The sequence below is a fragment of the Gossypium hirsutum genome, chromosome A10 (genome assembly GCF_007990345.1).
Source record: "Gossypium hirsutum isolate 1008001.06 chromosome A10, Gossypium_hirsutum_v2.1, whole genome shotgun sequence".
In the NCBI taxonomy this organism is placed as follows: Eukaryota; Viridiplantae; Streptophyta; class Magnoliopsida; order Malvales; family Malvaceae; genus Gossypium; species Gossypium hirsutum.
Window position 1 is genome coordinate 87,849,838 of NC_053433.1, and position 72,089 is coordinate 87,921,926.

Consider the following 72,089-nt stretch of genomic DNA (forward strand, 5'->3'; position numbering starts at 1 on the left):
GTTCAGACTAGGGTCTAAACCAGACTGTTACACTCTATGAAGACCCAACAAATCTCTCTCAAGCATGGTAGTTAGACTAGAGGGAACAACATGGAAGATTCTGAGATGATGAACGTTTCTGCAACCATCTTAGCTAGATGGTCTGCTACCATATTAGGCTTTTTCCAATCAAACAAAAAACTAGTTGTCAAGCCTTCCCTTCATTTTGTCGATAGCTTGTACTATAGAAAGTACACTGGAAACGGTCGTAGAGTCTTCAACAAGCTTAATAACAGTCAAATTATCACTCTTCACAATAACCCTTTTAAATCCTTGGCCTTAGGCTAGATTTAATCCTTCAAAAATTGGCCACAACTCTAACTCAAGCATCGTAAAAACACCGAGAAAAACCCAATAGCAATCTTCCCAAAGAGTCATTTATAACATCACCAATAGTACCTTACCAGATTTCGTAAAAACTGCCCCATCAGTATTCATATTCACCCATCCATCCTTTGGCCCCATATATGTTGGGTCTAAGCAACATTATACTGGAGAACTGACTCAATACTGTCACATTTGCTACTAAAAACAAATTCATTTCTTCTTTTCCACCCCAGCCAAATGAAGACACCAAAAAAACATGTTCCATGGAACATCCATATAAGTAAGAAACCTGTCAACCTTTAAGTTCGCACAAATCCAATCCAGCAGGTTACTAGAGAAAAAAGTAGCATCAATACTGGCATTACTGAATCTACTCCAAGTCCGTTTGATTACATAGTAGTCCTATAGAATATGTAGCGTTGTCTCTTGGCCTGCACCACAGATCAAGCACTGTGGGTTGTCCAACATCCTCCAACATCTCTCAACGTTTGCTAGTAATTGGTGTCGCGTTGGTGTACATAAAAAATGATGTACTCTCTGAGGTAGTCTCAAACTTCATACCATGTTCCATTTAAAGTCAATAGCATCCCATCTGCGCTCTATTGAGGACCTATGAGCATCCTTAACCGTGAATTGGTGATGAAACCCCCGCTTCCAAACACATTGATCCTATCTGTCGCCTAAAGAAGGAGGCTTGATATTCCCTACATGAAAAAGCACCTTATGCAAAATACCATTATTGCAGAATATCCCAATGCAAACAAACACATTATCATTTATTGGTGCATTCCCTATATACCAATCTTTAAGGGGTCCTAAGTTCTAAACCCTCACATTAGACCAAAAACAAATTGACGAGCTTTCACTGATCGACTAGTAGAGATGGGACCATACTGAATCCCAGATTTTTGCCAACTAGTAGAGATGGGACCATAGTGAATCCCAGATTTTTGCCAATGAACACTATATTTAGTTTTTAAATCAATTTTTGTAAGGTTGTTACATAAATATTTTTCACCCACATCATAACTGTACAATAATCTAGTGTTATTTTATTTGTTTGATTTGAAAAATTAAAATCCAATTGATAAAATTATTAATAGATTTTCGTTAAAATATTGAATATATAACGTTTTAGTATTTCAAATTTGTTACCTTTGTTTTTCTAATATTTTAATATAATAAATAATCCCAATAAATTATGTTTGAAGGAATTATTTTTGATACTAATAAATAAGTTATTTTTAATTCTAATAAATAAGTCAAAAGCTTCAAAATCGTTTTAAACAAAATTTCCAAGTATTTTAGGTTGGTACGATACCCAAGCCAAAGGAATTGGTACCCTTCTTGGCAGAAAGCAAGTTTTTTTTAGGTACCAGACCCTTTAGCAAAGGAACTTATAACCACCTTGGCAATAAGCATTTTGCGACAACTCAAAATGGTTCTTTTATATCCAAGGGTACCGAACCCTCTTTGTTTTGCTCTGTTACATTTTAAAGTAACTGAACCTTAATGACTAATGAATCGATATTTATGCTCCTGCAATTAAATTAAATGCTCAAATCAATGTCTCCAGTGGCTCAATTTTCCCTCTAACCATTCTAAGTGGCTACAAACCAACAAGAGGATATAAATAGAGATTAAAAACACTCAAAAGAAAACAATAAGCAAGCTTACGAAATCTATTGTGCATAATTTTAATCTAAGACAAGAAACAAGCTAACAAAATCTATTATGCATAATTTCAATCTTTACATTGTATTTCTCATTTTTTTTCTTCATATACACACTTAGGTAGTTATTTCTTTCAAGTGTTGTAAAATCATTTGATTGAGCTATATTGTTGTAAATTAGCCTTTGAGAGGCATTCCTTTTTTGTCAATTTATTTCTCATCTTTGTGAGGGTTTACTTAAAGTTTTGGGTAGAAAACCTTAAGGGGGAGTGGGTCTATCTTACACATTAAAAAATAGTGTTTGTAAAGGTTAAACATTACCCTCAAAAGGTTTCAAATTAGTGAATTTGGAAAATTCTTAGTTGTGATAAGCTAAGACAGTGGAGGTAGCCAAATTTGAGTCGAACCACTATAAATCTTTGTGTCAGACTTATCACCATATTTCTTCCAAAAATTTTAAACACCAATTCACCCCCTCTTGGTGTATATCAAGCTTTACAAAGTTATTATTCAAAAATTAAAATCCAATTGATAGCATATATTCAAATTTACATAAGTTCATTAATAATAGATTTGTTCAAGGGTTGGACTGTTAGTTGAAGTCTAAAGGTATGCCTAATATTTGGGAGGGTTTGGACAAAAATATTAGGCTCGAAAAATAAATTTGGGCAAAAAATTTAGGAAAATTTAATATACGGGTTGAGCCCAGGCTCTAGCATTTAGAACTTGGCTCAGTCTAACCCATTTACTAATTTTATAATATAATGTATTATATTAATTTATATACTATGTGATTTGTATAGCAAAAAATTAAATATATAAAAATATATAAGATTATATTGTAAACATTAAAAAATATGTTAAATTTTTAAAAAAAAATGTTCAACAATTAAAATATTTATTTTGTCAAAAAAAGAGCGTAATATTAAAATCAAACATTCCAACAGAGTCGACCAATGCTACAAGTTTAATACAGTTTGATGGATTATTACAAATACAAAATAATTTTAAACTAAACCCCTCATGAACGAATGAGTAAGATAGTTGATACCCAAACGAGCATGATGATACAGTTTGATATGGAGTGTTACAAATACAAAATAAGTTTAAATTAAACACCTACATGAACGAATGAGTAAGAAAGTTGACACCCAAATGAGCCATAACATTTGCACACTTGTTACCATCCCTAAAAATAAAATATGTGCTTGAGTATTGTTTATTAAAAGTTGTTCAAGAGTACCTTGCAGTAAAAAACTAAGGTAGATAACACATAGTTAAGGAAGAATTCTCAATCAAGCTAATCATACTTTTAACATTAGTTTCAATTTCAAGCTTGGTAATATTCAGGGATTTTGCAAGTTAAACCTTAAGAGCACACAACTCAGTTTCGACATTGATTATCTTAGGAATGAGTCGCGACAATCCTCTTATCCGATATTTATCATGGTTTTTTATCACTTTCTCGCATCTACCACGCCTAGATTTCCCATGGAAGAGCCATCCATATAAAATTTGGACCAATCCAAAGTTGGCGGCTTCTATTGCATCTGTACAGAAAGAGAGATACAATATTGTTTTGGGGGTAGAGAATGCAAAAACTACAATCTTACCTTGGCCAACACAATATCATTTAGATGATCAAGACAAGAGTTATTCTTAAATATAATAGAGTTTCTAATTAACCAAACTTACCACAAAAACGAAACATAACACAATTTTCCAAATGAATTTATGATTATTCATCCAATCTTTAAAATAGATGTTAGCATCTAACCAATTAGACCAGTCCAAATTTCGAAAGAATTTGAAGGTTTAGGAAAGGTTAATCTCATCCCACCATTTCTCAACCACGTGACAGACCCTAAGAGGTGATTGATAGTCCCCTTGCAAACTTTACAAAAGGGTCAACCACTTTGATTTTGGAACTTACTCATAATTAAAAAAGATCGAGTAGGAATAGATTTATTAGTGCACTCCTAAAAGAAGAAAGTGACTTTAGGAGGAATTTTTTAAGTTCCAAAGAGCCTTCCAAGAACTAGCCTTAATATCCTGATTGTAGTTATTTTCAATAATTAGATCATAAGAACTAACAAGACTAAAGCACCCATTTTCAGTAAAAACTCATATGAAGGTATCCATACTCTCTATGCGAATGGCAATAGGAAAACTAAAGAGAGCATCAGTAGTGTCTAGAGTCAAAGGCAAAGAAAATGAAGTAGAACCCATTCTCCCTAAATTATTTCTAAAAACCTCGAAACCCAAGCTCTCTTTATCACAATTTAAAAGACCTTCAATAAGGTTCCTAATCAAGCCCAAACCCAACCAATTATTGGTCTAAAAATCGATGTCTCTCTCATTATATAATTTCCATTTAATACCCCTCTCGATAAGGTAATTCACTTTCCTAAGAGATCCTCAAACCGTGAATGCTTATCTCTCTCTTTTTTTTAGGTTTCTTACAATTCATAATTTCAATAGAATTTAAGCCCACAATTTCTCCTTTTTAGTCATAATTCTACAACCCAACTCAATAAGGAGAGTTGGTTATGTGCCTTAGAGACCTTCATTCCTAGTCTTCCCATACTCTTGGGATTAGTGACTTGTATTCAACTTAACATGGTGGAGTTTCCTTTTTTTCTAATTTTCACCCCTAACAAAAATTTGATCAAATATATCAAGTTCATTATACATACTCGCGGGGATTAAGTTTTACTGCATAAAATAGGTTAGGATAGTTGAGGTAGTTGCTTGGATAAGGTTCATATGCGTGACAAGAGAAATAAGGTTGGCCTTCTAATTATTGAACTTAGAGTAAACCTTTTTAACGATGAAACTACATTCTTGTTTGGGCATTCTCTTACTATGAATAAGAAAACGAAGTATCTACCTAGATTTTTTATCTCTTGGATATTGAGATCTTGAAAGACCAAGTTCCTATGAAACGTCCTAATATTAGGAAAGAAGAATACTTTCGATTTAGTGGAACTAATATTTTGACTAGATTCATGATAGAAATTTGTTAACACTTTTTTATGGTGTTAATGTTTTTTATGTAAAACTTTGTTAGTACAAATCTCCAGTGAGGAAAATCTCGAACACACGAATAGAACTCTAAAAAAAGAAGAAGAAATAAGACAAGGCTCCAAGGCGTGTATCAAGCCACTATCTTTAAGGTTATATTCGCCCCCACCTATCTTCGGTGTGCAAATGAGTTCCAAGAAAATTAACCTCAAAGATACAATGAAGCCAATGACTATTTGCGTTTTGCACTAATGAGAATAGTTCACCAAGCACTAAGCAATGTATAGCAAGAAATCAATTTCTAAAAAGAATTTTTGTAGTAACTCTATGTAGATCAATCTAATAATATTAAAAAAATAAGGAAGGATAGAAAGAGCTTTTAGAACTTGTTGGTGTGATTTCCAAATGAAACCCCATTCCTATTTATAGAAATTTTCATGTCTCTTCATAGAGACATCTTTCAATAGGTGTCTTTATGAATAAATAAATAATAATTATTCATTTAATTTTATAACTATTCATATAGTATTGTTTAAATAGTTATAAATCTTTTTCAAAAATCAAATTATATAACTTTTGACCAATGATCAAAATATTTATCTTTTAATTAATTACACCCATTCATTTATAGTTATTAGAATACTATAAATATTTGAAAATGTTCCAACAATCTCCCCTCATTTTAAAAATATTTAGATTTTGATATTCTTGGAAATTGTAACACCCCCACGCCCGAAACCGTCACTGGAGTCAAGCTTGAGGTGTTACTAAACTTATCTTACCTTTTAAACAACTCTAAACCACTTATTTTAATTTTAGAAATAAACTATTTTTCTGCGTCATGGTTGCTTAAAAATTCATTTCTCGAGTTTCAAAACTCAAAATTAAGATCCGTAAATTTTTCCTGAAACTAGACTCATATATATATCTACTAATTGTTTTCTAGAATTTTTTACTTAGCCAATTAGTCCAGTTTATTAGTTAAAGTTACCCCTGTTTCAGAATTCAACTGCACTAACCTCTACTTACTACGAACCACTTTTCTCCCTGTACAAAATTCATATGACTATATCGTTTGTTTCTATTAAAACTAGATTCAATAAGGATTCTAACCATATAAATTACACCACCTAATTATTTTTTTTAAAGTTTATGGTGAATTTCCAAAGTTAGAACAGGGGATCTAGAAATTGCTCTGGCCCTATTTCACTAAAACTCGGATATCTTATAAAATACAAAACCTTTACCTGTTTTGCTTATTCTATATTAAAATAGACACAATGAGCTTTAATTTCATATATTATTCACCATAAAACCATGTCACTACAATTTTTTTTGTGATTTTTCAAAGTCACGTTATTTTTGATACTTAAATCCGTTTTTAAGTTACTTTCACATTTTTCATAGTTTTCATGTGATAGTTACTACTTAATCATACATACTATTAAACATGTATATCATCAGTCATTCTATTAGCTAATCACTAGCAAGTATTTACACATCATTCATTGATCATATCATATCAAAAGAAACCAAGTTCCTATACATGCCATACACAAAACGAAACGTCTAACTATACCAATGTGATTTCTTCGATAGTGTGATCGGGTTTCTGACGTTTCCTTCGATCCCCGAGTGGCTAGATAAAAAACTATAAGAAAAAGAAAATAAAGAGAGTAAGCACTAGGCTTAGTAAGCTTACAAGCAAAATAAATTACAACATTCAACATAATGAAATACATAATGTCACCTAGCCTCATAAACTTTCTTTAGTTCTCATTTTCTACCTTCTTCTTTACTCACTTACCTTCTTTCTTACCTGACCTTTCACTATTCCTAAATATAATCTACCTTCCATTTTGCTGATAATTCACTGTAATTTAACGTGTACAATGACCCGTTGAACCACTCGGAATACTAAGGATACTAGGGTCATTCCTGTCTATCAATATCTTGCCAATGCCATGTCTTCAACATGGACTTACATGAATTATTCCTGTCTCCAATGCCATATATATATATCTAATATGGGCTTACATGGCTCATTCCTGTCTCCAAAGCCATATATCTGATATGGACTTACATGGGTCATTTTTGTCCTGTCCTGTCCTGTCAACCCCAATATCCTAACATTCCTAAGGTTCAAACGGGGCTACCTAATGCTTTTTCTCTGTCACTTCGCCTTTAATTCGACTTTAAATATTCTAAAAAAATTAAGTATATAAATGCTGGAAATTGACAATAATAATGTAAAATAAAAGAATATTGCATTTATTTACTGTAAACTTACCTCGATACAAAATGTGACTAAACTTTACAATTTAGTCCTTTACTTTTTCTTTTCCCCGATCTACTCCCGAATTTCTCTCTTCTTGATCTATAATAGCAAATTTAACTTATTTAATATTCATATTTATCAAAACAGTCCTTGACCCAAACTTTGGGAAAATTATATTTTTGCCCCTAAACTTTCACATATTTGCACTTTTGCCCCAAGGCTCGTAATTTAAACTTCATCCTATTTTCTTATGTTTTATGACATGTTGATCATTTTTCCCTTCTGTGACAACATCAAATTCAGACTCTAACATGTAGTTATGACTATTAGGTATTTTTACCGATTAAGCCCTTTTACTCGTTTTCACTTAAAACCGAGTAGCACAAGTTGTCTAACATAATTTAAAACCTCATATTATATCATAAAACATCAAAATAAACACTTTCACCAATGGGTATTTTTCCAAATATGAACCCTAACTTAAATTATTGCTAGCATAAGCTTTATCGAGCTACCGGGACTCCGAAAACGTAAAGAACATTAAAAACGGGGCTTGGAATCACTTACTATGGAGCTTGAAAGCTTGAAATAAACCTTAGCTATGGAGAACCCTTGAAATTTCGTGCTAATGAAGAAGATGATGAATTTTGTGTTATTTTTCCCTTTTTATTTCATTTAATATCCAAATGACCAAAATGCCCTTCCTTATTAAACTTTCAAAAATTCCATCCATGTCCTATTTTGTCCATGAACTTAGAAATTGGTCAAATTTTTATTTAAACCCTCTTAATTAATATTCCAAAGCATTTTCATACTAAAAACTTCTAGAATGCAAGTTTTGCAAATTATTCGATTTAGTCCCTAATCTCAACTTAAGCACTTTATGCATAGAATTTCATCACGAAATTTTCACACAATCATGCAATCATATCATGAACCTAAAAATAATAATAAAATAAATTTTTCTACCTCAGATTTGTGGTTTCGCAACCACTGTTTCGTTTAGGCCCTATTTCGGGATGTTACAGAAATCAATTTGCATAAATGAAGGTGTCTTACTATTGAACTTTCACTAAGTGAAAATATGCTAAAATTAATCGAAATTGTATGGTAGACTAAGCTTTGAACCAACTATTCCATTTGATTAATCGAACACATCTCATACAATTATTTCTACATCAGTCAATGCATAGTATCTAGGGACACTATTATGACCATGTGTCTGTGTCCTCTTTTCATGAGTGTTGTCAGAGACAAGCCCTTGAGCTCCTAAAAGCGGCCACACTTCCACTCATATAGGTAGATCCCATCAAGAGTGTTCCCGTAATTATAACACTCTAACGTATTTATGCTATGGGTCCATTAAGAGTACATTATTCATCATTCCCTTATCATTACGAGTACTTAGCACTTTAACCTTAGGATGGATTTATTTATAGTGCTAACAATCACATACTAATGATGTACTTTGTCCCATTGAACTCAAGACTTGATGTTATACCAAGTGTTGAGTCGAGTTTCCATTATGGGTGACTAAAATTAATAGGCTTGAGTCTTATCCCTTTTGAGGTCATTTTTGCTGCATTTCTAGCAAGACTTTTTGTCAAAGGATCCGCCAAATTTTCACTTGACCTCACATAATTAATAGTGATCACTCCATTAGAAATTAATTGTCGTACATAGCTATGTCTTAATCCAATGTGTCTAGACTTTCCATTATGTACTTGGTTATATGCCTTTGCTAGAATAACCTCACTATCACAACGGATAAAAATAGGTGAAATTGGCTTAGGCCATAAAGGTACATTATAAAGTAAATTTCTTAACCATTCTGCTTCTTTAGATGCAGCGACTAATGCAATAAATCCTACTGCCATGGTGGAATCAGTAATACATGTTTGTTTCTTGGAACCCCAAGAAATGGCTTCTCCACTAAGAATGAAGATCCATCTACTAGTAGATGCATGATATTCCAAACTTGTAATCCAACTAGCATTTGAATACCCTTTTAAAATCGGAGGATATCTATTATAACACAATGCATAATTAATAGTTTTATTTAAGTACAAAAAGTACTCTATTCAAAGCTTGCCGATGAAAACTACTTGGATTACTTATGTACCTACTCAATTTCCCAATACTATATACAATACGTGGTCTTCTATAAGTCATTATGTACATAAGACAACCAATTAGACTTGCATATTTCAATTGATCAATTTTCCTACCAACATTAGATACTAATTTTATTTGAGGATCCATGGGTGTAGATGTTAGTATACAGTTGAAAAGACCAAACTTTTTAAGTACCTTTTCAATGTAATGTGATTGTGATAAAGCTAAAGTACTTTCATCTCGAATTATTTTAATCCCAAGAATAACATCTGCTACACCCATATCCTTCATAGCAAAGTTGTTTGACAAGAATTTCTCTGTGTTTTCTATTTGTTCCAAATCCGTGCCAAAAATGAGCATGTCATCTACATATAAGCAAATTATGACACTGTAACACCCCGAACCCGAGACCGTCACCGGAGTCGAACACGAGGTGTTAACAGACTTTAACCACTTATAAACAAATTTCCCAGACACTGCCAATCTGCGTACTAGTCGCTTTAAAAATCATCTTGAGTTCAGAAACTCGGAATCCAGTTTCGTAAATTTTCCCTGAAACTAGACTCATATGCCCATCTACATATTTTTTTCTAGAATTTTTGGTTGGGCCAATTCGTACAGTTTATTAGTCAAAGTCTCCCATGTTACAGGGATCGACTACACTGACCTTTGCGCATTACGACTTGGATATCTCCCTGTACAGGGCTTCAATACTGATGTCATTTGTTTCTATAGAAACTAGACTCAAAGAGGAATCTATACATATATGGCATGACTCCTAATTATCTCTGGTTAATTTATAATGAATTTCCAAAGTTGAAACAGGGAATCCAGAAACCGTTCTGGCCCTGTCTTACGAGAACCTGAAAATCTCTTAACATACTGTCCATATGATCGTTTCGTTACTTTCCTATGAAAATAGATTCATCAAGGTTCGTTTACATAATTTATTCACTATTTAATTCCCTTCCTACTATTTTTAGTGATTTTCCAAATCTACATCACTGCTGCTGTCAGCATCTGCCTTTAAGGTAGACTTTACCTATTTCATAGTTTCCATGATTCAACTAACCCTTTTAGCATAAATAGCACAAATTATGATAGTGATTAACCATTCCCATGGCCAATCCTTGTTAAGCATATCCACACCTCTCAATAACCATATCCATACCAAATGATTATAACATTATACTCAAACATATATAAGCCATTTTCGCATGGCTATCCAAAATTATACAAGTCCAAAGGGTCCATGACCCCCAACAAAAAGGGTAGTCCTATACATGCCATTTCGAAGTTCAACCAAAATTGTACCAAAAGGGGGGCTTTGATAGTGTGGGCGACTTCGACTTCAAAATCCCGAGTCCGATAGCTGGAGAACCAAAATCTATAAAACAGAGAATCAAGGAGACGGAGTAAGCAATTTATGCTTAGTAAGTTTTGAGCAAGGGATTCCAGCACAATAAAAGTATAGCATTCATGTAGCTAAACGGATAATTTCATATGCACAAATTTTCAATATCATACTTACTTCACATTACCAACCCTTTTATTCATACACAAAGATCAACTTAGCCAAAGGCCGGTAGCTCATTTATCAACTGAGCGAATACTTATTTGTAAGGGCTCAACTAATTCAAAGCACATACGAAACATACCTCAATGTTGGGATGTTTCAAGCGTATTAACTGAAATTTTTACAGCAAGATCATTCATTCCCAAATCACGTACCTTCGGAATTTAACCGGATATAGCTACTCGTTCAAATGCCTTCGGGACATAGCCCGGTTATAGTAACTCGCACAAATGCCTTCGGGACTTAACCCGGATTTAGTAACTCGCACAAATGCCTTCGGGACTTAACCCGGATTTAGTAACTCGCACAAATGCCTTCGGATCTTAGTCCGGATATGGTCACTTAGCACAAAGCCTTCGGGACTTAGCCCGGACATCATTCAAATAACCATGCACATTTAACAATAAATCATGGCACATTCGTATTTCTTTTTCGTTAGCAAAACTCAAACACAAGACACTTAACATTCTTGCAATTTCGGCTCAATAGCCACACACAAAGAGCATGATTTTGATTTGCTTAAAACATGATCTAATCAAATCATAATTTAAGCTCTTTTACTCAAGAACTTACCTCGGATGTTGTCGAACGATTCCGATGGCTACTCGACCACTTTTTCCTTTCCCTTATCCAACTGGGGTCCTCTAAGCTCTTGAGCTAATTCAAACAAATTTAACTCATTAAAGTCTCATTTTGCTAGCTTATGGCCGAATATGACAAGGAGTTTGATAGGTCATATGGCCACCCTTTTAGCTCAAATACACAATGGTCATACGCATTTTTAATCACATCAAGCAATTTAATACAATTCATTCGAACATCAAAAGAGAAGCTCAAGGTACTTAGCCCATATATACATTAGACATTAGAGTCACATGTGTACGAAATCACGAATCGAATTCAACATACTAGCTAATATTTCCCCTTAGCCAAATTTTCTAAGTCAAGCTAAAGCCATCAATAGGCTACCTATGGCCGAACATACACATAGCTTATGTACTTATTCATGTGGCCGAACATACATGTCTATGTTGGGGCCGATTGCAACACTTAATACATTCTACAAGTATGGTTACTTGTATTGACTAAACACCATTTTGTTTCAAGTTCAAAACTTGGCTAATACACACATATATACACTAGTAAAGCATCCTCTCCCTTTCCATCAATTTAACACATGCATTACTCATTAATATACAAAAATTATATTCCGCCTTAGCACACAACTTGCTAGCCGATTCTTCTCCATCTAGCAACCAATGCACATATGTGCTCACTCAAAAATGCTAAAAAGAAGATTCAATAATCATCAATCCACCATCAGATGCATCATTAACAAGCTTCATATATAGCATGCAATGGCATTAACACAAAATCCACCTAGGCCGAATATCATCCCCATGACATAGCAAAGATTTGAACCATGGGCTAATTAGAACTCAAGCTAGCAACTAAAACATGCATGAATCTCATGGCACAACCTCAAACATACCTTGATCTAGATACAAGTATGGCCAAACCTCCTCCTAATCCTCTTCCAAACCAAACATGAAGCAAGAACTCCTTCCTCCTTCCTTAGAATTTTCGGCCAAAAGAAGATGAAAAAGGATGAACAAAATTTTTCTTTTCTTTTCTTTAACTCACGGCAATGGGGGGAAACAACCACACATTTTTTTTTGTTTCCATTTCTTTATTACCCATACTCCTTATTTTATTTTTCCTAACATACCTCACTAACATAACATGTTTGTGACATGTTTCCACTCATAGCATGGCCGGCCACTATGCCTTAATTTGGGTAAATTGACATGCAAACCCATCATTTTCACAATATGCATTAATAGGCCACTTTGCATTTGCCTAGCACATTTCAAAATTTTCTCACATAAGTCCTATTTGATAAAATTCACTTACAATTAACAAAATTCAAACACGAAATTTTCACACATGCACATGTACATATAATGAGCATCAATTATGACGGTTAATTATTTTTATGACTCGGTTTAGTGGTCCCGAAACCACTTCCCGACTAGGGTCAATTTTGGGCTGTCACAGACACCTTTTCCATTTTCAAATTTGCTATATATGCACTTATCGGTTTCATTTATTTTATAGCCATTAGCAAAACAACCTTGTCAAACTTTTGGTGTCATTGTTTTGGTGCTTGTTTAAGTCCATAGAAAGCTTTAACAAGCTTACATACCTTATGCTCCTGTCCTGGAATAACAAATCCTTCCGGTTGTTCTATGTACACTTTCTCTTCCAATTCACCATTTAAAAATGCAGTTTTAACATCCATTTGGTGAACAACCAAATTATATATAGAGGTAAGCGAGATTAAGAGTCTAATTGTGGCAATTCTTGCTACTAGAGCATAAGTATCAAAGTAATCAATACATTGTTTTTGTGTAAAACCTTTGGCTACCAACCTTGTTTTAAATTTATCAATGGTTCCATCGACCTTCATTTTCTTTTTGAAGATCCATTTACAACTTATTGGTTTGGAGACGGGTGGAGGATCAACTAAAATCTAAGTTTGATTTCCCATTATTGAATCCATCTCATCATTTATTGCTTCTTTCCAAAAAACAGTCTTGAGATTTCATTGCCTCTTCAAATGTAATAGGATCAGATTTTGTATTATAACAATAAGGTATCTTATTACATATACTTTCACATTTTCCTTCAAGAAACATAATGAAATTTGGTCCAAAATCTTTGACCTTTTTAATCCTCTTACTTCTTCTTAATTCTTGACAAGATTCATCATTATTATCAATTTGTTCCAATGGAATCTCATTCTCATTTGAAGAATGAATCAATTGTTGTGGATGTAATTGTCTTAAAATAGAATTAAATCTATTTTCATCAAAAATAGCATCTTTTGATTCAAACAGTATTAATTGAAATTGAATCATTTGGTTCAATTACCACGAATCTATATGCCTTGCTATTATGTGCATATCCTATAAATATGCATCCAATTCCTCTTTCACCTAACTTTTTATGTTTAGGTGTTATAACTTTGACAATAGCTCTACAACTCCAAACCTTCAAATAATTAAGGTTTGGTTTCCTTTTCTTCCATTGTTCATGGGGGTTATTTCAGTTTTCTTATTATGAACTCTATTCAATATATGACAAGTTGTTAGAACAACTTCTCCCCAAAAACCTTGTCCAAGACCTAAATATGATAACATTAAATTTACCATTTCAGTCAAGACTCTATTTTTCCTTCCAGTTACACCGTTTTGTTGCGGTGTATAAGAGGTTGAAACTTGATGGACAATTCCAGTGGATTCAAAATAACTTGGGTAATAGTATTCTCCACCTCTATTCGATCTTAAGTACTTGATAAATGATTCATACTGAAGTTCAACTTCAGATTTATAAACTTTAAATTTACGAAGCATTTCATCTTTTGAATGCAATAAATATACATAACAATATCTAGAGCAATCATCAATAAAAGTTACAAAATATTTCTTTCCACCTAATATAGGAGTATTATGCATGTCGCATAAATCACTATATATCAAATCAAGCAATTTTGTTTTCCTTTTAACATTTGGGAAAGAGTTTCTTGTAATTTTAGTCAACATACATGTATTGCATTTTTCAATATTATTAAAAACAGGAATTAAATCTAACTTATACATGTCATTCAATTTTCTATAATTCAAATGACCTAATCTATAATGCCATAAACAAAAAGATTCAACCATATAAGCAGAAATAGTATTTTTATTCTTATTAATAATATTGAGTTTGAACATACTCTAATACATATACCATTTCCCTACAAAAATTCCTCCCTTAGACAAAATAAACTTATCTGCCTCAAAAACAAGTTTGAAACCAAACTTATTCAACAGACTTCTAGACACTAAGTTCTTCCTAACTTCTGGTACATAATATACATCATTTAAGGTTAAAACCTTTCCAGAAGTGAATTATAGTTCAACAGACCCTTTGCCTTTGATTGCTGCGGTGGGAGAATTTCCCATGTACAAGACATTGTCATTTTCACATTCTGTGAACTTTGTGAACATGCTTTTGTCTTTACACACATTTTTGGTTGCTCCTGTATGAATCCACCATATATATCATATTGTGTCGTATTAATTTTAGATATCATTGTAACAAACTTTTCGTTATTATCAGCTTTAAAAGATGATTTCTTCTTTAAAAATCGACATTCATTCTTGAACTGTCTCGGCTTACCACAATGATAGCATGAGCCCTTTTGTTTCTTTTTGAACTTAGGTGCTCTATCAGTCTGTTTGAACTTTCTCTTGAATGGTTTAGTAGTCTGTACTTCCTCCGTAACATGCACTTTGGCATTTTCAGAATTTAGATTTTGATCTTGGTTTCGATATTATTCTTCAATACGAAGATGATTTACCACAGCCTCAAGAGATATTTCTTCTTTCTTATGTTTTAGACTTCTTTTAAAGTCTTTCTAAAATGGAGAAAATTTGTCTATTATGGAGGATACAACAATCATTTCATCCATTTTCATATCATATTACTTAAATTGATTCAACATATTTTCAATTTCACAGAATAGTTTCATAACAGAACGACCATCAACCATTTGATAATTATTGAAACGATTGACAAGAAATTTCTTACTTGTAACATCTTCGATCATGTATCTTGTCTCCAATTTGTCCCATAATTCTTTAGCAGTGACCTCATTTTGATAGGTGTCGAACAAACCATCAGATAAACCATTCAATATGTGGCCCATGCACATGCAATTGATAAACCATAATATATACATATTTTTATCTTATGCTTGGCATATTTTTAGATGATTTATCATAAGTTTTAGAGAATTTGATGCCCCTAATCCTTTAAATTCTTGTTTTATACTTAGGTGAGCATAGGAAGGTGAGAAGAGCAAGAAATGGGCCAAAAACGGACAAAATGGGCTTATCTCAGTATTCCACACAGCCTAGGCACTTCCACAAGGGTAATCCACACGTCCGTGTGTGACACACGGGTAAGCCACACGCCCATGTGTCATGGCCGTGTCGACATTAAACCAAATCAGAATTGCACACGGCTTGAGCACCTTCACACGGGCGTGGCACACGGCTGTGTCCCTGTCGAGCCAAAGTCTAATTCTATTCAGAAAAGGCTAATTTTGGGCTATTTTGGGCATTCCAAAGTCTATATAAACACCCTAGAAGAGGATTAAAGGGTGGACGGAGAGTAGAAGGCAAAAAATACTCAAGGACAACCATCAAAATCAGCTTGGAAGTAGGATCTACTTCAAGATTGAAGATCTCCACTTAATTTCCTTAGAAGTTCTTTGGGTTTCTTTATGTTTTGTTGTTTTCCCAATATGGTTTCCATTATTATGAACTAAACTCCTTAAATACCTAAGGGAGATGAAACCTAAGACGAATCTTATTACTATTTGAATTATATGATAAATACTTGTTCTTATTCTTAATTGTGAGTTTTAACCATTGCTTTAATATTCCAGGATATTAATTCAGGTTTTTGATCTGCTTATTCAGTGGAGCAAAAATCCCTACTTAAGAGTAGATCATTCATAATTAAGCAGAGTTACATGTAATCCTAGAGATAAGACGACATAAATCTACCGAATTAGAGTCAAATCTAATAAGGGAATCCATAGATCGAGTTAATGCGACAATAAGGGTTTTAATTAGAAAGAGATTTCGATTAATCAACCTAGAGTTTTTAGTCTCGAGAGAGATATTAACATAAATCAGGGATTTCTACAGATTAAGTCAAGTAAATAAATCGTCTAATTCAGAAGTAATAAGTAAAGTTTAGGTGGATTCTTCCTTGGGTATTGTCTCCTCCATCGGTTTTCCAAAAGTATTTTCCAACTTTAATATCTGTCGTAATCTTAGTTAATTAGATAATTAGTCTTAGATAAAACACTCTCTTAATTGTTAGGTTAGATAATAAAAAGATAGTAATTACTAGTACTTTTAGTCCTCGTGGATACGATATTTTCGGTCTCACCATAACTATACTACTGTTTGATAGGTGCGCTTGCCTTAAGTTGAATTTTTAGTTAGTTTCACGACCATCATCAATCAAAATTGTCCAATTTTTTCCTTTCTCGGGTTACAACAACATATTCTTTTTCATTCTATTCAGGTCTTGGAGTATCCAAAACATAAGCAATCTTCAAAGTTGATAATAAAAAGTGCATCTTTTTCTGTCATTGTCGGAAATTGCCACCATCAAACCGATCAAGTTTGACAAAGTTGGAAGCCAACTCTCTTAGTGTTCCACTATCATGTGTTGTGGTAGTTATCATGAAATATAACTTTAAAACTGTTAGTACAAATCTCCGGTGAGGAAAATCTCGAACATACGAACGAAACTCAAACAGGAAAAGGAGAAATAGGATAAGGCTCTAAGGCATGTATCAAGCCACTATCTTTAAGGTTATATTCTCCCCCATCTATCTTCGGTATGCAGATGAGTTCCAAGAAAATTAACCTCAAGGATACAATGAAGCCAATGACTATTTGCATTTTGCACTGATGAGAATAGTTCACTAAGCACTAAGCAATATATAGCAAGAAACTCAATTTCTACAAAGAATTTCTGCAATAACTCTTTATAAAACAATCTAATAATATTAGAAAATAAGGAAGGATAGAAAGAATTTTTAGAACTTGTTGGTGTGATTTCCAAATGAAACCCCATTCTTATTTATAGGAATTTGCATGTCTCTTCATAGAGATATCTTTCAATAGGTGCCTTTATGAATAAATAATAATAATAATTATTATTCATTTAATTTTAAAACTATTCAAATAGTATTGTTTGAATAGTTATAAATCTTTTTCAAAAATCAAGTTATATAACTTTTGACCAATGATCAAAATATTTTTCTTTTGATTAATTACACTCATTCATTTATAGTTATTGGAATACTATAAATATTTGAAAATGTTCTAACAAACTTCATAAACAAGATTATGCCATCAACGAATAGAAGGTGTTATAGGTTAGACCATCTCATAGATATTTTAATCAGGTTCCAAATTTTCCTTCATATGCATTCTCGATACTAAGGCAAAGGGTCACCTTGTTGGATCATTTTATAAGGCTTAAAGCTCTCAAGACATTGTCCATTAACTAGAACTAACAACATGGAGGTCAAGATGTAGTCCATAATAAATGAAATGCACTTATAGTATGGTTATCAATCCTCAACAGACCTCCTATTCCTTTCCCAGGTTTCTAGAGGATATTGGAATTGTAATACTCATAGCCAACTCTAGTGGACAAAATCAAGGTTGCAATAGAGTTGGAATAGGCTTGTGAGGCTCGGAAGTTAGGAGTCCATTTTTGTAAGGTTAAGAAACGACATTAACAAACCAATGACCTTCTTTTAAGACATAATCATAGTAAACAACACACATGAATTTAATCAAAAAGCAGTCTTGCCTTAATGCTCCTTTTGACTTCTACAGAGCTTGGAGTCTCATTTTGAGAAAGAAAAAAAGCTCATAGCCTTGTCAAACACTTTAATAATGAGAATGTGCTCCCATTTCTTTCTAGTTTTGTGCTTATCCTATTTTGAAAGAAGCATATGCAATTCACTCTCTTATTCCATTACAAAGCTTTCTTCGATTTCCTCATCTTTTGACTCCACATCCATGATGTCATTCTCCAGTACTAGTTTATCTCAGAATGCGACTGATGACTTGATCAAGGTGTCTTTGTAAAACTTCAATTTGGATGGGTAGGCCTCTTTTTCTATTGAAATCGGTTCTTTAGTTCTTTTTTTTAGTTTAATTTCTTCCTTAACTCTATGTTTGGATTGTATAAAAACAAGGGAAAGCAAAAAGGAAAGGAAGGGAATGCAATATCATTTTCATTGTTTGGAAAAAATTTTATATTAAAGCAAGGGAATGTAAGGGGAGTTGAATATCCTTTACTTTCCCTTAAATTACCCAGTTTTTAATTACCCCAATTTGGAGGGGAAAAGTTGAGGAAAGGAAAGTGATGTTTCCTTTAAAATGCAAAATGTCATTGTTATCCTTTTAGCTTTGTAGGTAAGTTGTTTTATAAAAAAGATAAAATGAAAAGAACTATTATAAGTAGTAGTATATTGTCACTCAAAGGTAGGACCCATCTAGAGAACGTGATTTAGATTCTTGAAGAACCTTAGGAGTATAAGCTTATTAAGGTAGTAGTTGTATTTATTTAGGAATATTTAGTTATGCAAATTTTCACATGAAAAAAAAAATAATTGCAAAAAAAAACCATCAACCTTTGGAGGGCTTTTGGATATTGCCCCTAACTTCTTTTTTTTCTGATTTCGACCCTCAATGTAATGGATTTTTTTAGACATCAACCCAGCTAAAACGGTAATCATCAGCTGACCATTAGTCAATGGCTGGTCAAAAATATTGGTCTATGTGGCATGCCAATTGGCTGATGATGTGGTAGACATTCAAATAATAATACTGACGCGTCAAAAAAATTAAACAACTTTAATAAACATAAACAAAAAAAAACCCTAAATCCCCAAAATCATCTCAAACCCCCAAATTTGAAACTTTCCCTAAATTTTAAAATCTCCAACTCGTCAAGTTCCTTAAATAATGAATCCCCAAATCCATAACATCTAAAATCTCCGTTGAATCCCTAAAATCTTCAACAAACCCTTTTTTGAATCATTGATTGAGGGATTTTTCTACATCCTTAATCCCTTGGAACTAAATCGTGAAATCCCTAATCTTTCCAGAAATTTTTATTTTTCTTCCTTATCGTCTGAAATCATGGATTTACATAGTTCGAATAGTCAGTCTAGAGGTTAGGTAACACATGGTTAAAAAAAATCACATATGAAAATATTGTTACTTTATCACGGAGGGATATGTCTACGATGGACCAGCAGTAAAATGTCACTACAATAAGTTAGCTCCAAGGGACACTTCATGGAGCCACTGCAGCAAAATTGATTTTTAGCGACGTTTTTTAAGGTCTTTAGCGGCGCTTTTACAAGCGCCGCAAAAAACACCGCTATAAATGGCGCCACTAGAGTTTGCGGCGTTTATTTGAAAAAACGCCGCTAAAGATCATGACATTTACGGTACTTTTTCCACAAACGCCGCTAAAGATCATGACCTTTAACGGCGCTTTTCCTACAAAAGACGCTAAAGATCATGACCTTCAGCGACGCTTTTTCTACAAACACCGCTAAAAATCACAACCTTTAGCAGCGCTTTTCTCAAAAACACCGCTAAAAGTCATGAAATTCAAAAAAAATATTACAAAATATTATAAAAGTCATGAAAAATATAAAAAATTTAAAATTCATTATCAAATTAAATTTTCTATTAAAATTATTAAAATTTTAACTTTAAAACTAAATAAAAAAATTAATGAATTTAAATTTAGAATTTAAAATAATAAATTAATAACACAATTAAAATCCAAAAGTTAGAACTCAAGTTATCTTAAATATTAAAATAAAAATAAAAATTTAGAATCAAAACTAAAATAAATAATAAAAATTAGATTAAATAATAAATATAAATGAAATAAAGACTTAATTCCCATGTGAAATATCAACATTGATTATTTAAATTGATTAACTAAGTCAAAATTGCAATTTGTGTTTTTCTTCTTTCAACTCAAATAAAAATAAAATGTTTAAACAAAACAATTAAATAAAAAATTAGAATAATTAGTTGACACGAGATTATTATTAAGTATATGCAAAAATGCAAGTAGACGATTACAAAATAGGGTGTAGCTTTTGATCAACTAATTATTTGATCCTACTGCAGGTTCTATCTATAATCTGCTTAACTAACAACAAACATAAGACACTCTAATACTTTTTTGCACATAAAATATCTAAAAGTCAACCTGAATTCGGATTCATAGCACATACGGTGTCAACTGCATGTTATCATCCTTATTCGCTGCTGCAATGCCTCCCACAAGCATTCGTAGAGGTAGGAGCTAGTCATTATGTGCCTCCTGCAAATTGTTCTTGGACCGCAATCTAGTGTAGTTGGTTTTTCCTGTTCCATTTGCCACCAGTCAAAACATAAAAGAGCTATTGCCACACAAAAGTAATCATCAAAACGATATCCAGAAAAACAATATACAGTTAAATTATGAGAATGCAAAAATACAAAACGATACCGCTATTCTTAGATCTCACAACATTACTTTCCCATCATAAGATGAAGAAAGTAAATAAAGAGGAGACGTAAATGATTTATAACTTGGCCAGAATCCTGTTGTGACAACAGTCACTGTCAAATCAATCCTAGGATGTGCAGCTGAGTTTAGATATTAGAACAGTCACTGTCAAATCACCAGGATGTTTTAGATGAAATCATTGAACACGATCCTTATTAAAAATTTAGATATTAGAACACAAACCTTGTGGAAGAGAGTATGGTTTTGAAAACAGTCGGCCACATATGCCATATACTTGTCGTGCAGCTTGATTATTTTCCTTATAAGGACCTGATGAGTAGAAGATAATCAACATCCATAGTGATTTCAAGAAAATCCATAGCTGTAAAAGTTAGGATGTTTACCTGTTCCTGCACACCCGGAGCATTTGAAGCCTATGTAAATGAGTGAATATCAGCACTTAGAACCAAAAGGTTAATATTAGAAACAATTAAATTATGCAGATTATCATCTATTCCATCAAGGGTTGGGAAAATCATAGTCTAAAGTAGTTGGTGCATCAAAGGCATATCAAACTTAACAGTTAGGAGAACTGCACAAACACAACAATAATGATGATAAATAAACACCTTGCCAGCTTGAAATGCTTAAATACTACTTTGCACCCATTCTGTTAGTTTAAGAAAAATATTCCACCCCCTCAATAAATTGCTATCCAAGAAGAACCTTCATGACTTAGTTTAGCAAAGAAAAAAAAAACCAATAAACGTATCCACCATCCAGCAATCATACTTGCTATCATAGAAGGACAACAACAAAATTAACATAGTTACTCACAGCATCTTCTGCCTGTTGAACCAAGGTTGTACCTTTAGCAGTAACATGCTGCAACAAGGAAGTACTTTAGGTTTAGTTTTAGGGACATGAGAAAGAAGATCAATTGGTTTGCAGAATAGAGAAAACAAAATATTCAGACCTGCTTGAATATGTACCAACTTTTGCAGCTCTGCGAGGTTATTCTGACACTAATTTGTAAAGAATGTTCAGAGAACAGAATATTGTTCCAATTTCAAGGCCAAAAAAGTTCAACAAGCGCAGGAGAAGCAGAGATATGTACAACTAGAACATGTGATTAAATGGCAATCAAGCATCATCAGCATCATCAGCATCATCATTTTTTTATTAGATAAATGAAAAGGAGAGAAGGAAAAAAAAGGACATATCATACATCCATACCAAAATCAACACATTGAAATGCATAGAAAGTGAAATCATGAGCATGGTTTTAAAATAGATAAGACTATTTTTAGAGAACACTCCATGGAGAAAAAAAAAAGAGTGCATAGCAATGAAATACTTACACCTTATCAAAGAGATAAGCCTTTCCATGCCCGCAGTGGAAAGACTGAAACATAGGTTAAGGATGGGGTTACTATGACTCTATGATGCTGAACAACACAAGATGTAATTTAGACAAAAATGAGAAGCATGGCCATGATGAAGAGAAAGATTAGACAGAAAATGCGCTTGGTAACACAAGTGGCTTTGCTCCTAGACTATGCAAGAAGCCCTCTATGAACATTGGAACCAGTCACTGCATCTACAATAACATTGATGATAATAGTCCCGAAAAAAAGAGGGGTAGGTGGTTTTTCAATATATGATACTGATGTAAAACTAAACATGATAGGCTGACATACAACCTACTTATTTTACTCTTCCTTATGTCTCAACTCTTAAATTCCAACTTCACAAATATCAAACACTATCTTAGGCTTAGACAAAAAAATAACCTCCAATTGAACCAGCCATTGTCTATTAAAGAACTGATACATAATCAAAAGAAACAGGAAGCTATGACTTAATATTTTCTATCACCAATTAAAAGCCTCCGTAGAAAAACAAAAAAGAGGAAGCTAAGGTCAGTCACTTTCCGTAGACAATGACTCGTTCATCCATCAAAGTTGTAAGCATATATTAATCCCTTAATTGCAAAATAAAATAAGGAAATCACATAGAAGGTTGTGCGCAAAAATTGCTGGGGATTCGTATTATCAAAGAGAGACAGTATAACCAGAACTGAAGAATAATCAATCTATTTCAGTTAAACCATTATTCCTTAATATTATTTACTACGTTCCATAGCCCAATAAAAGCTTGGGGAACCCCAGAATGAAGTAAATAGCATAATAACAATGCATAAAGCAATTCGTGGAAGAAGAAAAGAGAGATCAAAGGATTTTGCTGGAAACCTTAGAAATAATGTCGTCAATGAGAGCCAGATGGGTAAAGCAGTGCTTGCAGCTATAAACGCGTCCTTCAAGAGTGATCATGAATATCCTTCCCGTTTTGTTTTTAGTTTCCAACTATCAATATATTAAACCTTCTAGAAAAAGAGAAAAGAAATAAAATTCAAACAACTGACTAAACAAAATAAAAGCATAGGAAAATGGTATGGATCGAGAAAGATGCCAAATATGAAGGGAAAGTAATCGCGGACGTGTCTTCTATAAAATTTAACAGCAAGCGGTTACAGAGAGATCATTTGAGATATGAAAATGGTGATGAAATCGGAATCGAGCCAATCCTTAAATAATAATCTATACAATACCCACCGCAAAATATGAATTTGACGACTTGAGCGCAATTATTATACTCTTATAAAATCAAAATCTTCGTATAATCCCATCCCTGATCTAGTTCAATAGCCTTGCGCTCCATTGTTGTAAAAGCGGAGCTAAGATTTCTTCAGATTAAAATCTGTAAAAGCACATAAACAAAACAATAAAAATCAAACAATCAACAAAACCCTAGCATGAGCATTGGCTCTTTCTTCTCAGCCGAATCTCGACCAGATTTCCTAGAACTCCCCTTTCTACTACTACCTTTGAAGAAATGAAAAGGAAAAAGAAGTGTGATTGGTGTAGGTGTATTGACTTGTGTTGCTGGAAATGGGAAATTTGGGGGCAAATTTTGAGAGTTATTTGGGGGATTTAGGGCGCGACGAAGATGAGAAGAAGAGGGAGTAATGAGCGGGTAACAAAAAAGGGAGAAATGGGAAATTTGGGTAACAAATTTTATGGCATTTTACCTAAAAAAACGCCACTATTGTTTAATTTTAATTTTTTATATTTTTTTCTATTTTTTCTATTTTTTCTTTTAAATTTTTTGTGCTGAGATTATCATTTTTTAAATTTTTTTTAATTTTGAATATTAAACTTTTTAATTGAAATATAGACTAAAATATTAAATATTAAATATTAAATATTAAATATTTAAGTTTTTTATTTTTTATTTTTTATTTTTAAATTTTAAATTTTTTGAAGATTTTTATAATTTTTAAATTAACATATAAAATACAAAAGGAAACTTTAAGAGAAATAAAATGGAGTCGATGAATTAAAAAAATACAAAATTTTGATTTAATCCTTTAAAATTATAAAGATATAGGCTATTAAATGGTGAAATAGCATTTGTACTATTATAAAAGTATAAAATTTAATTCCACCACCCAAAAAAAAAATCTAACTTCGCACCTGCTTTGAATTGTCTTGACAATATTTACAAGTTTCAAAAGTCACCATCAAGAATTTTATTTTTCACTTGGACTAAATTAAAATTGTAACCAAGTTGTCAATGTACCTTCGTTTTCTAAAAGGATCAAGTTATGTTATAGTTCAATTCTTTTTAAAAAATTTCAATTTAATCCTACACTTAGGAGTGATACAACAATTTAAGTTCAGATAACAAAATTAAAATTAAAACTTTATGATTATAACCAAAATAACAATTAATTTTTATATAAACTTTTAAATTAATTTTTATATAAACTTTTAATAAATATATGAGTTAAATAATATCTTTTCGCATAGGAGTGTTAAATCTTAAAAAAGAAAAAGTAATTCTCTTAACATACTTTAACAAATTGAATACTAAACCACTTAATCTGTAAAAGCTAAAATATGAGATAAGTATTTGTACTTTTCGTAAAATTAAAATTTAATCATTATATTTCTATTCTTAAGAATTTAATTCCTCCATGTTTCAAATTTCTGAATTTAAGTTTAATTGTTAAAATTACTTTTTTATTATTATTAAATTCGTTACGGATTTAGGATGTCGAATTTGGAAATGGGTGATAATACTTTAGGGATTTAGGATGAGGAAGAAGGGGGAAATAGAACTGGGGAAAAACGGGGAAAATGTTAAGTGTATCAGGTGTGGGTAAAAAATAAGATAGCTAAACAACGAAGTTTTGAACAAAATAATTTAACATTAGCAGTGTTTATAACTTAGCGCCACTAAAAATAGACCAATTGCGACGTTTAGGGTTTTAGGGGTTATAGTTTAGGGTTTAAGGCTTGTTAGGGTTTAGGGGTTTACTATTTTAGGGGTTATAGATTAATGTTTTATTTTTTTCTTTAGGGTTTAGGATTTTAGGTGTTTATAACTTTTAGTGGCGTTTTACCAAAAGTGCCGCTAATGCTCTGGTCTTTAGCGGCGTTTTACCAAAAGCGCCGCTAATGCTCTGGTCTTTAACGGCGTTTTAACAAAAAACGCCACTATTGCTCAGTTTTTAGCGGCGTTTTTGTTAAAATGCCACTATTGCTCTGTGTTTTACAATTTTTGCGGCGTTTTTTAATAAAACGCCGCTAAAGCCCTATTTTCCTGTAGTGAGCGATCTAAATCTGGGGATGAGATTTTATGGTTGTTCAGATTTTCGGGTAAGTGAAGATTTTTTATTTGCAAATTGAGCTTGAGCTCAATTTTGATGATTTCATAAATCTCATAATTTATTTTGTTTTCAATTTGGATTATTTCAATTTGGCTAAATTGGGGTTTGTTTGTAATATGGTGGTTGCAATTTCTTCAAGTGGTACGATGGAAAAATATATGACCGTCCGACTGAGTTACTATGTCAATTGTGTGACAGTGAACGAAATCTTTAAAGGATAATTTAGCACTTAGAAGGAATGTTATGGATTTGGTTGCATTTGGTGGCAGTAGTGATGTTGAAATTGAGGTTGCAAAAGGTAAATCGGTTTGTGGTGTTGAAGGAGAAGTAACATTAAGGAAGAAAATATTAACCATTAAGCAAAAAATTAAAGTTATCAAGAAAGAGAAGTCAATGTATGAGGTATTATATTCTTATCTATGTTATGTATTGTATGCATCATCATAGGTTTATTTTTTGGCAGTAGTGGTAAGAGGCATATGCAGATAGCAGTTGAAAATGATGATTAAATGTAAAATGATCCAATATATGTTTGTTTATATTTGGAACTAATGACCAATTTTGGTTTTTATTATTATGTAATTTAACATTATGCTTAGAAGTAATGACCAATATTGATTGTTTATGCCTAATTTAATTTAGCTTAGTAAATAATGCAGTGACAATAAACATAAGACTAAAAGGACAAATTTGATCATTTAAGCATATGATTTTCTCATTGCAATTTGGATAAATGTACTTTACAAAAACATATGATTAGCTTATACACTATTTACGCTATACCAGCCAAAAACCAAAATGTGAGTGAGCTATACATGGACCATAAAAAAAACCAACATATTGGCTGTCAATATAACAAAATAACATTCAACATTGGTGTATTCCAAAACTAGAATGTTGTAGGCTCAAAATGTTGTAGGCAGACTACCTTACATCGTCCTTTTTGGATCACGAGCTGTTGCAAGATGGTCTTGTGAAACAGAAAATAGATACAAGATAAATGTTGTAGGCCAAGCTAGTTTTGGCACTATAACCAGCATATGAGATGTAAATAGATAAATGAAATTATAGCACATTGGATAAAATGATTTGCTTAACAAAAGAACTTCGCAGACAGAAAACTGTTACAATAAAAGACTTGTGTTGTATGACCTATTTGCAGAAGGTTATATGCACAGTCATGAAGTGAATTATGGCATGATTTGGCATACAACATAAAGAAAATGATAACATCCCTAGTTCCAGAGAAACCACAATAGATATATATAATAAAGCTGTATTTTTTCCATGTAAGATTGTACAAGTTCAATAGCAAGTTATTACTGTGAATCATAAGACAAATAACAGAAGTCATTCAAACCAAAATAACGATGATTTACTCATGTTTCCTGCAACTGGTGTTGAAGAAGTTTGTCCACTACCATTTTGACATGAAGATGTCATCATGCTCCTTGTGGTTCTACTAGACTACAAGAGTATTTTATATTAATATTAAAACAATATACAATGTTTGATCAATAGTGAAAGAAAGAAACATAAAATGTTTACTTTCCCTTAAATTTATCTGAGGTATTTGACCTTTTAATAGGAGATTTACCCTTTTGTTTGGGTGGTTATGTATCTTGCTGCAAAAAATGGACCATAATCATTGGTTAGACAAAATAAAATAAAAAATTTACTCAATATATATAACTGAAGAACAGCACTGTAATTGTTTCGAATTTGTGCAAGACTGTTTGTTATGGCCATGTTGGTCACATTGAGTACATGTCATGAGTAGACCTTTCCTACTCAAGTGGCCAAGCTTCAATGTTTTTGGTTCATCTTTGGCCATCCTCTTATTCTTTTTGGGCCTCCTAGACATCTTCCTTTCAATAGGAGGTAGCACTGACTCAATACCATTTTTTTCCCAATCATGTGGCCTATTTATGGGCTGTATTGGAAAAGAGTAAGCTTTCTTATAGGTATCAATGTGATAACATTCATGCAGATATTCATCTAATTGAAGCCCTAAGTGATATATGGTAGCACATGCATGGGAACATGGAATCCCACTAATCTGCCAACTTCTACAACTACATATCCTTTAATTTAAGTCCACTGTATATTGATAACTTCCTTTCCTCAACTCACATTCATTTTCACCATTCCATATCAGTTGCCACTCTGCACAGTCCTTTTTGTTAGTATCAAACTTAGCTTTCACCAATGAACCATAATTTTGATTCCATCTATTGCATAGCTTCCTTTTTTGTACTATCCTAGTTATCATCTTAGTCTTAATATCCTCAAGCATTCTGATAATCCTTTTGAACCTAGCTTCAACAATGCTTGAATTGAATGCTTCACACAAGTTGTTATCAACTATATCTAATTTACAAGTAGTCCCCAAAAATACCCTAGTCCACATCTTTGGAGACTTTTTCATCAAATCATCGTAAGCACCCTTATCTTTCTTCTCCAGTGCTGAACATAGATCCTCCTACTCTCTCTCAGTTGTGTACTTCACAATTTGCCAGAAATCACACTCATAAGATTTTCTTAACTTCCTCCTTGACCAATTCGCAAACACGTGCTTCGCGCAATTCTTATGCTCCACTCTTGGAAATATGTCAGAAATTGCAATCTCAAGGCCCTAATTCAATATAATGAACCAAATAGATTGTTAGAAAATTTTAGTCAAATATAAATAATAGAATAAAAAAAACAATACCAAGTTTAAATTTGCATATTCACTAACCTTTTATTGGTCACTGATAATTGTGTACCCATACCCATCTTTCAAGTCCAAATTAGTTGATATGAGATTGAGAAACCAAACCCATGAATCAATGCACTCCACTTTAACCACAGCCCATGCAATAGGGAACATCTGGTTGTTTGCGTCCCTTCTAACAGTTGTGAGAAATTCACTCTTAAATGGGCCTTTTTGGTAGCAACCATCTAGCCCAATGAGTGGCCTACACTCCGTTTTCCAGCCTCTCTTTAGTGCATCAAAGCACATATAATACCTTTTAAAATGAGGAAGAGAGTTTGCTATCACCCTTTGAACAACCATTTTTATTATGCTTCATAGCATCTTTGACCTTAACTCATGAGCATAGTCCCATAATAGGCCAAATTCCTCCTTATGATTTCCAGCCACTTTCTCTTTCACTATTTTCTTCGCTCTATAACAACAGTCAATGGTCATACTTACATGCATTTCAGAAGCACATATTCTTAAATTTCCCTTAGCTTCATCTTAGGGTGATCCTTGATAGTTGCTTCAAAATATTGGGTAATCATAGCAGTAGTCACCATTTTGTTCTTAAAATTAACCGAACAATGGTGCTTATCCTGAAACGTCTTTATTTGAAAGCATTTCGCAACAGGATTGTAGCTAACCCTAATTCTCCATGAGCAGTTAGGGGAAGCAATGCACCTCACAACAACCCTTTCCAGTTCATTCTTAATAAACTTCAGTTGTCTTCTACATTCTTTGAAGTACTTTTGAATTGCCCTCTTAAACTGTTTGCCATCCTTAACAATATCGCAAACTAAATTTTAACTTATCACTGTATAAGGGAAACTTGCTCCTCTTTCTCTCACCATCTTCATGTTTTTCATCTTCGTCGAACCCAACCAAGCTTCCATGTTCATCTGAGTCCCATATCTCAGTCTCATTCCCATATTCCTTTTCTCCATTACTTGCAACAGCAACATTATCCACTCCATGTGATGTTGTAAAATCACAAACATATTCATCAGCAACATTATCCACTCTATCTAATGTTACAAAATCACCAACATATTCATCAGCAACAACTTCACTATCATTATCCTTTCCAATAGTAGACTTTAAACTAATCTATCCACCACTTTCCACACCATCATACTCATCTACCTCAATAACAGTAGCAGACACACCCTCTCCGTCAGCTTGTACCCCTCCTACATCACCCTCCCCAACAGATTCTACCTTTTCTAGATCACATTCACCATCAGATTCTACCTCTTCAACATCACCCTCCTCAGCAGTCAACAAAAACATTTCGTCTACAATTATAAGGTTACCAACCTCATGTTCAACATATATGTCAACCTTCTTAAACTTGACCCAAAAGTCTAACATAGCTATGGTAGAAGTGTCATCATAAATCACCTTTAGATTATTTTGTAACCCTGCTGTACCAGGCTCATGAAAATATATTAAAAAGACAGTGTTAAGTCCTAACCCAATTTTCACTATTTTACATAATTCAAAAAAAGATATTTTGTCTGGGTCCTCTTTAAGCCTAATCACTTCCCCACCTACATATCTAACATATGGGTCCTTTACAAAGTGCCCACCCACGTGCAAAATAATATAATATTCTTCATCTGATGACATCTACAAAGCTCGTACAATTTTAACAACATCTTTTTATTTGAATACAATACAAAACAGTAACACATGTCTACAATTTTAACAACATCTTTTTACTTGGGTAACAGAAATCAACAACATCGAGACCACTGTCACATCACAAATCGACAAAACAAACCCTATATTGTGGCACTGAAATTGCAATAATAAGTCACAAATAACCATATACAATTTTAACAACAACTTTATCAACAACATTGGGACCATTGTCGCTTCACAAATCGACAAAACAAACCCTACATTGTGGCACTGAAATTGCAATAATAAATCACAAATAACCAACAAACCAAACCAAAAATGGAATTTATTTTCCCAACAAACCAAATAAGAAAGCACCTACCTTTTGATTTTGGGTTACGAAAACTACTCATGATTGTTGAAGCTTTTTTGTTTCTAAAAGTTTTAGGGATTCAATGATTTGGTTTGTAAAAGTTTTAGGGATTTCAAGAATATTTCGGAATGCTAACAATTTAGGGATTTCAAGATTTTAGGGATTCAACAAAGAATTGGATGTTATGGATTTGGGGATTTCACGATTTGGAGAATTTGACAAGTTGGGGATTTTAGAATTTGGGGAAAAAGTTTTGAATTTGGGGGTTTAAGATTATTTGGGGGATTTAGAGTTTTTTCTTTTGTTTTATGTTTATTAAATTTGTTTAATTTTTTTACCACGTCAGCGTTATTATTTAAATGTCTGCCACAACATCAATCAACTGGAACGCTACATAGACCAATTTTTTTGACCGGCTATTGACTAATGGTCAGTTGACGATTACCGTTTCAACTGGGTTGATGTCTAAAAAATCTGTTACATTGAGAGCTGAAATTAGAAAAAAAAAGATTAGGGGTATACATCCAAAAGCCCCCAAAGGTTGAGGGCTTTTTTTTTTGCAATTATACCAAAAATAATAATAATAATTTCCTTAACTTTTTACACTTTAACCAAAAGTAGTGAAAAATCTTAACTTTTTGCAGTTTAACCAAAAGTAGTGAAAAATCTTTCACTTTCCTTTCCTTTCCTTCATTAATTTTAACCATCCAAACAAAATAATCATATATAATTTCTTTTCCATCGCCTTCCCTTCTTTTCCCTTCATTTCATTTCATTTCTTTCCTTCACAATTATTGACCCAAATAGAGTGTAAGCGAGAGAGCATTTTCCTTCATTTTCAAAGATTTGCTCCTATTAAAGCATATTACAAAACATTGAAATTGGAAAGAAAATTATTGAATTGAACCAATCCCTAATGTGATCAGTGAAAAACACAGAAATTTAAAAATTAGCACAGCTACAAGTATCTATGATTTCATAAAACTTAAAAGTATTGATTTCACTAAATAAAAACGATTCTAGCCTTATACAATATGTAACCCCTTTCTATCACACTTTCTAATAAAACAGTGAAAGTAAAACAATTCCAAGGAAATCTAGAATAATTATTTAGGTGAATTATGATGGTTGATTAGCAAAAAGATATTGCATACTTTACAAATAAATTTTTTTACATAATAATTTATTTAGCCCTTTAATTTTATAAATAAAATTATCCAATTTATATTTGTAGAGTTAATAAATGTTAATTTTTTCATTTATTTTAAAATAATTTAATAAACTATACAAAAGTTAAAGGGGATAATTTTATAAAATTAAAAGACCAGGAAAATAACTAGTGTGATTCACGCTTATATATACACATGATTTATGTATAAAAGACAAAACTTGGCCCATCAAGATTAGATATGTCATGATGAAATGGCAAAAGATCCAGCGCAGAAGGTAGGATAATCTTATTTATTCCCAAACGCCGAAGTCTCTGTCATTCGTTTTCTGTTCATCCAAACACCATTTTATGCTAAACAAATTTAAGACAAAAAAAGACATTGAAGACATTATCTGCAACATGAACCGGGTGGAAGGCATTTATTTCCAAAACGGTGGAAGAAAAAAGGTCAGATGGGGTTTAACAAAAAAGTACGAATTTTAAGCTACCATAGTATTCATAGATATAATAACAAAGATTTTAATTAGAACATGCTATGCTATGGTATACTGGTATGGTGAGAAATGAGGCATGACAACCTGAAGATAAGCTAAACACAAGGTTGGCTTTGCTCATTGCTTAAATTAGCACTGGTCAGACCATTACAGTTGAGATATAATATTTCACCAATACTGCAATTCTCTCTCTTTGTTCATGCCTTCTCCAAGTGTTTCTGTCACGAGTTCTTTATACATATGACACAGACCGTCTAATCAAGGTATGCTGATATTTCCTAGGTATGCAACCGAAGCTTCAATAGGATTTTTTAGTATTATACATGGAGGTTGTCAATCTATTCACGCTTATCCTCTTCAAGATCATCTCCGATTGCCTGCCTTTCCAGCTTCATTGCCATGTCCCCACTGTTTCCGGTCAATGCAATACCCTCCTCATCGGAGTCCTCACCCATCCCCTCCATGTATGCATATCTACAAGTCCACACCACATTTATGGCCAAAAACTCATCCTTAGATTTTTTTGTAAAGTATAAAATAAACATCTCATCGCATATCAACCAGCAAAATATACTAGACCTACAGTAAGATCAAGTACTAACACAAAGCTGTCATAGTAAGCAGACATCAAAGGACTAAATCATAATTCATACTTCAGCTAGCTATTTAACTGAAAAGTGAAACTACGTATCTGTTCCTGATACAGGGAACTTATATATTGCCACCATTAATGATCAAACTCAAAAAATAAAGATTTTCTGGAGCAAGATATTTGTTAGGTAAATGCAAGGGTTAACTATCAAGCACCAAATGCAAAAACTGCCTGTAGCAAATACAAAAGTAAGTACCTCGTTGGGTTACGTGAAGGAGCCCAGAGAACACATATGACCACCAAGAGACAGTATGCAAGCATATTCCAGAAAGCTGGGATGATCCATGCAATTTGCCAAAACTCACTCAGTGGATCAGTTGCATTGAAGTATAGCTGCGCCAATAGAAAATCAAAGTTTTAATTATTCTTGTTTATTCTTTAGTTTGCTTTACTGTTCTGAACTCTTTTGGATGTTCATAAGTTGGCTGAGAAAAGGAGTTGGTGGGGGAGGGGGAGCAGGCTTGTAAGTAGTGATAAAAGTATGCACAAATATGATGAAAAGAGAAAATTACACAATATCAAACTTCACGAAGCTGGTGTTGACACACAGAATCATGAATTTATCAGCATGCCTGGGAACTCTGAAGCAGAAATCTCAAGTACCACAATTAGCAAACAAGAAGTCTTTTTTCACTCCCATGATATAGACCTTTATTTTTTCCTTCATTTGGAAGGCATCTTGCAGGAAAGTCATTCCCACAAAAAGAGCTTGCCAATTGCCATCTTCCTTTCCCATGGAATGCGTAAGGGGTGAGTAAGTAGAGCCAAGAGTTGATGTAGATATTACAATTAGTTGCATCAATAATAGTAAACATCCAATTATAAGTGGGTGCCTATTATTTCCATTTGCCGATGTTTTAGCAGATATGACTAAGCAGGCTGATTCTGAAAGATTTTTAGATTAAGTAGGATCTAGATGTGGAGCATGATTTCAGTATAGGTAAGAATGAGAGTGGTGGTGGAGTACTGGAGTTTGAATTGAAAATCACGGAAGTCCTAAAACTGATTGTTTTTAGTACCTTACTTCAACAATCCGTAAGGACAGCTTTGTTAACTATAGCATTTGAGCAGGCAGGATGAAGAAGAAAACTGATGAATTTTTCCTTTTTCCCAGACGTAAAAGTACTAACTAACTAGGTTGAACTTTGAAGCAAAATCTCTAGGAAGGCCCTAAGACAAGCTATGCTTTTACAGAGTGGGATGTTGGCAAGTTAGAAGACATGTCCCCAAAATAAGTCTAGCAAAGAGGAGGGAGGACTCCCTAAAAAGAACACAAGGACAGTTATGGTTGGTGGTATGAAATCTTGGGCAGTTAAAGAGTCCACAGAAGTCTCGTAAGATAGATCAGTCAGCGTGTCAGGAGTGATGGATAAATAACAGAATATATATTTTTAAGATGGTAGATGAGGCAATGATTGAAAATAAATTGAGAGAAAAGTGACCTAGAAGGTTTAACCTCTGCAGTGTAAAGATAGAGATGCTTTGCACATAAAAGTGATTTGATTCAACTAGGAATATTAGAAGAGATAGAGAGAGAATGAAGATTACATTGTTCAAATCAAAGAGAAGGATTTGGCTTGTTTAAATCTTTAAAAAAAACTAACCCTTAATTGTGCCATAATGGATGTATAGAATAAATACCCCATCTCAACTAGGTTTTAGTATTACCTCAAAACCGATCCAAGCAATAGAAAGCAACACAGACACAGCAAGCGCATTAGTGAACTTGCGGTATAACTCCAATTTTGCCAAGTTTCTCCTCATCTACACCCAAGAAATAGAAGAAATGGAAATAAATAGACCATTTTAAAAGTTGTTGCAATTTAGATAAGAGTACAGCTGATATGAATAACTTATTGTTTCAGTAAATTGACTTATTTATACAGACCCTACTGCCACCAGGAAATTTTTAGTAACTAAACACCCTACAAATACGGTAGCAAGGCTTAGTGAATTTTGATTTCTGATAGAGCGTCATGCCGCAGATACATATATTGCCTAGTCATGTCTATCAGTTTCTACATCTATCGCTATTGATCCCAAATAAGTACTGATAGTTTTAAGTGAAACGAGTCTTACCTGAAGTTTCTCCAAAGTTTTTGACAGTGATGAGAAAATCCATAGAATAAAACAAGCATCCAAAAACGCAACAGGTAGTACCAAAACTAACTTCGCTTTCCCAGAAAAGTCATTAATGTTCCCCAAGTGTTCTACTAGCTCAAGTGCCTCTGTCGCAATAAAATATATCAGACCAAGCAGAACTACTTTGGATGTTAAGCCACCAAGTGTTGGCCTCACTACACCAAAGCCCATGGAAACCACCAAAAGAAGAAGGCGAGATAAAGTTTTCTTAACAGAGCCAAATGTGACTGCCCACAACGTAATACCCATTGGTCTGGTCCCAGTTGAATTGAAATTAGAATATTCAAAGTACCAGACAGCCATCTCACACATTCCAAGTGCAATAACAAGGGTGATATGGTAGTGTAAATGGATGATATCCTTCCAGAACTGAACGAACCTTAGAAACCAGGCAAGACCAAGCACAAGGTAAGCCAAAGACATGAGACCATAAAATGTCATCAACGGAGCCATCTTCCCAGGTAAATAACCATTGGGGTTCTTCCAGACGGTCCTTCCTTTAATAAGAGTACCCTTGAGTTGGGGATCGCAGAACATAAAATAAAGGTAGTACATCCCGGTGCTGTTTATCTCAACTGTTTCAACATCCATTTTAGCTTCTTCATTGTCTCCTTGGAAAAAGGTCTTAATCCGTTTAGGCCACCCAAGGTTGTTCGGGTTATGTTGGATGATAACCTCACCTTGGTTGCAGGACCCCTGGTCCGCAAGTTGTTTGTCGCAGCAAATGGCATCGGATTTTAAAGAAGACCCTCCAATCCTTGCTCTATCTTTAACTTCAAGTATGATTGCTTCCACTAATCCCGTGTTCTGCTGCATTTGATGATGGCTTTTTGCAGTCTCTTTCGGTCTCACAAAGGTGACCGGATCAAAACTGAAAATACTCCAACATGTACAGTAACATCAACAACAATCACTACCAAATTTTGACAGACACTATGTATCTACCAAATTAAGCACATGGCCAATCAAATTGTTAACTAAACAGTAGCTAGGGTTTCGAAATGGAAAGGGCATCATCATACTATCGCGTGAAATGATGATGATTTTCAATGTGAATCAAAGTCCAAAAAAAATCAAAACCAACAGTAGAAGAATTAGAAAGAGTAAAAATAATTCTTCAAATGAAAGGAAAGGCAAAAGCAAAAGCAAAAGCAAAGATCAAGTAAAGGAAGAGTAAATATATATAAAAAAGTACCTGATGATGGACTTCCCCTTGAAAGATGGTTTGGTTTCAGAAGAAGCATCAGTGGTGGGTTCATGGAGCTTAGAAGCATAGAGACCTTCACTGCCTCCATGGAAAAAGAAAGCATCAGATTTTGGGCTAAAAGCTTCCATTCTATACTCATGAATGGAAGCATTAACATTTGAGAAGCAAAGAAACAAACCAAAACAAACAACAAACATGGGAATCTTAATCCTTCCCCATCGAAACTGTCTCTGCTTCATATCTTGCAGCATTTCTTTTTTGGTTGAGGGCGGGGATCGTCTGTTTTTTGTTGTTGTTGTTAGAGGTGTTGGGTACTGGGCGTTGTGTTCTGGAAATTGGTAAAGAAAGAGAGAGACAGATACCAGCAATACAGAAATGAGTCCTAACCGATGCAAAAGCAGTGAAGAAGCATAGACAGCGACTCAGCATCTTCTTTTTGTTACGTTACTATTTTTTATCCATCGGCCCAACACAAGACTGGGTTCCTGATAATGATGAAGATATTTCTCAGTTCGAGCATTCATCATCCCCACACTGGCCCTTTCTCAGTTGGGCTTCCGGAATTATAACATTTTTCTAGTTCTTCAAAGCCCTTCTAGAACACATTTCTATTGTTAGGTGGAGACTAACAAATTTAAATTTTACTTTATAATGTCAATATCACGAGTCAATTAAACACTAATTTAATTAGAGGAATTATGAAAATATTTTTTTGTAATTAAAATAAGTTATATTATTTGAAGCTATTTTGATCTTTTTATTTTATTTTATTAAAAACCCAACGAAAAAATTACATGTAATGGGATTTGAACCAATACTAATTACATCAATAAAACATTAACTTTACTGTTAAACCAGAACTTTTATTTTAATATAATACTTACATTTTAATTGCATTATGCATTCTTTATTACATCTATTAATTATATATTAAGGGTTTGTTTGCTTCATTGAAAATAATTTTCGAAAAATGATTTCTGGAAAATAATTTACTTTCCTCTAAAATTTAATATTTTCTGGTGTTTGGATGAATCTATGTAAAATATTTTCTGTTGTTTGACGGATTTCTTAAAAATATTTCATAAAATTTTTTTTAATGAAACAAACATACATTTGAGATTTTCTTATCTTTTTATTGTTTAATTTAATTTAATTTATATTTATAAATTTATATTTTACATTATTTTTGCATATATTAAAAATATTTTGTTAAATTCAAGTTCATTACAACGTCATTTTTTAGTTACATGACTACCAATTGAGTTTTTTTTATTTAAAAATGTGACATCAACAAAATTGACAAAAATAAATTTAACAATGTCAATAATTGGACTTGATTTTTCAATCTAAAAAGTAGAGGGATTAAATTTTTGAAAATAAAAATACAGAGACTAAATTGTAAATTTGTGAAGAGTACATAGACTTATAGCATATTTTAACCTTTATACTACAAAATATTTATTATTAATAAATTTATAATTGTAATAAATATTTGTTATTAAAATATTAATATTGATTATTTTTAATAATATGTGAAGAATATTATTTAAAATTATTATTTTTAAAATTTATTATTAAAATAAAATTTAAATGTTAAATAATTTATTAAAATAATAAATTATATTAATAATTTATTATATGACTAAATATAAATAATTAAATATGTATGTTTAATAATGTTGAAAAATATAATATTTTATATCAATATTTTAATAATTTTAAATATTTTTAAGCATAAAACAAAATTTATTATCAATATAATAATATTAAGCTTGATTTAAGTTAATTTTTATATAAAAGTAAAATTACCTATAGAGGATGTAACAACCCAAAATCCGTGGGCACTAGAAAAGTATGTTATCGGGCCTCCGTCTTAGTGAAATAAGTTCGAAAATAATTATTAAAAATATTTATGAGTCTAGTATTGTGTTTAATTAGGTTTTAATTAAGTAAATTTAGCTTAATTTAGAGTAATTAGTAAAAAGGATTAAATTGAATAAGAGTAAAAGTTTAATTATAGATTAAAGTAAGAGGAAATTAAACCATTTCCTATAGCTGAGGCGGTTTAACATAGAAAATATCAAAGATTTTATTGATTAAAAATATATATATATTTATTTAATAATTAAGTATATTATATTATATTATATTATATTATATTATTATATATAAAAGAAACAAATAAGTTAAAAGAATCAGAATGAAAGCAAACGAAACAGAGAAGAACAGGGGAGAAAGAAAGGAAAGAAGAAAGAAAAGGGGAAATAAGGTTTATGAAGCTTGGAGTTAATTGGTAAGCTCAATCAAGTCCTTTTCTCATAATTTTGATATTTTAGAAGTCTTAAAACAAGTTTTTGATGAAATTAAGTTGTTAGTTTGGAAGTTCTTAGGTTTTTAAACAAAGTTCATGTTGAATAAAATGATGAAATAGGGGTTTAATTGAACGAAATTCAAGTTAGAATAGATATAAGGATTGAATTGCAAAGTAAGCTATAAGTTTTGTGTTTTAGGGACTAGATTGAGGAAAATTCGGAATTAAGAAAATATGTTGAAAATTTAATAGTTAAATTTGAGTTTAAATGAAATTTGAATAGGAATAAGGTGTGAATTGGTGTTATAAATTTGGTTATTAACATTTTACATCAAAACAGTTTTGGGAAGTAGCAATGGTCTGACTTTGAAAATTCACTAAAAATTTTATAAATTGAATTAGAGAATGAACAAAATATGGAACTAAAGCTTATTGAGTCTAGTTTCTTATAGTAGAAACAGTGTAAGCAATTAATTGATGAATCAAGAGATATTTGAAATTTTGTAATACTAGTTCGGGGTGATTTCGAGATGCCCTATTTTAACTTTGGAAAATCATTAAAAATTGTACAAAAATTATTATGGAGTGTAATTTATATATGTGAACTCCTTAATGAATCTAGTTTCAAAATAAATAAACAAGAACCTTATTCGAGTTCTGTACAATGAGATAATTTATTATTAGTAGAGAGAGGTCAGAACTGTCAAATGAAATAACAGGGGAGTATTTTAACGAATAAACTGTACTAAATGGCTAGACCAAAAATTCTGAAAATTTTATGGTTAGAATATATATGAGTCTAGTTTTAAGGAAAATTTACGGATATTAATTTGGAGTTTCGTAGCTCAAGATATAAATAATTTAGTAACAATGACTTAAGTAGACAGCTTAATGGTGAAATTATATATATACATTAAAAATGGTTAAATTTGCATGTTTAGGCTCATGAATTAAATTGAATCATGTTGTATTGATGATTATAAATTATTATTTTCATAGCCAACAAAGAACCTGAAGCATCAGCATCGAAAGGAAAGGAGAAAGTCATCGAGGACTAAAACGGGAGAATTACGGTGTGTATTACTATAATTCGAATTTTAATTATTATTGATTGCTGAATTTTTTTATTGTTATGTATGGTAAGTAAGACTTGAGGTAAGTATGTGAAATTGATATGAATATTGAGTGAAAATGAAAGTGATGCAAATTGAATCAAATTGAATTGAATAAGTGAATTATGGAATATGTAATTATTTGAAAAGCGTATTGATTGAAAAATGATTGGTGATTTGAATTGTGAATTGAAAGTGATATAGGATTGAGAAAGTGAATTGAATACCCTATTAACTAGTCGGGCTGAGTCGGATATAGTTGGCATGCCATAGGATTGGAAGTGTTTAGGGATACTTCGACCTCGAGTCGATGAGACACTGGGTGTCACTATATTTCTTCGGATAGATTCGATGAGGTACTGGGTACCAACTTTACTTCGGCTAGGCCGATGAGACACTGGGTGTCAACTATTACTTCGAACTATCCGATGAGGCACTGGGTGCCATATTGGTGTGTTTGGTTGGATCCGTGTATCCGCCAAAATCCGAGTTACGTTAATAGGGTGAAAAATTGAAATGTGAATTTGAGGCATTGAAACGAGAAAAATAAATTGAATTACGAATTGAAATTGGAATTGTGATAATAAGAGAAAAGTATGAAATGTATATTCATAAGTGATATAAATTTAAGTTTGAGAAAATACATTGATTTATGAATTAGTACATATGACATTAATTGTTAGGTATTTTAATATTTATGTTTTTACTATTGTTGATATAATTTGAATTATGGTAATATCACTGAGTATATCCATACTCAGCGTACGGTTGTTTCCGTGCGCAGGTTAGTAGAAGTCAAATGTCCCGGTTTAGCATCCAGAACATTCCCGACTCCAACACAAATTTGGTGATGTATATTTTTCTTTTGGGTAAAGGTGGCATGTACATAGGTGTTATATAGTCACTTGAATATGCATATTACTTTGGGTAGTGAAGGTTGAATTATAAGATTTAGATGGTTAAATGAAATGGTAAGAAAAGTATATGATATTTTGATACATGAACATTAAGTTGTTAAATGAATGAAGTTTTTAATCAATTTTGAATGATGCTATGATAGTTATTAAGTTGAAATTATGTTAATGATATAAATATTAGTTATATGAATGTGAAAAATTGGTGCTGGTTGTTTTAGTTTGAATTTGCAGGAGGATTTAGGTAAAAATAAGCAGAAATACTACAGAAATTTTTATAAAAAAAATTTAGAATATTCGAACAAGTCTCGTTCTACTTTTAATACGTGCTTGAACTTTGAGAATTCAAGATAGGGACTCAATTATTATATTATACTATGAAAATTTTTAATAATTGTAAATTATTAGTAAGTTGTCTGATATGTCCGGTAATGCCTCATAACCTCGTTCCGGTAACGGTTTGGGGTTAGGAGGTGTTACAGAGGAACTCTTTTCCAGAAAATGACTTACGTTTTTCAAAACGGTAAGTAATTTTACAGGCAAAAGGGCTAAATTTACGTTGACCTGTAAATCATTTTCTGTTGACTAAGCTATTTTATGTGAACCAAACACAGAAAATATTTTTCGTAAAACCTTTTACATATAAACAAACGGACCCTAATAATGTTGTTAATTGAATGAGTGTCATAAGTGAACTCGACACTAACTCAAGATTTATGACAACATCATAATAAAAAAATTGTAATGCATCTAGCATTCTTCATATAATTTATTTATGTGTTTAAATTTTATTTAACTCACAATTTAATTAATTAATTAATTTTAATATCGTACATATTCCATGTATCATTATTAATTAGTTTCAAATCATTGTGTATTATTTTCAAACTAATATTTGTATTCTAAATACATAATTTACATACGTATACATATGTGATAAAATTTTTATTATTTATAATAAAATTCAAAAACTTTTTTTTGTTGAAATGGCAAAATTAAGGCTTTATAAATTTTTAGTATCTTTAAGTTCAAATCTCATCAACTATAGATTGTTTCTTTTATAAATTTTTAAAATGTGTATATAAAAAGAAAAGAAAACTCTCTTAAATATAAGAATAAGTGTTAAATTTTAAATATAAGAGTTTTTAGTCATTTTCCAATTAAGTTGATGTCCAAGTAATTAGTGACAACCATTCAATTGGAGACTAAATATATTATAGATTTAATAAATTTTATTAAAATATTTTAATATAAATTATTAACATATTAGATTTCATATAAAATATTTTAAATATGATTATATATAATATATATAAATGCGCAAGTTTGAAAAAACTTTTAAATCGACTAAAATACTCTTTATTTTTACTATATTACTAAATTGACATTTAAAAACATTTACAATTTAATTTAGAACTATTAGTTATAACTCTATTTAAAAATAAGTCGTGACAATTTTATTAACTCTATTTACATCCCTGGAAACTAAATTTTGATGGGGCCTCCAACGCTATGGGTAACGGAATCAGGGCAGTCCTAGTATCCCCAAATGAAGATCATTATCCCTTTACTAGTAAATTGGATTTTGATTGCACGAACAATATGACAGAATACGAAGCATGTATTATCGGTATCCGTGCAGCCATAGAATGCAAAATCAAAGTACTAGAGGTATGTGGAGATTCTGCATTAGTAATCTATCAACTCAAAGGTGAATGAGAGATAAGAGATCCCAAGTTGATCGAGTATAGAAGGTTGGTCTTGGAGTTAATTAAAGAGTTTAATGACATCACCTTCTACTATCTCTCGCGAGACGAAAATCAAATGGTTAACACCCTGGCTACCTTAGCTTCCATGGTCAAAGTGAACAAACAAGAGGATGTAAAACCTATTCAGATGAGTATTTATGAGGCCCCAGATCATTGTTACAACATTGAGGAAGAAGAGAAGGATGATCACCCTTGGTACCACGATATACTACGATATGTGAGGAATCGTGAATACCCTAATCAAGCAACCAAGAATGATAAAAGAACGCTGAGAATAAAGGATCCGGTGCTACTAAGATGTGTGGATAGTGTTGAGGCCAAGAAGATTTTGGAAGAAGTCCATGAGGGCGTTTGTGGAATGCATGCTAATACATTTACAATGGCCAGGCAAATCATGAGATTCGGGTATTATTGGTCCACCATGGAAGGGGGTTGTATTAATTATGCCAAGAGATGCCATAAGTGCCAAATTTATGGAGACAAAATTTATGTGCCTCATTCACCTCTTCATGTTATGACTTCTCCATAGCTTTTCTCTATACGGGGCATGGATGTCATTGGGCCGATCTCACTGAAAGCTTCTAATGGGCATCGGTTTATCTTCGTAGTCATTGACTACTTCACTAAGTAGGTAGGAGCTGCATCTTACACCAATGTCACGAAGTCGGCAGTCAGCAAATTTTTTAGGAAAGAAATCATATGTCGATATGGAATGACAAAAAGGATTATATCTGACAATACACTAAATTTGAACAACAGCACGATATTAGAAGTCTACAGTCAGTTCAAGATCAAACACCACAACTCGTCACCATATCGCCTAAAAATGAATGGTGCAGTAGAGACAACCAATGAGAACATTAAGAAGATTATGGGAAAAATGGCAGAGACTTATAAAATATTGGCACGAGAAGTTACCATTTGCCCTCAATGCTTATCGAACATCTGTCAGAACCTCCACTGGGGCAACGTCTTTCTCATTGGTTTATGGAATGGAGGTGATTTTTCCCATTAAAGTCGAGATTCCTTCTCTCTGAGTTTTGTTAGAGTTGAAGTTAGATAAAGTAGAATGGATCCAGTCCCGATATGATCAGCTGAACTTGATTGAAGAAAAGAGGCTAAAGGCTATCCGTCATGGTCAAATGTTCCAAAAACGAATGATGCGAGCTTATAACAAAAAGGGTCGCCTCAGGGAATTCTATGAGGAATACTTAGTATTGAAAAAGATCTTTCCTACACAGAAGGACTCCCAAGGAAAGTGGATGCCAAACTGGGAAAGACCTTATATGGTAAAAAATGTCTTTTCTAGAGGAGCGCTGATTTTGACCAAGATGGATGGCAAAAACCTGCCTAACCCTTTGAATTTGGATTTGGTTAAAAAATACTTCACTTAAAAAAAAAGAAAGGCCAAGGTGAGAACTCGTGAAGGGCGCCTTGAGAGCAAATGGGGTTTTGAGTTGAAAACTCGAGAAAGGGCAGCTCAGATTTAGATCGAAGATTGAACACGCGATAGTCGTGTCCTCTTAGAAGAAGAAATGTTACATCTTGAGCCATCAATAAAGTACTCTAGATCTCCTAAACACATATCAAGCTCAAAATGGTCCTTAGAAAGTTTGTACGGAGAAGCTCATGTTATGATATTTGGGGCACTAATTTTCATCTTACTCATTTTTACTTTAGCAACATTTGCTATTTTGATTAATCCATTCATTTCAAGCTCTGTTCCTAATAAATTTCTTGTCCATTGTTACGTTCTTTTTCAAACATTTTTCATTGAAATAACGTTTAATGGACTAATAATATTTAAGAAAAAGAAAAGATTTCTGCATATTGCTCTGAAAGATTTTCTAAATAGTACAAAGACCTGAAACATGACCAATAGTCATAACTAACCAAATCTAAGAGTTGGAAATATTAGGGCACGAATAGTTTGAATTGTGATTATTTCTTCAAATTTTCTATCAAAGATACCAGATCTGAACAAGAAAGCATGGCAATACATCAGTGATGGAACCCTGACGAACAACGACCAATGTCAACCTAAGCATTAAAAGGGGATCATTCTCGAAAAATAAAAATCTGCATTCATACAAATATTATTCATACACATCTAGTTAGGATCATTTGATTCATTTTGATCATAACATCCTGATCGCTTGGCATAAATATAGACCTATGAAATGGATTCTACAGGTCATGTTATAACAACCTGGTTTTAGCTTAAATAGAAACAGTGGTTTTAGAACCACAAATTTGAGATTGTAAAATTATTTTAATATTATTTTATGTGTTTACAACATGTGAATATGTATGTGTGAAAATTTCATGAGCTAATTTTATAGTTTAATAGCTCAATTTGAGAAAAGAACTTAATCGAGTAAAATGTAAAAGTTTCCTTCTATTTGATAGGTGTCTAATTGCTATGACTTATTAAATGAAAGGTCCTTATGTTTTTATTAGACCATTGAAAGTGGAAATTTTCATAAATGGGCTTATATTAGGTGATTTCACAATGGTTTTACTAAGGGTAAATTAGTAAAATGTTAATTAACATAACATAAATAAAATAAAAGTCATAATTTTGAGTTATCATCTTTGTTCTAGTTGAAAATTAGAGGAAGAAGAAAGCCATTTAGGTCTTGTGTAATTCAGCCAACATTAAGCTTGATTAAGGTATGTTCTTTGCTCGGTTTTTGATAATTTCTATGTTTTTGTGATCGTTGCTTTGTGTTTTAACTAGCCCATACCCTAATTTTTGAGTTTTTTTTTGGTGATTTTGTGAAGTTTAATTGATGAATGCTTGAGCTCTTGAATGTTTGATGATGGAAAATGAGTATTTGTTGATAGATTATAATGTTTTGTAAAGTGATTTTTAGTGAAATTTCATAAAAGGGATTAATTTGTGAAAAGATGAAAAAATATGGTTAAATGTGTGAAATATTGATAAATATAGGCTGATATGAACACTAGGAAAATTTGGCTAGCATGTATTTGAAAGAAATTGTGAAATATTGTTTATTTTTGAAATAAGGACTAAATTGTAATAAATGTAAAAGTTTAGGGCCAAAGTGTAAAGTGGCTTAAATATGTGTTTTTGGATTGAATTGAATGAATCAATGAATAAAAAAGTTGAATTTGATATTATATAGATCAAGAAAAAAGGAACTCGGACTTAGATCGAGACAAAAACAAAGTACTGAACTAATCGACTAGTTTCGTCATTTTTACGTCCAAGATAAGTTCGAACGTGATAAACATTATTACAATTATGTTTTTAGTGCTTTAATAATGCATAAATTGTATTACGATGACAAATTGACTATGTTTGGCACTTTGTGTACGTTTCGAGATAGCTTCAGCTATATATAGCACTTAGTGTGTGAATTGGAATAGTTTCGGCTATATGTGGCACTAAGTGTGCAATATTGTTATAGCTTTGGCTAATCATTTTTGCACTAAGTGTGCAAGTTCCTTGAGAATTGAAAGATTTCTGGAGGGATTAACGTATTAAACAAAGAGGTGAAAATGTAATAAATAAATACGGGAGAGTACAGGTACGTATAATTCCTATGTGGTAGTTGATACTATGTGTATGAAGCTTGATAGATTTGTATATATATGATAAATGGTCATGGGTTAGAATTGAGTGATGATATGAAACTTATTAAGTGTTTATTAATTGATGATTTGAATATTATGAACTGTCAAGTTTATTTAGTACGAACTTACTAAGCTATGAAGCTTGTTGTGTGTTATTTGTTTGTGTTTTAGAGATTATTGAAGCTAGCTCAGACTCGGGGATCGTCGGGAAATGTCATCACACTATCGATCATTTCGTTAGTATTTTTGAAGCTTTGTATATGGTATTTGGCATGTATAGGCTAGTGTTATTTTGGTATGTTTTGAGTCATGATATTAGCCATGAGATTAGGCTTGTAAATGATGATGTGTATGGCCATTTGAGTTGGCTTGATTTATATGTTGATAAGTGATAAGTATGTGATGTATATAATGCTTAATATGTTCGCTTATTTTGGTATGTTTTCCATGGTTGTTGATATAGCCAAATAGTTATTATTTGGTTAATTAGTAGATGATGTATTGATGTTTGGAAGAATGCCATATTGTGGTTTGATTTTGAGATGGAAATATGGTGCAATTTGTGTCATGAAATAAAGGATAAGTAGATGAGTTGATGCATTTTTAAATTAGGTAAGTTGTGATGATTTTGGCATAATGATTTGGTATGTATGAATATGGAATTAAGTGGTTAAAATGGTTGTGAATAGATTGCATAATATGTGTATGAATTGACATGTTTTTTGTTGCCTATATATGTGTTAAAATGATACCATTTTGATGGCTAAGTGTGTATGAAAAAAAATTGGCAAATTGGCTTTGCAAATAGCCTATTTTTGTCCACACGGGCAAATACACGACCGTGTGTCTTAGCCGTGTGCGACACACAGTTATGTTACATGATCGTGTGGTCGGTCGTGTGACCTAATTTAGTAACCTCCCTAATTTTCCCACGGCCTTGGCACACGGGCATGTCTCCAACCGTGTGGCACAAGTCAGTATGTATACCCTGTTTTCACACGGGCGTGTTTGGTGGCTGTGTGCCTGTTCACACGGGCTTGTGACCCTAAAATTAATTTTTTTTCTAAATTTTCTAAAGTTTGTATATGTTATCGGTTTAGTCCCGAACCACTTTTAAGCATGTTTAAAGTCTCGTAGGACCTTGCAAGGGACAATATGTTTGATATGAATAGATTTTAATTATGATTGCACAAATGTATGAATTATGTTGTGGTTGATCGGTAATGCCTCGTAATCCTATTTTGGTGATAGATACGGGTTAGGTGGAAACACAAAAATTTATATACTTTTTCATACCTAACTTTACTTAAATTCATACAAATCCGGGTAAATTCTTGTTGAAAAATAATTAAATATTATAAAATAATTAAATTGTGTTAAAAATATGAACATGGTGAATTTAGTTAATTTTATACTTAATTTTGATTAATTTGACTATTTTCGACAGATTCGCGCAAAGGGCGAAAATTGGCTCGGCTGACACTGCTGAAAGCACAAAATCGAGAAGCAATTTGAAGTTTTGAGGCACATTAATTTCCAGCCTAAGACGATCCAGAAATGTGTATTAATTCATAATTTAATTAATTTTAATTTATTCTCCATTTAATTTGGGTTAAATAAATTATTTTTAATTAATTATGGAGAAAGGGTCTAATTGAACCGCGCCATTCGAACCATATTGAGTGAACCGAACCAGCAACTAATTGGTCAGACCAGAACCGTCAGCATTTTAGATGATTAAATATGCTTGCAAAAAGGCCCTTGAAGAACTATCAAAATGCATTCAAACCCCTCCTTTAATTGTGACTATTTTCGACAGATTCGCGCAAAGGGCGAAAATTGGCTTGGCTGACACTGCTGAAAGCACAAAATCGAGAAGCAATTTGAAGTTTCGAGGCACATTAATTTCCAGCCTAAGACGACCCAGAAATGTGTATTAATTCATAATTTAATTAATTTTAATTTATTCTCCATTTAATTTGGGTTAAATAAATTATTTTTAATTAATTATGGAGAAAGGGTCCAATTGAACCACACCGTTCGAACCATATTGAGTGAACCAAACCAACAACTAATTGGTCAGCCCAGAATTGTCAGCATTTTAGCTGATTAAATATGCTTGCAAAAAGGCCCTTGAAGAACTATCAAAATGCATTCAAGCCCCTCCTTTAATTGTGGCTTTATGAATTTGCCCCAAGCTTAAAATAGCAAAGTTGAAACTCTCAACTTTGCCATGTGTGTGGCAGGCCAAGGGAGGTCTCTTAGGCTAATTATTTTTGCTATTTTTAGCTACCATACTCAGCTATAAAAGCCACCTTTCTGATCATTCAATTCATCCCTCATCCATCCCTCATTCCACAACATTCTCTCATTCCCTCTCTCACTTTTCTCTCATTTTTCTATCCCATTTCCCTTATTGTTCAAGTGCTGATTTCTTCTCTAGGGAAAGAGGCTCTCATCAGCCATTTTGAAGTAGCAATTAAATGTTCATAAGCCACCTTGATAGCCGAGGGCAACGAAGAACGAAGAACGGAGCAACTAGTCAAGCCACGGAGAAACATCAGATTTGCTTCTTGTTCCCTATCTCTTTAATTTTTGTGGTTGTTTTGACGAACATGTTTATGAATATTTATGCTATTGAAATGGTTATTTTAATCAATTTATCTTAAACTTAAGTTTGTGTTGGGTTGATTATATTCTACCTGCTTGAATTGTGAAAATCGTGTTTATGTTATAGGCCTCGGTAAGATGCTTGATTAAGTAAAATCATGCCTAAGTTATTCTTGCGTTACGACTGTGAGGTAGCTAATGAATTAATTATTTAAACGGATTGCAATTGTAATTAATTGAAACAGTACTTAATCAGTGCATGTTTATTCTTCTAAGGTAGCTGAAGGTTAAATTAGCAATGTATCTGGCGATATTATTGCTTTGCATAACTTGCAAGATTATTGTGATTAAATTGTTTCAAGGTAGGGATGCCTTGTTACCTCACATAGTCTTTTATATGCTGATTAGATTTAATTAATCGTTTGAATTGACATAGGGATATGCAAGAGATTAGTTCAGTTTAATAAGTATGTATATGCAATAACATGTTTGCTTACTAGAATCTATTTACTCGGTTGAATTGACATAGGGATATGTCCAGAAATGAATGGATTTTTGTATGTAAGTTTTGTAATAGCCCAAAATTGGGTCTAGTTGGAACAGAGGTTTCGGGACCACAAAATCTGATATATAAATAATTATTTTATGATTATTTTGAGGTCTATTATATGATTGCATGATTGTGTGAAAAATTCGTGAAGAAATTCTATGCATAAAGTGCTTAATTCGAAGTTAGGGACTAAATTGAATAAGTTGCAAAACTTACATTCTAGAAGTTTCTAGTATTAAATTGATTTGAAATATTAATTAGGAGGTCTTAAATAGCAATTTGACCAGTTTCTAAGTTATGGAAAAAAATTGGACATGGATGGAATTTTTGGAAAGTTTAGTAGTAAGGTATTTTGGTCATTTAGGGGTAAAATGAATTAAAGTACAAAATTAAAAGCCAATTTTGCTCATCTTCAACCCCATGGCCGAATATAGCAAGGAGAAACCATGGCTAGGGTTTTTCAAGCTTCCAAGCTCGATTGTAAGTCCGTTCTAGCCTCATTTTTAATGATTTTTACATTTTTAGAGTCCCGGTAACTTGATTTAGCTTATGCTAGCAATAATTCAACCTAGGGTTCATATTTGGAAAAATACCCATAGGTAAAATTTGTGTATTCTGGTGTTTTATGATACAATATGAGGTTTTAAATTATGTTATACAACTTGTGCTACTCGGTTTTAAGTGAAAACGAGCAAAATGGCTTAATCGGTAAAAATACCTAATAGTCATAAGTATATGTTAGAGTGAGAATTTGATGTTGCCATAGAAGGGAAAAGTGATCAGCATGTCATAAAACATAAGAATAAGAGATGAAGTTTAATTCCCGAGCCTAGGGGCAAAAGTGTAAATATGGAAAAGTTTAGGGGCAAAATTGTAATTTCCCAAAGTTTGAGTTAAGGACTGTTTTGAATAGTACATTAATTAAATAAGTAAAATATGATGTTTTAGATCCCAGAAAATGATATTTGGACCTAGAATGAGAGAAAAATCGAAAATTGGGAAAGTTGGTAAAATGGCCGTTTTAATATCAAGGTAAGTTCATATGTATAATAAGCATTAATTTATGCATGTTTCAATGTAAAATTGATATATTTACTATGATCTCTGAGGTGTTGAAAGTATGTAAGTTGGTATGATAATAATACAACAATAATGCTGTAATTTATATTTGAAAGTTAAATTTAGTGAATTAATTGAATTATGTTAAATTAAATGATTATGGTGCCAAGTTTATGAATTGATTTAAAAATATGTCTATGGTACATGAAGTGCATTGAATTATCATACATAAATGTGATTTCTATGATTATAGATATTATGGGAAATTGTAAGTTCATATGATTTTTAATAAGACAATGTGTAATTTAATGTTATTGCGTTGATATTAAATGAGATGTAAGTTTATATGTAAGTAATACATCACTATTACTTGTATTATGATATTTTATAAAAATATTGGAAATATGTTTGTGGATAATTACTTGATTGGTGAAATTGTTGGAAAAGAGAGAGAAATCCCGGTTAAACCTTCGGAAAGATTGGATGATACAGATGGTATGTAGCTAGGTCACATGTATAGTGCTGAGTGCACATCATGTGTACAAGAGAGCTGCAGGATATATGTAGCTAGGTCGCATGCGTGGTTCCAAGTGAAGGACACCATGTAGACAATAGAGCTATGAGATAAACTGGCTAGGTCACATGGGTGGTACTAAGTGTTCACCATGTGTACAAGAGAGCCGAACTATATGATGGGTGGAGCTATGTGCTGAAACCACCAAGTATCGATGATTGATCCGAAGTGTTCAACGGGAGACTCTCTATGTATTGCTTTGTGATGAATATGTGCAGGAACTTGGTTATGTGAATGATGTGTTCATTAAGTGACCAGGATGTGGTAAGGTTATAAACAAGTAAGTTATACATGAGGATTATTTTATGGTGACCTTGTGATCATGGGCCTATACTTGTGATGTATGAAATGTGGTGAAAATGATTTGTGATATGTATGTTAAAATGAGGTTAATACTAAGAAAGTGTGAAAGAGTGAATTAGTAATAAAACTGTTTTAGACAGTAGCAGTGACGTGATTTTGAAATAGTATAAATTGAATCAGAGACTGAATGAGATATCAAATTAAAGCTTAATGAGTCTATTTTCATATAAAAGAAACATAGAAAGCAAAGGAGTTCTATATTTTGAGATATTTATGTTTTTGTGAGACTGATTCAGAATGATTACGTTATCCCCTGTTCTGACTTTGGAAAATCACAAAAATTTGGAGAAAAATAATTAGAGGCTCAAAATTATATTTTTAAAATCCATAATGAGTCTATCTTCAAGATAAATCAACAAGAACATTATCCGAGTTATGTACTGTGAGATAATTATTTTTTAGTGAAGAGAGGTCTGAACTGTCAGAAAGTGAAATAGGGGAAATTTTAATGAATAAACTGTACTAATTGGCTACACCAAAAATTATGAAAATTTTATGGTGGAACGATATGTGAGTCTAGTTTCAGGGGAAATTTACGGATCTTAATTTGGAGCTCTGTAGCTCGAATTATAAATAATTAAGTGACTATGACTCGTGTGGACAGTTTGATGTGAACATTTATTAGTAAATTGTGAAATCGTACTTACAAGAATGCTATATACATTAAGGATGTGGAATGGGGAGGAGGAGGAGGAAAATAAATATATGTGGAATACATGGAAACTATGGTATATGAAATATTGATATAATGAAATAAATGATATGTGTTTATAAGAAAACAAAAAGAGAATGTTATGTATCATGACATGTATATATATATATGACTAGTCTCAATGTAATGCTTGTTGGGTATGGAATTGAATTGAAATGTTTCAGGCAAACATGTTATTGTGCGCATCTGAATCGTGGTATTTTATAAAGATATGATCTAGCTTTAAATATGAATGCTTGATGATTAAGCTGAAGATATTTGGTAAGATGATAATCTTGGTATAAATGTATAAGTGGTACTATAATAAACAAGGTAAAATGAGTATGAGAGACACATGTATGATGACATACAAATGCTATGTTTGTGGTTTAATTGAGGATGTTTAATCATTAAATGAATACCATGTTATATGCTTTTGATTTTGTATAAGTGTGTAAGAGATCAAGGTTGACCAAAGCTTGGAAAATAGCCTAGGTATATTCCACACAGGCAGAGACACGACCATGTGTCTCAGCCGTGTATGGAACACGACTTTGGGACACGGGCGTGTGGAGCCTTAAAGCATGAAATTTCCAAGATTTTTGTAAGTTCTCGGTTTAGTCCCAAACCCTTTCTAAAGTATGTTTTGGGCTCCGTAGACTCAAATAAGGGACTATGTGTAAGAGAATGAACGCTTTCAAATATGAATAAAATTTTATGGCTCGTATTTTAGTTTAATGTTTGTATGTTTGTCTGGTAACGCCTCGTACCTTAGCCCGGCCTCGGATACAGGTAAGGGGTGTTACAAGTTTGTTCATAAGTTAGCAAATTACCGGGTTGCTGTGAATTTATTTGTGACAGTGTAAACATGAGTTTAATAATTTTGAGTTCAAGAAGTATAATTAATCCAACACAAGTATGTTGCCTTGATTAAATCTTAATTGAAATCGCGCATTAGAACTCCTTTGTTTTATTTTAATTATTTACTTAGTTTTTAAATAGTTTTTGACCATCTTTTAAATCAAATTATTTTTACCCTGCCAAAGTGTTTTACAATTAATTTCACAATTAATTCTTTTTACAGTCCCTGTGGGTACGATAACTCGACATTTACTTGTCACTTTATTACTTGTTGTGATTATGTACACTTGCACATTTTTCCATCGTTCCATTAGGGGTGTTACATTTAATTGGTATTAGAGCTATGTTTAGTCGATTCTCGGACTAACGTAGTGTGTGAGAGTCTAGCTATACATGTCATATATATAAACTATGATAGTGTGATTATTCTTGACAGTTAAAATGTGTTTTTATATAGCAAATGAATCCCAAACGAGCAATAGCTGACGATGTTGAAAGTAATACGCCCGCTCCCGCTCAAGGGGCAGCATCTGCCGATTCTAGGCCTATTTTGAGTAGCCAAGGGGGAGAGGTTAAACAAGCCTTCTTCCAAATGATGAGTCAGTGGTTCATGCAATTCGTACGAATGAATCCGGCTACTCAACAACCTCTACCCCGACCTGTTTCTCAACAAATCCCAGTTGTGCCACAAATGATAGATCCAATTCAATTGAGTAAGCCACCTATTGATAAGATTCGTAAACATGGGGCTGAAGAGTTTCGGTTACTATTGATGATGATGCTGAGAGAGTTAAGTTTTGGTTCGAGAATACAATCAGAGTATTCGATGAATTGTCCTGTACTTCAGATGAATGTATCAAATGTATGGTATCTTTGCTTAAAGATAATGCATATCATTGGTGGAAAATGTTGACATCGGTGGTTCCTAGAGAACGGGTTACCTGGGAATTCTTTCAAATCGAGTTCCGAAAAAAGTACATAAGTCAAAGATTTCTCGATCAGAAACATAAAGAGTTTTTGGAACTGAAGCAGGGTCGAATGACTGTCATTGAGTACGAAAGAAAATTCGTATGATGAAGTAAATATACCCGGGAATATGTGTCTACTGAGGAGATTATGTGCAAATGATTTGTTAATGGGTTAAATGAAGATATAAAGCTGTTAGTTGGGATACTTGAACTGAAAGAATTTGTAGTACTGGTTGAGAGGGCTTGTAAAGCCGAGGATCTCAGCAAAGAAAAGAGGAAAGCTGATTCGGAGGTAAGAGATTCAAGGAAGAGATTGATGAGTAAATCTTATCATTCCTCGTCAAAGAAATCTAGAGACTATTTTAACCGATCGACAACTTCAGTAGGATATCAAAATAGAGACCGTGGAAAGCAATACACTAACCCTAAAACTCAAGCCACATCGGTATCGAGTGTTGGTAATGTAAAAGATGTTAAACCCGAGTGTCAACAATGTGGAAGATAGTATTTTGGAAATTGTTGGGTGAAAAATAATAATAGAACTTGGTACAGTTGTGGTTCATGAGATCACTTTATTAAAGATTGCCCAAAGTTAGCTGAAAAAGATAATGCTCAGAACACGAGGCCGAGTAACACTGCAGTTAGAGGTAGACCACCCAGAAACACGGGAAGTATGAGTGGTGGTAGAGGTATGTCACGAGATGCTGCTGCGAGATCTGATGCTAGAGCACCTACACGAGCCTACGCTATTCGTGCTCGTGAAGAAGCGTCATCTTCAGATGTTATTACCGGTACTTTTACTCTCTATGATACCAAAGTTATTGCATCGATAAATCCAGGATCAACTCATTCATATATATGTATGAATTTAGTATCCAGTAAGACTTTTCCTGTAGAGTTTACTGAATTTGTAATTAGAGTATCGAATCCCTTAGGCAAGTGCGTGTTGGTTGATAAAGTATGCAAGAACTGTCCATTGATGATTCAGGATATTTATTTTTCGGCTGATCTAATATTGTTACCATTTGATGAATTTGATATAATTTTGGGTATGGATTTGTTAACATTGCATGATGCTATTGTAAATTGCAAAAGAAAGATGATTGAGATTATCCAAATTGAGTCAGATGATTTGAATGGCTTGCCAGCGGTGATTTCATCGATGTTAGCTCAGAAATATGTGAGAAAGGGTTGCGAAGCTTATTTTTCTTATGTCCTTGATACGAAAGTGATTGAAAAGAAGATCGAATCAGTACCAGTTGTGTGTGAATACACAGATGTGTTTCTTGAAGAGTTATCGGGTTTACCATTGATCTGAGAGGTTGAATTTGGCATTAACTTAATGCCATATACAACGCTGATATCGATAGCTCCATACAGAATGGCTTTGACAGAGTTAAAAGAATTGAAAGCTCAGTTGCAAGAATTGGCGGATAGAGGTTTTACAAGACCAAGTTTCTCACCTTGGGGTGCTCCCATATTATTTGTGAAAAAGAAAGATGGCAAGGAGAATGTGTATAGACTACCGACAGCTTAACAAAGTGACGATCAAGAATAAGTACCCTCTGCCTAGAATATATGATTTGTTTGATCAGTTAAAAGGAGCTACAGTGTTTTCAAAGATAAATTTGAGATCGGATTATTATCAGTTGCGAGTTAGAGACTCTGATGTGCCGAAGACAACTTTTCGAATGAGGTACGAACATTATGAATTTTTAGTTATGCCTTTTAGACTAACGAATGCTTCTGCAATCTTTATGGACTTAATGAACCGGATTTTTAGACCCTACCTAGATCGATTTGTTGTTGTGTTCATAGATGATATTTTGATATATTCGAGAGATTAAACTGTGCATGCCGAGCATCAGAGAATTATATTATAGATTTTACGTGATAAGCAATTATATACAAAGTTTAGTAAATATGAATTTTGGTTACGCGAAGTTGGTTTTTTGAGGCATATTGTGTCAGCATCAGGTATTCGAGTTGATCTGAGCAAGATTTCTGTAATAATGGATTGGAAACCTCCAAGAAATGTTTCTGAAGTCCAAGTTTTCTGGGACTCGCCGACTATTATAGACGATTTGTGAAAGACTTTTCGATGATTGTGACTTCCTTGACGAGATTGCTTCAGAAAGATGTAAAGTTTGAATGGTCAAAGAAATGTCAGAAAAGTTTTGCTTAGCTGAAAGCTCTTTTGATTGAAGCTCCAGTTTTAATACAACCAGAATTGGGTAAATAGTAATGCATCGTTAAATGGTTTGGGTTGCGTTTTGATGTAGGAAGGCAAAGTCATAGCCTATGCCTCGAGATAATTGAAACGGCATGAAAAGAATTACCCGATGCATGATTTAGAGTTAGCTGCTATTGTGTTTGCATTAAAGATTTGAAGTCATTATCTGTTCGGTGAAAAATGCCATGTTATTCAGATCACAAAAGTTTGAAATATCTGATGACTCAAAAATATTTGAATTTGAGACAGCGGAGATGGTTAGAATTACTAAAAGATTATGATCTAGTGATTGATTATTATCAGGGAAAAGTAAATGTTGTTTTTGATGTATTAAGCTGAAAATTTATGTATGCCTTACGTGTAATGAATACTCAGTTGGCTCTATCTGAAGACGGCTCGATTGTAGCTGAGTTGAAAGCGAGACCGTTGTTTTTACAGTAAATTTACGAAGCTTAGAAAATTGATAATGAAATGTTAACAAAATGAGTTCAGTGTGATTCGAACCCTGATTTAGAGTTTCAAGTTGATTCAGATGACTGTTTAAGATTCAAAGGCTGAATATGTGTTATTCAGAGTTAATTCAGATGATTTTGAATGAAGCACATAGTAGTTGTTTGACTGTTCATCCAGGAAGCACGAAAATGTATAACGATTTGAAACAGCTTTATTGGTGGCATGGTATGAAACGTGACATTTCAAAGTTTGTTTCTAAATTTTTGATTTGACAACAAGTTAAAGCTGAGGATCAAATACCGTCAGGTTTGTTGCAGCCGATTATGATTCCCGAGTGGAAATGAGATAGAGTGACTATGGATTTTGTTTCGGGTTTACCCCTATCTCTGAGTAAGAAAGATGCAATCTGGGTTTTTATTGACCGATTGACGAAATCAGCTCATTTCATTTCGTACGAACAGACTATTTGCTTGAAAAATTGGTTGAGTTTTATATCTCCGAGGTTGTGAGATTACACAGAGTACAAGTTTCTATTGTTTCGGATAAAAATCTGAGGTTCACATCGAGGTTTTGGAAGAAACTACAAGATGCACTAGGTACAAAACTACATTTTAGCATGACATTTCACCCGCAGATGGATGGTCAATCCAAGTGAGTTATTCAGATACTCGAGGATATGTTGAGATGTTGCATTCTTGAGTTCGAAGGTACGTGGGAAAAATATTTGCTGTTGATTAAATTTGCATATAACAATAGCTTTTAATTGAGTATAAAGATGGCACCATATGAAGCTTTATACTGTTGTAGATGTAGAACACCATTGTATTGGACTGAACTTGGCGAGAATAAGATCCACAAGGTTAATTTGATTAGAGAAACAGAAGAGAAAGTGAAAGTGATCCGCGATAGTTTGAAAGTAGCGCCAGATCGTCAGAAATCATACGCAAACTTGAAACGGAAAGATATTGAGTTTCAAATCAAAGATAGAGTGTTTTTGAAAGTTTCACAGTGGAAGAAAATTCTCAGATTCGGCAGAAAAGGAAAGTTGAGTCTGAGGTTTATCGGGCCGTATGGAATTATTGAGCGAATTAGACCAGTTGCTTATCGGCTATCATTGCCGTCTGAGTTAGAAAAGATTTGTAATGTATTTCATGTATCGATGCTTCAAAAATACTGATTTGATCCTCCGCATTCTATTTCCCCGACAGAAGTTGAGATTCAGTCAGATTTATCGTACAGTGAAGAACCGACCCGAATTTTAGCGCGTGAGATCAAAGAGTTGAGAAATAAAAGAATATCATTAGTGCAAGTCTTGTGGCATCGATACGGGGTTGAAGAAGCTACGTGGGAACCCGAGGATGCTCTGAGAAAACAATATCCAAACCTATTCACTAGTAAGATTTTTGGGGACGAAAATCCCCGAGGGGAGAGTTGTAACAAGCCAATTTTAGCTTAAATCGGAACAGTGGTTTTGAAACCAAAAATTTGAGATTGTAAAATTATTTTAATATTATTTTATGTGTTTACAGCATGTGAATATGTATGTGTGAAAATTTTGTGAGCTAATTTTATAGTTGAATAGCTCAATTTTAGAAAATGACTTAATCGCGTAAAATGCAAAAGTTGCATTCTATTTGATAAATGTCTCTACTTGCTATGGCTTATTACATGAAAGGTCCTTATGTTTTTATTAGACCATTGAAAGTGGAAATTTTCATAAATGGGCTTGTATTAGGTGATTGCATAATGGTTTCATTAAGGGTAAATTAGTCAAATGTTAATTAACATAACATAAATAAAATAAAAGTCATAATTTTGAGTTATCATCTTTGTTCTAGCTGAAAATTAGAGGAAGAAGAAAGCCATTTAGGGCTTGTGTTATTCGGCCAACATTAAGCTTGATTAAGGTATGTTCTTTGCTCGGTTTTTGATGATTTTTATGTTTTTGTGATCGTTGTTTCGTGTTCTAACTAGCCCGTGCCCTAATTTTTGAGTTTTTTGGTGATTTTATGAAGTTCCATTTATGAATTCTTGAACTCTTGAATGTTTGATAATGGAAAATGAGTATTTATTGATAGATTATCATGTTTTGTAAAGTGATTTTTAGTGAAATTTCATAAAAGGGATTAATTTGTGAAAAGATGAAAATGTGTGGTTAAATGTGTGAAATATTGATAAATAATGGGCTGATATGAACACTAGGAAAATTTGGATAGCATGTATTTAAAAGAAATTGTGAAATTTTGTATATTTTTAAAATAGGGACTAAATTGTAATAAATGTGAAAGTTTAGGCCAAAGTGTAAAGTGTCTTAAATATGTGTTTTTGGATTGAATTGAATGAATCAATGAATAAACAAGTTGAATTTGATATTATATAGATCAAGAAAAGAGGAACTTGGACTTAGATTGAGGTAAGAACAAAGTACTCGATTAATCGACTAGTTTCGTCGTTTTTACGTCCGATGTAAGTTTGTGTGTGATAAACATTGTTACAATTATATTTTTAATGCTTTAATAATGCATAAATTGTATATATACGACTATGATTACGGACGACAACAAATTGACTATATTTGGCACTTAGTGTGCGTTTCGAGATAGCTTCAGCTATATATAGCACTTAGTATGCGAATTGGAATAGTTTCGGCTATATGTGGCACTAAGTGTGCGGTACTGAGACAGCTTCGGTTTAATGTGATGGCACTAAGTGTGTGATATCGTTATAGCTTCGGTTAATCATTTTTGCACTAAGTGTGCGAGTTCCTTAAGTATTAAAAGATTTCCGGAGGGATTAACATATTGAACAAAGAGGTGAAAATGTAATAAATGAATAAGGGAGAGTACAGGTACGTATGATACCTGTGTGGTAGTTGATACTATGTGTATGAAGCTTGATAGATTTTTATATATATGATAAATGGTCATGGGTTAGAATTGAGTGATGATATGAGATTTATTAAGTGTTTATTAATTGATGATTTGAATATTATGAACTGTCAAGTTTATTTAGTACGAACTTACTAAGCTATGAAGCTTACCGTGTGTTATTTTTTTGTGTTTTATAGATTATCGAAACTAGCTCAGACTCGGGGATCGTCGGGAAATGTCATCACACTATCGATCATCTCGTTGGTATTTTTGAAACTTTGTATATGGTATTTGGCATGTATAGGCTAGTGTTATTTTGGAATGTTTTGAGTCATGATATTAGCCATGAAATTTGGCTTGTAAATGGTGATGTGTATGGCCATTTGAGTTGGCTTGATTTATATATTGATAAGTGATATGTATGTGATGTATATATTGCTTAATATGTTGGCTTATTTTGGTATATTTGCCATAGTTGTTGATATAGCCAAATAGTTGTTATTTGGTTAATTAGTAGATGATGTATTAATGTTTGGAAGAATGGCATATTGTAGTTTGATTTTGAGATGGAAATATGGTGCAATTTGTGTCATGAAATAGAGGATAAGTAGATGAGTTAATGCATTTGGAAATTAGGTAAGTTGTGATGATTTTGGCATAATGATTTGGTATGTTTGAATATGGAATTAAGTGGCTGAAATAGTTGAGAATAGATGGCATAATATGTGTATGAATTGGCATGTTTTTGGTTGCCTATATATGTGTTAAAATGATACCATTTTGATGGCTAAGTGTGTATGAAAAAAAATTAGCAAATTGCCTTTGCAAATAGCATATTTTTGTCCATACAGGTAGAGACACGGGTGTATGTCTCAGCCGTGTGTGACATACGGTCATGTTACACGATCGTGTGTCCCCTGGATACCTTTCGAATTAAAGTCAGTATACCCTACAGGTTTGGCATGGCCTAGACACACGGGCATGTCCATTGGCCATGTGTGGCACATGAACTGGCATTTGGGCGTGTGGTCGGCCGTGTGACCCAAGTCAGTAACCTCTTCATTTTTCCCATTGCCTTGGCACACGGGCGTGTCTCCGACCATGTGACACAAGTCAGTATGTATGCTCTGTTTTCACACGGCTTGTGACACTGGCGTGTTTGGTGGCCGTGTGAGGCACATAGCCTGTTCACATGGGCGTGTGATCCTGAAATTAAAGAAAATTTTCTAAGTTTCCTAAAGTTTGCATATGTTATCGGTTTAGTCTCGAATCACTTCTAAACATGTTTTAAGGTCTCGTAGGACCTTACAAGGGACAATGTGTTTGATATGAATGGATTTTAATTGTTATTGCACAAATGTATGAATTATGTTCCCCAAAGAACGGTGTAACAGATCAGTGAAACCACAAATCATATACCCTTGAAGTTTCAGCGGGATGAAGTGAAGTCATCGTGGTGAATCTTATCTCCTTGAAGTTGCAGTGAAGCAGATTAAAGTTACAAATCTTATCTCCCAAAAGTTGCAATGAAGCACATTGTAGATAGCAAATTTATCTCTCTGAAGTTGCAGTAGAGTAGATTAAAGCTACATAACTTATCTCCCTGAAGTTGTAGTGGAGCAGATTGAAGATAGCGAATCTTATTTCCCTGAAGTTGTAGTGGAACAGATTAAAGCTACAAGTTACAAATCTTATCTCCCTGAAGATGCAGTTGAGAAAATTGAAGATGCGCATCTTATTTCCCTAAAGTTGCAGTGGAACAGAGTAAAGCTACAAGTTACAAATCTTATCTCCCTAAAGTTACAATGGAGCAGATTGAATATGCAAATTTTATCTCCCTGAAATTGCAGTGAAGCAGGTTGAAGATGTGAATCTTATTTCCTTGAAGTTACAGTGAAATAGATTAAAGCTACAAGTTACAAATCTTATCTCCTTGAAATTGCAGTGGAGCAGATTGAAGTTATTAATCTTATCTCCCTAAAGTTGCGGTGGAGTAGATTGAAGCGACGAACCCTATACCTCTGAAGTTGAAATGGGTTTGAATAAGGCTACTTGGAAAAGAGAAACACCAAAGTATTCGAGATTCGGCAAGACCAGGCAAAATTGACCCTTTTTAAGGTCTTTGCTTCATTCCTGTTACATGTCAACTAGCAAAAAGAGGCAGCTGTAATAGGCCAATTTAGCCCGGGCCCAAATTTCAAACAAGTAAAAGGCCCAAACCAATCAGCCCAAACAAAAATTAGATAAAAAATAATAAATAAAACCAAAACTAAATTACAAATAGCGCAAATGAAATTACAAGTCCAAATAAAAATTACAAGTCCATTACAAAAAGAGGCGCAAATGGCCCAAAATAAAAGAAAACCCTAACGGCCCGTTGGCCTAACAACTTAAACCAAAAAAACCCTAAGCCCCTCCGCACCGCTCCTCCTTTTGCACACGCGCTGCCCAAGACGCCTCGTCTCGAGTCCTGAGACACCCTTTTTGTTGCCATTTGACCAAAATAGCAAAGGGTCTGCCTCTCCTATTCGTTGACTTCGCCACCTACAAGAAAAAAGAAAGAAAAAAGACAGAAACAAAACAGTGGCAAGAATAGTAGCATAGATAACACGAAACAGTAGAGAAAATACAAAAAACAGTAACAAACAGTGTAACATATGGCTATAAAAGTCATAGCCACAAATTGTAATGTTTTTTTTACGGAGAAATACCAAAAAAAATCAACAAGTTTAAAAAAAGGAAAAGAATAGGTAATCTTTTTTGGTTTTAAATCTGTTTCTATCTGTTTTCTTTTTCTCTTTTTTTTTTTGCGAAAAATAAGAGATCTTTTCTTACCTGCGTCATTTGCCATTCGCTGTGCGAGGCCGAGGCCACTGTCTCTAATGAAAGACAACACTACCATCGGAGGAAAAACAGAAGGGTTTCTTAAAAATCTTCGACCTTTTTTTCATCATTTTTTATCGAGATAAAAGGGTTAAAAGAGGGTTTAAATATAATTCAAAACGAAGTTAAAAGGGAATTTTTTGGGTTTTCGGCCTCCGTTGCTGATGACCATTGTCGTCGGCGATCAGTCATTGTCACGGTGGCCCACAATAGCTCAAAGGTCGGACTTGAAAAGGTTTGAGAGAAAAAATGGGAGCTTTCAGATTTTTTTTTTAAAAAAATAAAAGGGAAATGATTTTTTTGAAAATTTTTTAACTTAAATAGGCATGACGAAATGAACCCCGTTTCACCCAGGCCCTAAACGCCCCAAAACGACACCGTTTTGGGGCCGACCCAAATCCCTTGAGATCCATGTGTTCTTGTAAAGTGGTCTATTTGCGCCTTTGGTCCTTTCGCTTTTGCGGCTTATTTCAATTTGGTCCTATCTTTTTTTATTTTGCCATTTTATTTCATTTTACTTTCATTTTGGTCCTTAGACCATTTTAAAGAGATGGATGCCTGAAACGGTGTCATTTCCGTTGACCCGAAACCCGACTCGATTTCCAGATAGGATCCGCGTGTTTAGTGACTAGGGTATAGTTGCTACCCTAGTCCTTCCGCTTTTAGGTAGTTTCCAATCCGATCCTGTTTCTTTTTTTCTTTTTAATTTTTATCCTGTGATTTTGATTTTGTTACGTTTTAGTCCTTATTAATTAATTTTTTTCTTTTTTTTTTATAATTTATGCTTTCTAATTTCATTTGAGTTTGGATTTAGTCCTTTATTTATCTAACTACTCTAGTCCTTTTATTTATTTAACTTCGACCTTTTTACAAACTCTTTTACTTTATTTATTTATTTATTATTTCTTTTTTAAACTTAAAAATTGGATTGTTTATATTATTTGTGCAATTTTTTGTTCATTATTATCGTCATTATTATTTTATTATTTTATTTTTGTTCTAGCTGTTTTACTATTTCTTTTATTATTTATGGCACATTTATGTCATGTTTGTTTATCTTTTAAATCACACATTTTCCATTTTTATTTTATTCTAAGTTACTTTATTTGTTTTATTATTATAATCTACTTATTAATATTAATAATATTATTTTTAGTTACATTAGTATTATTTATTCTAATATTCTACTTATATAGTCATTTTACATTATTTCATTATCACTGTGTCATACAATATATTTAAATACAATTATTGATTTTTGTACTATGCCCAAATAAGTAAAATACATATCTTTTTAAGTGTTACGTTCGTTTTTTTGCACGATGCATAAAAAAGGTAAAATTTTTAAACCATGATAATGTTCATTATTTTTGGAATTAGAAGAGTCATGTTCCTAACTTACGGAATATGGCTTCTTTCTAAAACCAAAGTAGTCGATTATCCACTTCAAAAATATAAAAATAAGATTTAAATAATGATTTAAACGATGATTTTTCTGATTTTCAAAAACTAAAAGCATCATGTCTTAACTTACAGGGCATGATCCTTCTTTTCGATTAATTCAGAATAAAGCATTTTCTATTAAAATATCTTAATAAAAAGGGATCACATTTTAAATTCTCTTTAGATTTTCAATTTTCGACATTAAGACATCAAGTAATCAATTAGGTACCAATTTTGGGCGTAATGAGGGTGCTAATCCTTCATCGTACGTAACCGACTCCCGAACTCATTTTCTGGATTTTTGTAGACCGAAAAACATTGATTTAGTAAATCAAACCTCTTATTAAAACGACCAAATTACGAGGTGACCCGATCACACCTCTTGAAAGTGATTGGTGGTGACTCTATTTTCGTTTTTTCAAATAAAAAGTCGATTTCAAAAAACATGTTTCGACAGATGGATTCTATATTTAATAAATATAAAAAGATTTGTGTAGTTTATGTAGAAGTTATTTTGATATTTTCAGATATATTAGAATCGCATAGTAAACATTTAAATATCATTTCTCAAGAATTCATAAAACATGGAATCATACTAAGCCCTAAGAAAATAGAGCTAGAAAAAATAGAAATAGAATTTTTAGGGTTAAAATTATCTGCAGATGTTCTTAAACTACAAAATCATATTATAGTAAAAATAAAAGAATTCCCTGAAAATATTGAAGATAAAAAGTAGCTTCAACAATTTCTAGGAATTATAAATTATGGAAGAAACTTCTTTCCTAACTTATTTGAAAAAATAGGTATGTTATATGAAAAATTAAAAAAGGATAAACCCTTTATTTGGTCTAAAACAGACTCGAAAATTATAAAAAAATTAAAATCTGAAATCAATTAGATTCTAAAAGTTTATTTACCTAAAAAAGGTGATAAATTAATCTTAGAAACAAATGCTTCATAAAATCATTAGGGTTGTCTTTTAAAAGCTAGAACAATAAATAATGAAGAATTAATATGTGGAAATAGTTCGAAAAAATTTAAACCAAATGAAATTAATGATGACATATATGAAAAAGAATTATTAGCTATAAAAAAGGAATAATTTTTTTTATATTTAGTACCTGAAAAATTTATCATAAAAACTGATAATCAGACAATTAAACATCTCCTCACTAATAAAAGTTTGGAGACTGTGCCTAGAAGAATTAGATGATATAATGAATTATGTACTTTTAATTTTAAAGTTTTATATGTCAAAGGTAGTGATAATATTATTGCTAATTATCTTAGCAGGCCTTATGGATAGAGGTAAACAACTTTTAGAAAAAGTCGGTGAATGGACTACTGTTCATAAAAAAAAGGAAATACCTTCAAATAAAAAAATCCTTATAAAGGATTTTTAAAAATGCCTTCTCAAGTATCACTTTATCCTAACCAAGGATATTATGTTCTATATCCGATGGCAAGACAACTAGTTGGAATACCAACTCAATTATCATTTACACAATGGGTAAGTCAACAACCTTGGTCGCAACATCCAAATTCAGCATACCAAGCTAGTTATGCTGAAATTATAAAAGGAGCAGAAAAGTTTTGTGCAATAGAAAATTTGTTAAACCACAACATATTCAAGAAAAAAAAGATTTTTGTAATCCAGGCTTACCATTAGAATTATATAATTTTATTAATGAAATATGGAAAAGCTATATTACCGAGCAAAGAGCTAATTTCAGAAGAGCTCTTATTAAGCTTTCACAATTTTTAGTTGAAAAACAATCTATTTTATATCGAAATTGGGAAGAACTAGAAATTAGCTTTTTAGATATTAAGGAGATAAACAATCTTATTGATAGATTCCAGTATTTTATTAATAAGGGAACAATAATCTAGTTATAAATAAAATGTTTAGATTATGTTTATATAATAGGGCTAGGAATATCCTGCCTATAGAAATATTTACAAAAATAAATAGAGCCATTTGCAACTAACAAGTTCAATTTCAAAAAGCTTTTTCTGAATATTTTCTATAAGCTTATGTTTTTACAAATGATTTAGAAGAAAAATTCCCTACTATACAATTTAGACTCAATCATAAACCATTTGATATAAGTAATATCGAATGTGGTTTTGTTAGGGAAATAATAGTTCAATTTTTTTCTTTTCATTTATTAAAAGATTTTCTGGCGTTTATTAAAACTATGCTACTATGGTATATGAAGATGATTTCTATTATTACTTTCATATTGAAATCAGTAGCCTTATTGGTATAGCTGAAAAAAAAAACTTATTAGCCATATCAAATATGGACCATTAAAAAAATGCTCAGAGGACCCAACCTATCAGCAGCTAAAGAGGAGAAAGAACACTTGACAAAAGATATTGCCAAATGTTACAATAATCCCAGTTATTATCAAATCCAAGCATGAATAGATTTAATGACCAAAGTCCAATATCTACTTCAACAAAAATCTTATATCTTTTGGACTGATGGACAAAGAATATTGGCATATGATGCTGGGAGTTGGATACTGCCAGGATGATAGAAGTAAATAATTCGTTCAACTATTAAAAAAGATAGCTGACATGGAGGTTGACGGTTTTCGATCTCATTTAATTGAAGATATAAAAAATACATGAGAAAGTTGAAACGCACCAAGATTGTCAATTGATTCATTAAATTTAAATAAAATTGAAGAAATGAATCTAGATAAATATCCAAGAAGGATAGAAGAAAAGACAGAGGAAGCTACTTGGGAAAAACCAACAAAGAAAAAGACCAAAAAAGGAAGCTACATGGAAGAAACCACAATTGCATCCAAACAAAAAAGGAAGCAATGTGAAAGTAACCACATCTATGTCCAAACAAAAAAGGAAGCAACCTAGAAGCAACCACATTAGGACAAAAAATATCATCAAGTCAAAGATGAGATATCATCCTTATCCAGAAACTATGCGAGATTCAAATGAAATTAAATAGAGTTCAGAATTTCTCCAATAAAAGGAGATGGATGAAGCCTAAGAAGCGCATTTAAGTTTGGAATGCAATTTTTGCAGACTTTTGAATCAAGCTCTGCTTCAAGTTACTTCTCAAAGTTTTTCTTTCTCTCTTTTGTAAAGTTTTTCCCTTACTACTAGTTCCATTTTGTAAATTTGTATCGCCATCTATTGTCCTCTTTCTCTTTCTGTAACTGGTATTAAAGCTCAAATCATCCAAATAACCAAACAAACAAAAAATTATATTAGCATAAGTGAAACCCAGAAAGTCACCCACTCTAAATCAATCAAACAAGAACTAAGATTTGAATTTGGAAGCATGAGCATATATGATAAATTCAATGCACCTTAACATTTTATATAAGTCATTTACCAATAAACATATAAAAGCTATTAAAGTTAACCTTCCGAAGCAAGGAAAAGAAAGTTGACTTTATATAAAAACTCGTTGAGCCACTCCCAAGCCAATTCATCCTCAATCTTATTAAAATTTTGGAAATTCGGAAGAAACCCAGATTCACAAATATCTAATCAACAAACCTTTTTTTTTTTGCAATTCAACCGTCGACTCAATTCCGTCAAGGAAAATGGAAGAATGTTTAGGATAAGTTGGAGATTGCGAAGGCAACGAGTTACTTACTAAAATTGGGTCATGAGCCTCAAGAATTAATGATTGGGTGGTGTTGGATCATCGAATTCCATTTTGAGTTCACGCTCATTGTACCATTGTTATATAGGGTGTCAATGGAGTTGGAGAAGAAGAGAGGACGGTGTGGAGGAAAGTCAGGTCATCAATGTCACCTATCAACCGAGTCTCAACTAAGTTAGGAAATTAATTTAATGTCCCCTCACATTTAAAATAATGTATACTATTTGAGGGTACTTTAGTCATTTTATTTAAAAAAACTAAAACTAAAAATATGTATATGGTGAGATTTGAACCATGTAAGCTAGATTAGTACAGTATTAAATTTACTACTCAAGCAAAGCTTCATTTTAATATATTATTTCCATCATTTATATATTTACAAAATCATGATAAATAATTGTAGTGTATTTAATATTGTTAATCTAATGTATTTATGTGTCAAAATTTCATTTTACTCACAATTTAATCTATTTTTTAAAATTTTAATATTGTACAAATTTCATATGTTATTATGATAATTAGTTTCAAATCATATGTTTCATTATTTATTGTATGCTATTTTTAAACACGCATTTGTATTCTAAATATGTGATTTTCACACCCATATACACATAATAGGATTTCTAGTATTCTTAAACATTTTGCTTCTTTACTTTAGTTTTTTTCCAGGTTCAATTTTAGGTTTTTTGATTAATTATTATTTTAAATATTAATTATAAGATTTTATTGCATATTCAGTACACAATTGACTTTGGGTTTATATATTAAGTTGGGTTGAATATTTAGATATTGGGCTGGGTATAGATATGTTTAGGTTTATTTATTATCTAAAAGACTAAAACTGAAAAGTGACTGAATAAATTGATGAAACTAAATTAATTGATTAACCAAATAAATCGACTTAATTTAGTTAAACTTGTTGGATTTGTTTTGGTTAATTCAGTTTAATTGATTTTTCCTCACCCTTAATCATATCTAAATTGACTCATATATTTACAATTGAATTCACATATTTTAAATAATTTAAAGTTAAATTTTAACTTACATTTAATATGACTAAATTAACAAAAGGACCTAATTAATATAATACTAAAAACTTAATTAAAATATTTCTAAATTTACAAACTAATTTAAAATCTAAAGGGGCATTTGAAATGAATCCAAAATCAAAATATAAAAAAAGAAGAAGAAGAAGGATATATTGTTGCCACAATCTACACACATAGAACGTTAAAATATAGTCAATTTTCTGTTTATTGGTTGGACGTTCATTTACTCAAAATAATATAAAAAAATGCAGACATAACTTATTTATGATCAGATAATTGTGGTTCAAAATAAAAATTTCTTACGGATTCTACATTATTTGAAGTGTTCGCAATTCATAGGTTCATGAAGTATAGAAAATCTTTATTGAAAAAGGAAATTAAATTTTATTTTTAAATTTTTTTATAATTATATTATTTTTATTTCATATAAAAATTCCAATCAACACTATTGTGCTTATAAATAATTATTTATCACTTAATATAAAAATGTTAAATTGATTTTAATCTTTGAGAAAAATAAAATAAAATAAAAATAAAGAACACACAAATTTTACGTGGAAACCCTCTAGGGAAAAAACCACGGGCAGAGGAGAAGAAAATTCACTATATCGAAAAATTTGAATCAATACAAGAGGAATAGACTATGTCTATTTATAGGCTTATAAAGCCATATTCTAGTATGATTGAAACACCTTATCCTAATCAATATAAAATAGATGAAGTTTAATAAGGTTTAAAAAACTTTATTCTAAAATAAAATAAAAGAAGTCTAGTTCTATATGGATTTTACTTTTATTTTATTTTCCATCGTATTTTATTTAAATAAGAATTTGAGTCACTTAATTTTAACAATCTCCACCTTGAGACAAATTCTCAACAAGTTCTTCATCGCGAACTTTCAATAAACAAGTTCTCCACCTCTTCCATAAAACCCCTTAAAGGTTTAACTTCAACAATGTATACCAACCAAGTCTAAGCAATGCTCAAACTTGGTTATAGGAAGTGACTTAGTCATCATATCTGCAGGATTTTCATGAGTACTAATTTTGCTCACAACAATATCACCACAAGCAATAATATCACGAACAAAATGATACCGAACATCAATATGTTTTGTTCTCTCATGAAACATTTGATCTTTTGTAAGAAAGATGGCACTCTGACTGTCACAAAATACTGTGCTGATTTGAAGGTCTTCATTGAGTTCATTAAAGAGTCCCTTCAACCAAATAGTTTCTTTACAAGCCTCAGTAATCGCCATGTACTCAGCTTCGGTGGTAGACAAAACAACTGTAGACTGCAAAGTGGCTTTCCAACTGATTGCACAACCTCCGGTTGTAAAGACATAAGCTGTGAGAGATCTACTTTTATCAAGGTCTCTAGCAAAATCAGCATGTACATACCTTATAACTCCATCTCTAGTTCTTCCAAACTGTAAGCAAACATCAGTAGTACCTCGTAAGTATCTTAGAATCTACTGAACTGCTTTCCAGTGTTCTTTACCGGGATTCGCCATGTATCTGCTAACTGCACTAACAGCATATGATAAATCTGGACGTGAACAAACCATAGCATACATGAGAGATCCTACTGCACTAGAGTATGGAACATGTGACATGTACTCAATCTCATCATCTGATTGTGGAGACAAAACTGATGAAAGTCTGAAACGGGCTGCTAAAGGAGTACTAACAGGCTTAGCACTCTGCATATTGAACCTGCAAAGAACTTTCTCAATGTACCCCTTCTGACTTAGGTACAATTTACTTGTTTTTCTATCTCTGAGAATCTCCATTCCAAGTATCTTCTTTGCTGGTCCTAAATCTTTCATCTCAAATTCTTTACTTAGTTGGGTTTTGACATTTTTTATCTCTCCTTTATCTTTTGCTACTATCAACATGTCATCAACATAAAGAAGTAGATACACAAAAGAACCATCACTGTTTTTCTTAAAGTAAACACAACAGTCAAAACTAATTCTTTTGAAATCATGAGAAGTCATAAAGGAATCAAACCTCTTGTACCACTGTCTTGGTGACTGTTTCAAACCGTAAATGGACTTTTTCAGCAAGCAAACATAGTTCTCTTTTTCTGAGACTAGAAAACCCTCTGGTTGTTGCATGTAAATATCTTCCTCAAGTTCTCCATGCAGAAATGCAGTTTTTACATCTAACTGCTCAAGCTCCAAATCATGCATGGCCACAATACCAAGCAAAGCTCGAATCGAACTATGCTTAACAACTGGAGAGAACACATCTGTGAAGTCTACTCCTGGAATTTAACTGTAAGCCTTTGCAACAAGCCTTGCTTTATATCTGGGTTTTTCAACTCCTGGAGTCCCTTCTTTCTTTTTAAACACCTATTTACAACGAACAACCTTTTTACCTTTAGGAAGTTTCACAAGGTCCCATGTTCTGTTTTTGTGGAGTGATTCCATCTCTTCTTGCATAGTAAACATCCACTTTTTTGAATCTTCACAGCTAACCGCCTCAGAATAATTAGATGGCTCTTAATTCGCATCTATATCTTCAGCCACATTTAAAGCATAAGCAACTAGATCAGCCTCGACATACTTCTTTGGAGGTTTAATTTCTCTTCTAGTTCTGTTTTTAGCGGTAGAGTATTGTGGTGAAGAAGCAACTCTATTCTCAACTTTTGTTCTGGCTTGAGGAGTTGACTCTGTATTAATCTGATGCTCCACCTGCTTTTGATTTTCTTTATTGGAAGAGTCTTTAAGAGATAAGTTAGGCAGCATAGCAGTTTCATAAAAAACAACATCTCTGCTAATCACAACTTTTCTATTTTCAGGACACCATAACTTTTACCCTTTTACACCAGCTTTATAACCAAGAAAACACATTTAATGGATCTCAGTTCTAATTTTCCATTATCAACATGAGCATACGTAGGATACCCAAAAATCTTTAAATCAAAATAATTAGCAGGATTACCAGACCATACCTCTTGTGGAGTCTTTTTCTCAATGGCAACGGATAGAGATCGGTTGATTAAAAAACATGCAGTAGAGGTTGCTTCTACCCAAAATGACTTCGATAAGTTGGCATTTGACAACATACATCGAACCTTCTCCATGATCGTTCTGTTCATTTGTTTTGCAACACCGTTTTGTTGTGGAGTATGACGAACTGTCAAGTGTCTCATGATCCCTTCTGACTTGCACAATATATTAAACTCATCAGAACAGAACTCTAAGCCATTGTCTGTGCGGAGGTATTTTATCTGTTTTCCCGTTTATTTTTCAATCATAATTTTCCAAGACTTAAATGTGGAAAACACATCACTTTTCTACTTCAGGAAGAACGCCTAAACTTTTCTGGAAAAATCATCAATAAAGGTTAGCATATAATTAGCTCCACCTCTCGAAGGCATTCTGGATGGCCCCCACAGATCAGAATGAATATACTCTAATATTCCCTTCGTGTTATAGATTCCTCTAGTGAATCGAACTCTCTTTTGCTTCCCAAAAACACAGTGCTCACAGAAATTTAGTTTGGAAATTCCTTGCTCATCAAGAAGTCCTCTTTTACTCAATTCTACCATGCCATTCTCACTCATATGCCCTAGGCGCATATGCCAAAGTTTAGTAATATCATCATCTGACAAGGAAGAGGAAGCGACAGCTGCATCACCAGTAACAGTAGAACCCTGCAAAACATATAACTTGGAAGTTTTTCTTTGCCCTTTCATCACAACAAAGGAACCTTTGGAAATCTTTAAAATCTCACTTTCAGCTGTATATCTGTACCCTTTTGAATCAAGAGTACTTA

At 32.6% G+C, this 72,089-nt stretch overlaps 2 protein-coding genes across 13 annotated transcripts; both read right to left on the bottom strand.

Annotated features, from left to right (window-relative positions):
* Positions 1–20,738: 20,738 nt before the first annotated feature.
* LOC107896828 (cullin-1) lies at positions 20,739–24,274 on the bottom strand. 10 transcript variants are annotated; one of them, XR_005903330.1, is made up of 10 exons: positions 24,091–24,274; positions 23,821–23,965; positions 23,458–23,591; positions 22,567–22,610; positions 22,182–22,230; positions 22,043–22,090; positions 21,610–21,615; positions 21,449–21,535; positions 21,206–21,345; positions 20,904–21,081 (listed from the first exon to the last, which is right to left on the bottom strand). XR_005903330.1 is itself a non-coding variant. In XM_041078912.1 (9 exons), exons 3-9 carry the CDS (start codon positions 23,536–23,538, stop codon positions 20,953–20,955), a joined length of 468 nt encoding a protein of 155 aa, XP_040934846.1. In that variant the 5' UTR covers positions 23,539–23,588; positions 23,821–23,965; positions 24,091–24,274; the 3' UTR covers positions 20,739–20,952. The 10 variants fall into 10 exon arrangements, 8 of the variants coding, with proteins under 8 accessions (XP_040934846.1, XP_016677600.1, XP_016677598.1 ...); XR_005903329.1 differs by having other exon boundaries at positions 21,610–21,639; XM_041078912.1 differs by lacking the exon at positions 21,206–21,345 and having other exon boundaries at positions 20,739–21,081; positions 21,610–21,639; positions 23,458–23,588.
* An 8,161-nt stretch (positions 24,275–32,435) lies between these two features.
* On the bottom strand, positions 32,436–36,876 carry LOC107896829 (transmembrane protein 87B). Of its 3 annotated transcripts, XM_016822116.2 has the most exons (5): positions 36,334–36,876; positions 35,076–36,009; positions 34,665–34,760; positions 33,193–33,329; positions 32,436–32,818 (listed from the first exon to the last, which is right to left on the bottom strand). In XM_016822116.2, exons 1-5 carry the CDS (start codon positions 36,594–36,596, stop codon positions 32,683–32,685), a joined length of 1,566 nt encoding a protein of 521 aa, XP_016677605.1. In that variant the 5' UTR covers positions 36,597–36,876; the 3' UTR covers positions 32,436–32,682. The 3 variants fall into 3 exon arrangements, with proteins under 3 accessions (XP_016677605.1, XP_040934850.1, XP_040934851.1); XM_041078916.1 differs by lacking the exons at positions 32,436–32,818; positions 33,193–33,329 and adding an exon at positions 33,509–33,723; XM_041078917.1 differs by lacking the exons at positions 32,436–32,818; positions 33,193–33,329 and adding an exon at positions 33,539–33,719.
* Between the last annotated feature and the right edge of the window lie 35,213 nt (positions 36,877–72,089).

Excerpts from the sequence above, each read along its gene's own strand:
- LOC107896828 (XM_041078912.1), bottom strand. The coding sequence starts at position 23,538 with ATGATCACTCTTGAAGGACGCGTTTATAGCTGCAAGCACTGCTTTACC. Across the intron at positions 22,611-23,457 it reads TTGACGACATTATTTCTAAG|TCTTTCCACTGCGGGCATGG; the intron begins GTTTCCAGCAAA and ends CCTATGTTTCAG. Across the intron at positions 22,231-22,566 it reads GCTTATCTCTTTGATAAGGT|TGTCAGAATAACCTCGCAGA; the intron begins GTAAGTATTTCA and ends TTTACAAATTAG.
- LOC107896829 (XM_016822116.2), bottom strand. The coding sequence starts at position 36,596 with ATGCTGCAAGATATGAAGCAGAGACAGTTTCGATGGGGAAGGATTAAG. Across the intron at positions 34,761-35,075 it reads AAACTTTGGAGAAACTTCAG|ATGAGGAGAAACTTGGCAAA; the intron begins GTAAGACTCGTT and ends TCTTGGGTGTAG. Across the intron at positions 33,330-34,664 it reads TTGCTTGGATCGGTTTTGAG|CTATACTTCAATGCAACTGA; the intron begins GTAATACTAAAA and ends CTATTGGCGCAG.